At 39.3% G+C, this 72,089-nt stretch overlaps 2 protein-coding genes across 3 annotated transcripts in view; both read right to left on the bottom strand.

The window, feature by feature from the left end:
• Positions 1 to 15,045, bottom strand: part of ZNF865 (zinc finger protein 865) — a 23,776-nt gene extending 8,731 nt beyond the window's left edge. The window contains exon 1 of one of the 2 annotated variants that reach the window (XM_053690603.1): positions 14,689 to 15,045. The gene's annotated coding sequence lies outside the window, so the exon portion shown is untranslated. Of the gene's footprint in view, positions 1 to 13,191; positions 13,270 to 14,688 lie in introns of those variants that run through there. The other variant, XM_053690604.1, reaches the window with a different exon arrangement.
• A 19,329-nt stretch (positions 15,046 to 34,374) lies between these two features.
• LOC128638571 (zinc finger protein 271-like) lies at positions 34,375 to 36,255 on the bottom strand. The gene has a single exon (XM_053690607.1). The coding sequence runs from the start codon at positions 36,245 to 36,247 to the stop codon at positions 34,742 to 34,744; it is 1,506 nt and encodes a 501-aa protein (XP_053546582.1). The 5' UTR covers positions 36,248 to 36,255; the 3' UTR covers positions 34,375 to 34,741.
• Between the last annotated feature and the right edge of the window lie 35,834 nt (positions 36,256 to 72,089).

Here is a 72,089-nt window from a genome sequence, read left to right as displayed (position 1 = left end):
TAGATGAAGCTACCATCAGAACAGGAATATGTTTTGCCAAAACTGACACCAGAGCATCAATCACTGATAGTGTTTCCAAAGACCTTAAAAAAAGATTTTTGAGATGGGACAAAGAGTTCTTGCATAGGTTTGGTTTATACAAACACTTCCTTGAAGTTTTCTATGTTTCCTAATAGGATCAGAGATCAATTTGAGGACAGGAAGTACTCTTACTATAATAGAATTTCATCAGAGGGGTTGTCAATGGCATTGGGATCCTGAACCTCCCAAGTTTGCTCTTTTGTCAGAAAGATATCCTTAAAAACATTCTTCTCTGATCATGCTAAAAGACAGACCAAGAAACCGTATTTTAACAAGCATCTTTCCTTCAAATAATGAGGAATTTGAGGCTAGATCTGAAAAGTCTAAAGTTCATGGAAACCTTATAAAATTCCCGTCATTCACCAGAAGTGGTGCTTGAGCAATAGGCAACTTCTGGAGCAGGAATGATTTCATCTAAAAAAACTTCTCACTATGATGTTAATTTGGAGAAGGCCTCATATGCAGCAGGAAGAAAACTTTTACAGCTTTACTCACCCTTATACTGTATTTTTGCAACCATAGTGCACTGAATAAAATATATTAACAGTTACAGTGACTTAGTGAAATTGGCCTGGGAAAGAAGAGGGTCCAACAGCGTGTGAGAGTCAGCACTAAGGGACCAGTTCAAAGGCAGCTGAATAGGTTAAAGGGACAGTCAAGTCCAAAAAAATCTTTCATGTTTCAAATAGGGCATGTCATTTTAAACAACTTTCCAATTTACTTTTATCACCAATTTTGCTTTGTTCTTTTGGTATTCTTAGTTGAAAGCTAGACCTAGGAAGGCTCATATGATAATTTCTAAGCTCTTGAAGGCCGCCTCTAATCACATGCTTTTGTATTTGCTTTTCACAGCAGGGGAGAGCTAATTCAGGTAAACCCTATAGATAACATTGTGAGCACGCCCGTGGATTGTGGCAGACACTGCACTAATTGGCTAAAATGAAAGTCAATAGATAATAAATAAAATGTCATGTGATCAGGGGGCTGTCATAAGATACTTAGATACAAGGTAATCACAGTGGTAAAAAGTGTATTATTATAACTGTTATTTATGCAAAACTGGGGAATGGGTAATAAAGGGAGTATCTATCTTTTAAAACAACAAAAAATCTGGTGTTGACTGTCCCTTTAAGTACTAGCAGGTACTAACTGTGCAATACAAAGGTAGAAAAAGCTTCAACTGTCAAGGGGTATCTTAGATTTTAATATAGCATAGGAAATATATTTGGTCCAGAATAAAGAAATTTAACATCAAGGCACGGAAGGACATAGGAGAAAGCTGGTATGGGGGGGGGGAAGGGAGAAGAAAGAGCACGGCTGCAGCAAGTATTGCATTTTCATAGCATCACATAACATACATTATAAGGTTTACAACTATCATGTTATATAAACAAACAGCGATTTACCTTTCATGCTACGGCCCGGATATTCAAAACGTTGAATTAAAAAACAAAACGCGAAGTCAATGGGAGCGTGACGTCACCGCTCATCAGAATTTTAATGCGGGGGGGGGGGGCTCTATTTGAAGTGTGCTAACACGGGGCAAACGGTGCACTCACTGAATATAAAATTAGTTTCAGTGTAGGCACACTTCATATATTGCTGTGGGGACCTAAGTATTACTACACCTACTTTAACTAGCTCAGGTGATGTCTCGGCAGCCGATAGCTGGCGAGACAAACATGGCTGCTAACCTCCTCCCAACCTGCACTTCACTGCTTTGAACATATCAATCTTGTGTTGATATGTTTAAAAGGGACACTGAACCCAAATTTTTTCTTTCATGATTCAGATAGAGCAAGCAATTTTAAGCAACTTTCTAATTTACCCCATTTATCCATTTTTCTTTGTTTTCTTGCTATCTTTATTTGAAAAAGCAGGAATATTAGTTTACGAGCAGGCCCATTTTTGGTTCAGACCCTGGATAGCGCTTGCTGATTGGTGTATACCATTTAGCCACCAATCGGCAAGAACAACCTAGGTGCTGAACAAAAGATGGTCCGGCTCGTAAGCTTACATTCCTGCTTTTTTAAGTAAAGATATAAAGAGAATGAAGAAAAATTGATAGTAGGAGTAAATTTAAAAAGTTGCTTAAAATTGCATTCTCTATCTGAATCATGAAAGAAAAAATGTAAGTTCAGTATCCCTTTAAAGCAAAGTGCAGGCTACTCCCACTAGCAGGCCTTGCTAACTCCCATTGAACGTCTAACTATGTCACGCCTAAGCCATCTTCCACCTGCTCCGCCTCCCTACCCCCCACTGAACACCTACGTCACAGCAAATCTACACTCCCCCTGCACCGCCCAACTAACTCCCCCTGACCTCCTACGTCACACCTAATCTACACCCCCCATTGCCCAGCTAAGTCCCAAAAACCACCTACACTTACATCATGTCTAGACAACACTCCCTGCAACGCACATCTAAGTGCCTACTGTCAAAAAAAATAAACTTTAATAAACTATACTATGAGTAATAAACCTCATTTATAACTATGAATCTATGTCGCTAAAGTTACTATCATCAATGTTTAAATAATGTGGTACAGAGATGCGTTAAAATGCCAGCGGACGACTGCCAAAACCTCCTCTGCCTATCCGGCCTCCTGGAACTCAGTACCGGCCCGGAATTGAGCCCTGGCCCTCCGGTGGTGGCCGACTGCCGGAGGACTGGCAAAACCTCCACGGCCTATCCGGCCTCCTGGAACTCAGTACCGGCCCGGAATTGAGCCCTGGCCCTCCGGTGGTGGCCGACTGCCGGAGGACTGGCAAAACCTCCACGGCCTATCAGGGCTCCTAGAACTCTGTACCGGCCCGGAATTGAGCCCTGGCCCTCCGGTGGTGGCCGACTGCCGGAGGACGGGCAAAACCTCCACGGCCTATCAGGGCTCCTAGAACTCTGTACCGGCCCGGAATTGAGCCCTGGCCCTCCGGTGGTGGCCGACTGCCGGAGGACGGGCAAAACCTCCACGGCCTATCAGGGCTCCTGGAACTCAGCACCGGACCGGAATTGAGCCCCAGACTAATGCTACTTATAAAGGGGTGTTGATCAAGTAGGGTGCAAAGGATCAATGTTGCAAAACACTGCTGCCATAGAGTACTAAAGACACCAAGAAAGCACTAAGGACACGAGCACACTCCTGAGCTCTTATGAGCCTACCTAGTTTTACTCAAAAAAAAAAAAAAAAAAAGATACCAAGAGAACGAAGCAAATTTGATAACAAGTAAATTGGAAAGTTGTTTAAAATTGCATGCTCAATCTGAATCCTAAAAGTTTAAATTGTGGCTTTACTGTCCCTTTTACCCCTTAGTGACCAGACCACTTTTCCATTTTCTGACCATTTGGACTATTACAGACTATTAGCTGTAATTGTCCTCTTACTCATTTACTGTACCCACACATATTATATACAATTTTCCTCGCCATTAAATGGACTTTCTAAAGATACCATTATTTTCATCATATCTTATAATTTACTATAAAAAAAACCCCATAAAATATGAAAAAACACACTTTTTCTAACTTTGACCCCCAAAATCTGTTGCACATCTACAACCACCAAAAAATACCCATGCTAAATAGTTTCTAAATTTTGTCCTGAGTTTAGAAATAGCCAATGTTTACACGTTCTTTGCTTTTTTTGCAAGTTATAGGGCAAAAAATACAAGTAGCACTTTGCTATTTCCAAACCATTTTTTTCTCAAAATTAGTGATAGTTATGTTATAACACTGATATCTGTCAGGAATCCCTGAATATCCCTTAACATGTATATATTTTATTTTGTAGATGACCCAAAGTATTGATCTAGGCCCATTTTGGTATATTTCATGCCACCATTTCACCACCAAATGCGATAAAAAAAAAATCTAAGTTTATCACAAACTTTAGGATTCTCACTGAAATTATTTACAGCTTGTGCAATTATGGCACAAATGGTTGTAAATGCTTCTCTTGGATCCCCTTTCTTCAGAAATAGCAGACATATATGGCTTTGGCGTTGCTTTTTGGTAATTAGAAGGCCGCTAAATGCTGCTGCGCACAACACACTTGTATTATGCCCTGCAGTGAATGGATTACTTAGGTAGCTTGTAGGGTTAATTTTAGCTTTAGTGAAGAGATCAGTTTTCCACCTGACACATCCCACCCCCTGATACCTCCCTGATCCCTCACAAACAGTTCTCTTCCATCCCACAATTGTCACCTCCATCTTAAGTACTGGAAGAAGGTCTGCCAGTACTAAAAAACAGAATTTATGCTTACCTGATAAATTACTTTCTCCAACGGTGTGTCCGGTCCACGGCGTCATCCTTACTTGTGGGATATTCTCTTCCCCAACAGGAAATGGCAAAGAGTCCCAGCAAAGCTGGTCACATGATCCCTCCTAGGCTCCGCCCACCCCAGTCATTCGACCGACGGACAGGAGGAAATATATATAGGAGAAACCATATGATACCGTGGTGACTGTAGTTAGAGAAAATAATTCATCAGACCTGATTAAAAAACCAGGGCGGCGCCGTGGACCGGACCACACCGTTGGAGAAAGTAATTTATCAGGTAAGCATAAATTCTGTTTTCTCCAACATTGGTGTGTCCGGTCCACGGCGTCATCCTTACTTGTGGGAACCAATACCAAAGCTTTAGGACACGGATGAAGGGAGGGAGCAAATCAGGTTACCTAAACGGAAGGCACCACGGCTTGCAAAACCTTTCTCCCAAAAATAGCCTCCGAAGAAGCAAAAGTATCAAATTTGTAAAATTTGGCAAAAGTGTGCAGTGAAGACCAAGTCGCTGCCTTACATATCTGGTCAACAGAAGCCTCGTTCTTGAAGGCCCATGTGGAAGCCACAGCCCTAGTGGAGTGAGCTGTGATTCTTTCAGGAGGCTGCCGTCCGGCAGTCTCATAAGCCAATCGGATAATGCTTTTAAGCCAAAAGGAAAGAGAGGTAGAAGTCGCTTTTTGACCTCTCCTTTTACCAGAATAAACAACAAACAAGGAAGATGTTTGTCTGAAATCTTTAGTAGCCTCTAAATAGAATTTTAGAGCACGGACTACGTCCAAATTGTGTAACAAACGTTCCTTCTTTGAAATTGGATTCGGACACAAAGAAGGTACAACTATCTCCTGGTTAATATTTTTGTTGGAAACAACTTTCGGAAGAAAACCAGGCTTAGTACGCAAAACCACCTTATCTGCATGGAACACCAGATAGGGCGGAGAACACTGCAGAGCAGATAACTCTGAAACTCTTCTAGCAGAAGAAATTGCAACCAAAAACAAAACTTTCCAAGATAATAACTTAATATCTACGGAATGTAAGGGTTCAAACGGAACCCCTTGAAGAACTGAAAGAACTAGATTTAGACTCCAGGGAGGAGTCAAAGGTCTGTAAACAGGCTTGATTCTAACCAGAGCCTGAACAAATGCTTGAACATCTGGCACAGCTGCCAGTCTTTTGTGAAGTAAAACAGATAAAGCAGAGATCTGTCCCTTCAGAGAACTTGCAGATAATCCTTTCTCCAAACCTTCTTGTAGAAAGGATAGAATCTTAGGAATTTTTATCTTGTTCCATGGGAATCCTTTAGATTCACACCAACAGATATATTTTTTCCATATTTTATGGTAAATTTTTCTAGTTACAGGCTTTCTAGCCTGAATCAGAGAATCTATTACAGAATCTGAAAACCCACGCTTTGATAAAATCAAGCGTTCAATCTCCAAGCCGTCAGTTGGAGGGAAAACAGATTCGGATGTTCGAATGGACCCTGAACAAGAAGGTCCTGTCTCAAAGGTAGCTTCCATGGTGGAGCCGATGACATATTCACCAGGTCTGCATACCAAGTCCTGCGTGGCCACGCAGGAGCTATCAAGATCACCGAGGCCCTCTCTTGATTGATCCTGGCTACCAGCCTGGGGATGAGAGGAAACGGTGGGAATACATAAGCTAGGTTGAAGGTCCAAGGTGCTACTAGTGCATCTACTAGGGTCGCCTTGGGATCCCTGGATCTGGACCCGTAGCAAGGAACCTTGAAGTTCTGACGAGACGCCATCAGATCCATGTCTGGAATGCCCCATAATTGAGTTATTTGGGCAAAGATTTCCGGATGGAGTTCCCACTCCCCCGGATGGAATGTCTGACGACTCAGAAAATCCGCTTCCCAATTTTCCACTCCTGGGATGTGGATCGCAGACAAGTGGCAGGAGTGATCCTCCGCCCATTGAATTATCTTGGTCACTTCTTTCATCGCCAGGGAAGTCCTTGTTCCCCCCTGATGATTGATATATGCAACGGTCGTCATGTTGTCTGACTGAAACCTTATGAATTTGGCCTTTGCTAGTTGAGGCCAAGCTCTGAGAGCATTGAATATCGCTCTCAGTTCCAGAATGTTTATCGGGAGAAGAGACTCTTCCCGAGACCATAGACCCTGAGCTTTCAGGGATTACCAGACCGCGCCGCAGCCCACTACGCTGGCGTCGGTCGTGACAATGACCCACTCTGGTCTGCGGAAGCTCATTCCCTGTGACAGATTGTCCAGGGTCAGCCACCAACGGAGTGAATCTCTGGTCTTTTGATCTACTTGAATTGTCGGAGACAAGTCTGTATAATCCCCATTCCACTGTCTGAGCATGCACAGTTGTAATGGTCTTAGATGAATTCGTGCAAAAGGAACTATGTCCATTGTTGCAACCATCAATCCTATTACTTCCATGCACTGCGCTATGGAAGGACGAGGAACAGAATGAAGTACTTGACAAGAGCTTAGAAGTTTTGATTTTCTGACCTCTGTCAGAAAAATCCTCATTTCTAAGGAATCTATTATTGTTCCCAAGAAGGGAACTCTTGTTGACGGGGACAGAGAACTTTTTTCTTTGTTCACCTTCCATCCGTGAGATCTGAGAAAGGCTAGGACGATGTCCGTATGAGCCTTTTGCTTTGACAGGGACGACGCTTGAATCAGGATGTCGTCCAAGTAAGGTACTACTGCAATGCCCCTTGGTCTTAGAACCGCTAGAAGGGACCCTAGTACCTTTGTGAAAATCCTTGGAGCAGTGGCTAATGCTTGTCCAGAAAAGCGAACCTTAGGAACTGATGATGTTCCTTGTGGATAGGAATATGTAGGTACGCATCCTTTAAATCCACGGTAGTCATAAATTGATTTTCCTGGATAGTAGGTAGGATCGTTCGAATAGTTTCCATTTTGAACGATGGTACCCTGAGAAATTTGTTTAGGATCTTTAGATCCAAAATTGGTCTGAATGTTCCCTCTTTTTTGGGAACTATGAACAGATTGGAATAAAATCCCATTCCTTGTTCTCTTATTGGAACTGGATGTATCACTCCCATCTTTAACAGGTCTTCTACACAATGTAAGAATGCCTGTCTCTTTATTTGGTTTGAAGATAATTGAGACCTGTGGAACCTTCCCCTTGGGGGTAGTTCCTTGAATTCCAGGAGATAACCTTGAGAAACTATTTCTAGCGCCCAAGGATCCTGAACATCTCTTGCCCAAGCCTGAGCAAAGAGAGAAAGTCTGCCCCCCACTAGATCCGGTCCCGGATCGGGGGCTATCCCTTCATGCTGTTTTGGTAGCAGTGGTAGGCTTCTTGGCCTGCTTACCCTTGTTCCAGCCTTGCATTGGTTTCCAGGCTGGTTTGGGTTGTGAAGTATTACCCTCTTGCTTAGAGGATACAGAATTAGAGACTGGTCCGTTTCTGCGAAAGGGACGAAAATTAGGCTTATTATTAGCCTTAAAAGACCTATCCTGTGGGAGGGCGTGGCCCTTTCCCCCAGTGATGTCTGAAATAATCTCTTTCAAATCAAGTCCAAATAATGTTTTACCTTTGAAAGGAATGTTAAGCAATTTTGTCTTGGAAGACACATCCGCTGACCAAGACTTTAGCCAAAGCGCTCTGCGCGCCACGACAGCAAACCCTGAATTTTTCGCCGCTAATCTAGCTAATTGCAAAGCGGCATCTAAAACAAAAGAGTTAGCCAATTTAAGTGCTTGAACTCTGTCCATAACCTCCTCATACGAAGATTCTTTACTGAGCGATTTTTCTAGTTCCTCGAACCAGAAACACGCTGCCGTAGTGACAGGAACAATGCATGAAATTGGTTGTAGAAGGTAACCTTGCTGTACAAAAATCTTTTTAAGCAAACCCTCTAATTTCTTATCCATAGGATCTTAGAAAGCACAACTATCTTCGATAGGAATAGTAGTGCGTTTGTTTAGAGTAGAAACCGCCCCCTCGACCTTGGGGACTGTCTGCCATAAGTCCTTTCTGGGGTCGACTATAGGAAATAATTTCTTAAATATAGGGGGGGGAACAAAAGGTATGCCGGGCCTTTCCCACTCTTTATTTACTATGTCCGCCACCCGCTTGGGTATAGGAAAAGCGTCGGTGGGCACCGGAACCTCTAGGAACTTGTCCATCTTACATAATTTCTCTGGAATGACCAAATTGTCACAATCATCCAGAGTAGATAACACCTCCTTAAGCAGTGCGCGGAGATGTTCTAATTTAAATTTAAATGTCACAACATCAGGTTCAGCTTGATGAGAAATTTTTCCTGAATCTGAAATTTCTCCATCAGACAAAACCTCCCTCATGGCCCCTTGAGATTGGTGTGAGGGTATGTCAGAACAGTTATCATCAGCGTCCTCTTGCTCTTCAGTGTTTAAAACAGAGCAATCGCGCTTTCTCTGATAAGTAGGCATTTTGGATAAAAGATTTGCTATGGAGTTATCCATTACAGCCGTTAATTGTTGCATGGTAATAAGTATTGGCGCACTAGATGTACTAGGGGCCTCCTGTGTGGGCATAACTGGTGTAGACACAGTAGGGGATGATGTAGTATCATGTTTACTCCCCTCATTTGAGGAATCATCTTGGGCAATATCATTATCTGTTGCATTACTGTCCTTACTTTGTTTGGACACTATGGCACAATTATCACATAAATTTAAATGGGGAGACACATTGGCTTTCATACATATAGAACATAGCTTATCTGATGGTACAGACATGTTAAACAGGTTTAAACTTGTCAACAAAGCACAAAAAACGTTTTAAAATAAAACCGTTACTGTCACTTTAAATTTCAAACTGAAAACACTTTATTACTGAATATGTGAAAAAGTATGAAGGAATTGTTCAAAATTCACCAAAATTTCACCACAGTGTCTTAAAGCATTAAAAGTATTGCACACCAAATTTCAGAGCTTTAACCCTTAAATTAACGGAACCTGAGCCGTTTTTACATTTAACCCCTATACAGTCCCAGAATGAGGCTCTGTCTATAACTAGAAAGGCCCCCATCTGAAAAAGGTGTCCAACACAGTGCCTGCCGTTTTTCTAAACGTTCCCCAAGATTATAATACCAATAATTAGTTAGAATCTGCATAATATGCCTAGTAAAGCAATTGTTTTAGCCCAGAAAAATGTCTACCAGTTTTTAAGCCCTTTTTGAAGCCCTTTATTCTTTTATGTTTAACTAAGAAAATGGCTTACCGGTCCCCATGAGGGGAAATGACAGCCTTCCAGCATTACATGGTCTTGTTAGAAATATGGCTAGTCATACCTTAAGCAGAAAAGACTGCTAACTGTTTCCCCCAACTGAAGTTACTTCATCTCAACAGTCCTGTGTGGAAACAGCAATCGATTTTAGTTACTGTCTGCTAAAAATCATCTTCCTCTTACAAACAGAAATCTTCATCCTTTTCTGTTTCAGAGTAAATAGTACATACCAGCACTATTTAAAATAACAAACACTTGATAGAAGAATAAAACTACAAAAAACTCTTAACCATCTCCGTGGAGATGTTGCCTGTGCAACGGCAAAGAGAATGACTGGGGTGGGCGGAGCCTAGGAGGGATCATGTGACCATACATACATACATACACACATACATATATGTCACTTATTTTGTCTCTGTAAAGCTGGTAATCATGTCATTACGTGGGGAGCTCTATAGAGGAAAGATTTGGTCACTAGTCTGTATCTTTTAGTGTAGTTACTATTATCCTTTATTGCATCACCTAATAGGTGTTTATAGGTAATACTTGAGTCTTTAGGATATTATTTACAAATATTTTATATTATTCAATCTGTGTGACTACAGCTCACTAGTCCTTATATGAATTGCAGCAACTATGCTCACTATAAGAATTATATTTATCATCATTAGGTCATTTATTACGACTAGTTCCTTATGGACTTATGTTGTCTATATCTAGGGTTATATTTACTTATTTTACGTCACGTTTTTAGTTTTAGTAACTGCACACTTACTTATGTATATTTGTATCTATGTTTTCTTGTCTAGTCATTAGTAAGTGCATTTTATTATTTCGATTAGCCATTCACTACATGCAGTTCCTTATACATATTATCCATACTCATTGTTGCCTTAGTAAGTTTATAAATCACGTTTAGTCATTAGTTAGCATATATTTCATATGTTTCCAGTATCCCTTTGCGATTGGTAGCAGGTCCGTTTTTCTGAGCAACCGATAGGTTGTACACAATCTGACATCACTTCCGCCAGCACTAATACTACATTTTTCCACACACGCTCATATTATTGGCTGCAGCCTCGCACTATCTAGCATATGATAGGCATTTGACGATATTACGTCACTTCCGCCATTACTACCACTAGTCCCAGTTGTTTATCCAGCATGGATCGAACAAAAGTTTGTTTACACAAATCTCTTTAGCAAACTTCTGCTTCTATAATGCAGGTACAAATATGGAGAAGTTTATTGTTATACATGTGCACTTTTCGATCATCACACAGATCGGTTATTTAAATATGATATAACGTGATAGTCAATCCTTCTAGCAAACTTATGACTATTGCTAATAAAGCAGGTATGAATATAAAGATGTCCATTTATGTGTAATCTGCGATCATTACACTGATCAGCTACATAAATACGAAATCATGCTATAGTATATCAGTATATAAGGAATTATTCTAATAAGATTAAAGTTATTTTAGGTTATATATAATATACAATTTAGGGATTATATTCAGGGATATTAGGTTTACATGAAATATACAATTTAGGGATTGTGACAAATTATGACAAATGTTGATATTTATATATGTCTAATCAAATGTGAAGCATGTACCGCAAATGAAGGGTTAAAATACTGGGAGTTGGCCCTCTAGAGGGAGACTCTCAGGTGTGTGTGTATTTTTTCTAATTGCTTATTTGATTTTATTGTTAAGGTTGGTGAGGTGTATATAAGAGTTATGATCAGTATGTATTATATGCCTGATGAAACAGCGTTGGTGCTGAGAAACGCATTGCATGCGTACAAGGAGGGTTATTATATGCCCTGCCTGTTGGTTCCTGTTTTTATTATTTTAAATAAATTCAATTTTTAACTTTATTGGAACCTCTTCTAATCTCTTTATACACCCACTACCATTTGTTTATTTCCCTATTGGGGATTGAATTTGTTGGCCTTCTGCTGCTGGAGCCTGTTCCTGTTCTAAGGATTTAAAGTACAAGTGTTCCTGTATACACGTTGGAATTCGAGCAAGCTGGGTTGCTGTGATTACCCAGTATGCGCCTGATAGCACTGTATGAGTGCTATTGAAAAATGTGAGTACCCTGTTGTGTATTTATTCAGCTTTTGTTTTATTCTGACTGGTACACACAAGCGCCTCTCTTTTTCTCCCATTTTCCTTCTTAATAAATGTGCTCATTTTGCCAAATTATTTTACCCCATTTTTCCGTAGTGTAGCTGCCCCCTCTCAATATCCTACCCCCTCCCAGATCCCATTCCAAAAATTATTTCCCCCCCTCCCTCTCTCTCACTTAGGCACAGATCGATCGGTTGCGCATGCTCCCGTCCCCCTTCCCGGAACTAGTCCAGTGATAGCCCGCCCGCCCACCCGCCTCCCTGCAGCTGCTCCACCCACCAACGATCTGCACCATCGCTGGCCAATGCAGAAAAAGGTATTGCAGTGATGCCTCAATATTGAGGTATCACGGCAATACATTGAAAGCGACCAGTATCGCTTCCACTGCTTGAAACCCCTGACAACGTACAGGGTACGTTGTTTGCGACTGTTTTTTGTAGGACATACTCTGTACGTCGGTCGTTAAGGGGTTAAGCTGCATTTGCAGCTATGTGGAGCAGGTTCACATAAGCGAGTCTGCTGACAAATATTTAAGAAGCAGAAACTTTTTTTTCCCCCCTCTCCTCCACCTCAGATGACAAGATCAATCACCGACACTCGCTCGTTCTGTGTTATTGACATGTCCTGCTCTAGCAGGGTCGGAGCAGGAGGCATTGCACAATAATCCAAGTGTGCAACGCAGGGACGTATTATGGCCTAGGCCAACAAGGCCGGTGCCTAGGGCTGCAGAATTGGGAGGGGCAACACATCTGCCCTATCCTCTCTCTAAAAGCCAGCACACAGTACAGTGAGCAATAAAGTGCAGGTTTTTACAGAGAAGACAAGGCACATGCACTGATTAAGGTCACTCTGCACAGGCAATGCTTCTTCATTTAGAGCGGCCGGCATTTTTGCAGTGGAAGCGTTCTTGGTGAGAAACTTGCCTGGGGATATGCTTACAAGGTGAGGCTGGAGAAGACCTTGTACCGATATGCTGCCTCCCCTGTGGTGAGTCTGCAAGCGCAGTGCTTATTGCAGGTCTAAGTAAGTAACTAACAGACTTGACGCCCCTGTGCACTGCTTAGGTCAGCTTGTGATGTCTAATCATAAACTCTAATAGCTAGCTTTCTCTGCATTCATGAACCCACAAAGTAAATAGTAAACGGACACTTAAAAAGTTTTATTACTTGAATGATAGTAATTACTATATGTTGTTGCATGTGAAGGGCAGTTATTGTCTCAAAGTGTATTCTACTTTCCCTCCCTTCCTTTTCTCTCTCTTTCCCTTTCTCCCTCCCTTAACTCACTCCCTTCTTTCCCTACCTCTTTTCTCTCAACTCCCTCCCTCCTTTCACTCTTTTCTTTCCCTCCCCAGTTTTCTCTTCTCTCTCTCTCCCTTCTTTCCTTTCCCTCCCTTTTCTCCCCCTTCTCTCAGGGAGAAAATGGTATGAGATGCATACAATTCAACCCACCTGTATGCAAGTGTTTTGCTAGCCCATTTTCTTTTGAATTGTTATGAAGAAAAAAAACACAAAAAAAAAACATTTTTCACACTGACCCCCCGGGGGGGGGGGGGGGGGCGGGGACAGAATTTTGAGAACCTAGGGCAGCACAAAACCTAAATACGCCACTGCAACGTTAAATTTCACCATGCAAAGCAACATCGTAAGTGGTGATTGCAGGCGGATACATTCAATACTTGCTTGGTAAATTTTACTTTTAAAATCAAATTCAAAATACAAGATAGGTATCTTCTGATGCTAATTAAAACTCCAGCTTAAAAAGTGACAATCCAGCTAAAATTTAAATCCACATGGATGCATTTCAGTTTTGGATAGAAGCAATTTTGTAATATACATGTATTAGCAAAAATGCTTCTAATAAAAGCTACAGCTGTTTCAAAAGTGTATTTAGGTATTCACTGTGCACTAGCATTTTAAACACAGCACTTAATGAGCCTACAGTGCTTGTACCATCTTTTAATGACTCAATTTGTGAATTGCTGACATGAAACAAGCCCCACGGGCGCTCTGAGCAGCTGCAGTATTTAAAATGCTGGTGCACTGAGAAAATCTAGCTATGCTTCACATGCAGAGAAAAAGGTTAACGCTAAAACAGTGACAACTTTTACTAGACGTATTTTTGCCAATACAGGTATACAATACATGTATATTACAAATAGGTTTCTATTCAAATATGAAATTCATCTATGCATTTAAATTTTTGACCAGAATGTCCCTTTAACATAACATTCTATAGCACATGAACAAGCTATAGAATAAAAAAAAATGTTTTACTCTTTAAAAGATAATTGTTGTGTTGCTGAATAACATCAGCCAACGCTAAACATTTTTTAAAACAAATATCCTTTTGCAGCAATAATTGTTGATAGACAAACTCGACCCTTATTTAGAGGAGCCAAGTTAGTATAAAATGCATTATTTGGCAATTATCTGTTAAAACAAATTAGGTAAAGATAGGAAGCAGGGTTAGCTTTGAGGAGTCAGCCAGTGCGCAGTTCAAGTTTTGAGAATGAGAAAATCCTCAGGGTTTTTTAAGAGCGAAATTACATGAAAGGGGACAAAAATAAATAATGATTGATGGATTTGATGATAAAAGTAAATTGGAAAGTTGTTTAAAAATTGCATGTCCTATCTGAATCGTGAAAGTTTATTTTTTGACATTTCTACATGTTTTTATACATAATTGTTAATCATTTTGCAGTATCTAATAAATATGCATATTAACCTCTTCTGTACACTAAACTAGTTTACAGACCAATAGCATAAACGATTACTGCCTGCTACAAATGTTATGTATGACGCGACGTGTCCAGTCCCATTAATATGATTAATACTCGTGCATAGCTTAGCCACCCATATAGAAACAAGCTAATTATACGTGCACAGTCTAAGGTCAGCGAATCATGTATGGTGTCACTTTTCTAGAGACAGCATTAACAGGCTCACCTGTATGAAGGAAACCAAACATGAACCTCCCAGCAGTACTCGCGATCGCCTATGCAAAATAAATTATACAGTAAAGACTGAGTGCAAGGTCAGGCTGCACAAACCGTTACTCCGCGGATGTGGGCCCGCAGGGCACGAGAGGGGCGGGCGTGGGCAGCTAGGAGAGCGGAGATCTGTCATCCTGCCCGAGCTGTATTATTGCAGCCATGGTCACCCCAGCAATGCGCGGGGATAAGCGATCCCATACTGAGCGCTCATAAGCTCAGGGGTCTCGCGGCCGCCGTCCCCCCAACATTCAAGGGACAGCGCTGTTGGCTGACAGCTACTTTACTAATCAATAAAAGGGAAGTTGCTCCCTATTTGGTGATGAGGCCAAAATCGGAAGTGACGCATTTGCCCACCCGGAAAAGGAAAAAGGATATCAGGGTTATATTTACACTGAGGGCAGATGCTGAAGTGTTAATATCTTGGTAGTTTGGAAGAGTTTGTTGATGCCAACAACGGTTAAAAGCATTTAATATGTTGCAGTCAATTACATGTTTATATATTTCTATTATAGTAGAGGAATGCAGAAGCACATCAATACAAGGGGGTTTACTAGTAATTTAGATGCTTGAAATATTTATCTGCAATTGATTCAGAAAATTCAAATGGTAACACTATATAGACAATGCATCTCAATTAAAATAATTACTGATAACAAGGACATGAAACCCCACATTTTTATTTCCTAATTCATGTAGAGCATACAATTTTTAATAGCTTTCCATCATCAAATTTGATTCATTCTCTTGGTATCCTTTGTTGAAGGAGCAGCAATGCACTACTGAACACATTGGGTAAGGCAATGACAGGAGGCATATGTGTGTATATGGACCAATCCGCAGCTAACTCCCTGTAGTGAATTGCTGTTCCTGAGCCTATCTAGGTATGCCTTTTTTTTTACAAAGGATACTAAGCAAATGAAGCAAATTAGATAATAGAAGTAAAGTGTAAAGATTTCTAAAATAACATGCTCTGGGGCCTCGCCAGAAACAGCAGTTATGAAGCAGCGGTCACAAAGACCACTGCTCCATAACCTGTCCGCCTGCTTAGAGCAGGCGGACAGACATCGCCGGAAATCAACCCGATCGAGTACGATCGGGTTGATTGACACCCCCCTGCTGACGGCCCATTGGCCGCGAGTCTGCAGGGGGCGGCGTTGCACCCGCAGCTCTTGTGAGCTGCTGGTGCAATGCTGAATACGGCGAGCGTATTGCTCGCCGTATTCAGCGAGGTCTGGCGGACCTGATCCGCACTGTCGTATCAGGTCCGCCAGACTTTGATAAATTGGGGCCTCTGTCTGAAGCATAAAAGAAAAATGTTAACTTTACATTCCTTTAATTTGTGATGATTTTTTAAAATTGTAATTCTGTAATAATGCATGCTTTCAATGCTTAGGATATAACAGTGCAAAAAGAAAATTCTCTTATACAGGGAGTGCAGAATTATTAGGCAAGTTGTATTTTTGAGGATTAATTTTATTATTGAACAACAACCATGTTCTCAATGAACCCAAAAAACTCATTAATATCAAAGCTGAATAGTTTTGGAAGTAGTTTTTAGTTTGTTTTTAGTTATAGCTATTTTAGGGGGATATCTGTGTGTGCAGGTGACTATTACTGTGCATAATTATTAGGCAACTTAACAAAAAACAAATATATACCCATTTCAATTATTTATTTTTACCTGTGAAACCAATATAACATCTCAACATTCACAAATATACATTTCTGACATTCAAAAACAAATCAGTGACCAATATAGCCACCTTTCTTTGCAAGGACACTCAAAAGCCTGCCATCCATGGATTCTGTCAGTGTTTTGATCTGTTCACCATCAACATTGCGTGCAGCAGCAACCACAGCCTCCCAGACACTGTTCAGAGAGGTGTACTGTTTTCCCTCCTTGTAAATCTCACATTTGATGATGGACCACAAGTTCTCAATGGGGTTCAGATCAGGTGAACAAGGAGGCCATGTCATTAGATTTTCTTCTTTTATACCCTTTCTTGCCAGCCACGCTGTGGAGTACTTGGACCCGTGTGATGGAGCATTGTCCTGCATGAAAATCATGTTTTTCTTGAAGGATGCAGACTTCTTCCTGTACCACTGCTTGAAGAAGGTGTCTTCCAGAAACTGGCAGTAGGACTGGGAGTTGAGCTTGACTCCATCCTCAACCCGAAAAGGCCCCACAAGCTCATCTTTGATGATACCAGCCCAAACCAGTACTCCACCTCCACCTTGCTGGCGTCTGAGTCGGACTGGAGCTCTCTGCCCTTTACCAATCCAGCCACGGGCCCATCGATCTGGCCCATCAAGACTCACTCTCATTTCATCAGTCCATAAAACCTTAGAAAAATCAGTCTTGAGATATTTCTTGGCCCAGTCTTGACGTTTCAGCTTGTGTGTCTTGTTCAGTGGTGGTCGTCTTTCAGTCTTTCTTACCTTGGCCATGTCTCTGAGTACTGCACACCTTGTGCTTTTGGGCACTCCAGTGATGTTGCAGCTCTGAAATATGGCAAAACTGGTGGCAAGTGGCATCTTGGCAGCTGCACGCTTGACTTTTCTCAGTTCATGGGCAGTTATTTTGCGCCTTGGTTTTTCCACACGCTTCTTGCGACCCTGTTGACTATTTTGAATGAAACGCTTGATTGTTCGATGATCACGCTTCAGAAGCTTTGCAATTTTAAGAGTGCTGCATCCCTCTGCAAGATATCTCACTATTTTTGACTTTTCTGAGCCTGTCAAGTCCTTCTTTTGACCCATTTTGCCAAAGGAAAGGAAGTTGCCTAATAATTATGCACACCTGATATAGGGTGTTGATGTCATTAGACCACACCCCTTCTCATTACAGAGATGCACATCACCTAATATGCTTAATTGGTAGTAGGCTTTCGAGCCTATACAGCTTGGAGTAAGACAACATGCATAAAGAGGATGATGTGGTTAAAATACTCATTTGCCTAATAATTCTGCACTCCCTGTATGTTTGAGCATTTTATTATTGCATTATTTCTAGTATACACCTTTGTTTAACCCCTGAAACTAGCTTAAAACATTTGGCAAGACAATCACAAGAGACAAACATATGAAGCTAGCAATCACCAACTAGCCCCCATGATATATATGCATTCTTTTTCAACAGAGGATACCAAGAGTTTAAGTTATATGTAATACTTTATGGCCGATTTATCATTGGTCTGTCCGACATGATCCCAGCGTCGGCATTTATCATTGCACAAGCAGTTCTTGTGAACTGCTTGTGCAATGCCGCCCCCGGCAGATTCGCCGCTAGCAGGGGGTGTCAATCAGCCTGATCGTATAGGATCGGGCGGATTGCAGACCGAAGCCTCAGGGGCAGCGGACAAGTTAAAAAGTAGTGGTCTTAAGACCGCTGCTTCATAACTGCTGTTTCCTGCGAGCCTGAAGGCTCGTGCGGAATCAGGGGCCATTCGGTCCTTAATTAATCGCCCCCTTAGTCTTCACTAAATTATGCTGATTTACTATGGATTATTAGCCAGCACTACCAAATTTTGCGTCTCTATATAAATAAATGATAAGAACTCATACTATTCACCCTTAGAGGGTTAAAAGGTATGTGGTATATGACAAGGTGTTTAAATGAAAAGGGCTATAATATGTATATGCATACATATACGTGTTTAAATATGTGTATGTATGGATATATATAAATATGTATATATATGTATACATGTGTCTGTGTCTATATATGTATTGATGGATATTACTATGCAAAGACACTTTTACTGGCGTTAGATCTCATGAACATTAATAACCAAAGTGTCTTGTCTTGTGTGTGTGAATGGTGATGAATTTTAACTTTGTGTGCATTAAATGTGCAGCAGAGCCCATAGCTTATAGGATAATTATCTGAGTAAAATTCAGTTAGTATTTCTCTTATCAGTGTAAATGGGGGAAACGGACATTCTCGCCTTAGCTAGCTACAACATGTCAGTTGCACAAAGGACAAATATGGTGTGGTAAGGTTACAGTCATGCTAAGAAGGTACACCATGAACTGATCACACGCTGATCAGGCCTTAGGTGATGGATATCCACTAATGCTCTAACTTATAAGTGTATATGACACAAATTGTATTATATATACTGAGTGAGGAGTGCCCTCCCTCAGATTCTGTAACAACCCTGTTATAGTATCTCCCTGTGCACTTGTAGTAAACTATCGGCTAGATTACGAGTCTTGCGTTATGAGTAAAAAAGCAGCGTTAAGCCTCATAACGCTTTTTTGTTTACTACCGCTGGTATTACGAGTCTTGCAGATTTAGGGGCACTGCACACTTTTTTGGCCATACCGCAAATCCACTTACGCAAATTTCGTATAGTCTTATTTCTATGGGACTTCCATAGCACCGGTATTACGAGCTTGTCCTGGGAGGCCAAAAAGTGAGCGGTACACCCTACCCCATCAAGATTTGTACCGCATTTTAAAGTCAGTAGTTATGAGATTTACACTACAACGCTGTAGCATAAAACTCATAACTAAAGTGCTAAAAAGTACACTAACACCCATAAACTACCTATTAACCCGTAAACCGAGGGCCTTCCCGCATTGCAAACACTAAAATTAAATTATTAACCCCTAAACCGCCGCACTCCCGCCTCACAAAAATTAGTTAAATATTATTAACCCCTAATCTACTGTCCCTTACATCGCCGCCACCTACCTACATTTATTGGCTGATTGGAATAGCCAATAGAATGCGAGCTGAATCCTATTGACTGATTGGATCAGCCAATAGGATGAAAGCTTAATCCTATTGGCTGATTGCAACAGCCAATAGGATTTTTACCACCTTAATTCCTATTGGCTGATAGATTTCTATCAGCCAATCGGAATGTAAGGGACGCCATCTTGGATGACATCATTTAAATGGAAACTTCATTGTTCCAGAAGAGAAGAGAAGAGGATACTCCGTGCCAGATGTCTTGAAGATGGAGCCGCTCTGCGTCGGATGGATGAAGATAGAAGATGCCGTCTGGATGAAGACTTCTGCCAGCTTGGATGAAGACTTCGACCCGCTTGGATGAAGACTTATGCCGGCTTCGCTGAGGAATTTTGCCGCTTCGTTGAGGATGGATCGGGTCTTCAAAAACTGTAAGTGGATCTTCGGTGGTTAGTGTTAAGTTTTTTTAAGGGTTTATTGGGTGGGTTTTAATTTTAGATTAGGGACTTTGGGCGGAAAAAGAGCTAAATGCCCTTTTAAGAGCAATGCCCATACAAATGCCCTTTTCAGGGCAATGGGGAGCTTAGGTTTTTTAGATATGTTTTTATTTGGGGGGTTTGGTTGTGTGGGTGGTGGGTTTTACTGTTGGGGGGTATTTGTATTTTTATTTACAGGTGAAAGAGTTGATTTCTTTGGGGCAATGCCCCGCAAAAGGCCCTTTTAAGCGTCATTGGTAGTTTATTGTAGGCTAGGGGTTTTTTTATTTTGGGGGGGGCTTTTTTATTTTCATAGGGCTATTAGATTAGGTGTAATTAGTTTAAATATTTGATAATTTATTTTTTATATTGTGTAACTTAGTGTTTGTTATTTTGTGTAACTTAGTTGTTAGTTTTTTGTAACTTAGTAATTCTTTATTGTAGATTTAAATACTTTGAGTAGGGTTAGGTTTTTAAATATATAATATAGTTACTTTAATTTGTAGTTTAATGTCATTTTAGTATAATAGTTAGGATAGGTTAATGAATAGTTTAATGTAATTTTAGTATAATAGTTAGGGTAGGTTAATGAATAGTTTAATGTAATTGTAGTATAATAGTTAGGGTAGATTAATTAATAGTTTAATATAGTTTAATGTAATTTTAGTATAATAGTTAATGTAGGTTAATTAGTAGTTTAATATAGTTTATTTTAATTCTAAAGGTAAGTTTAAATTTATTATAAGATAGGGATGAGTTAATATTTAATGTAAAGTTAGCCGGTTGTTAGGTTTAGGGGTTAATAGGTTAATTTAGTTTATGGTGATGTGGGGGGGGGGCTGGCGGTTTAGGGGTTAATAGGTTTAGTAAGTGGTAGTGATGTGGGACGCCAGGGGTTTATACATTTATTTAGTTGCAGTGGGCTCCGGGAGCAGCGGGATAGGGGTTAATAACTTTATTAGAGTTGCGGTGGGCTCCGGGAGCAGCAGGATAGGGGTTAATAACTTTTTTAGATTTGCGGTGGGCTCTGGGAGCAACGGGATGGGGTTATTAACTTTATCAGAGTTGCGGTGGGCTCTGCGAGCAGCGGGATAGGGGTTATTAACTTTATTAGAGTTGCGGTGAGCTCCGGGAGCAGCGGGATGGGGGTTAATAATTTTATATAGTGGTGGTGGGGTCCGGATCGGCGGGATAGGGGTTAAACATTTTAGTATAGTGGCGGTGTTTAGTGACAGGGTATAAATAAAGTTGTGAAAAAGCCGAATAGCAGCAAGATCGATGAATGTTAGTTAACAAGATGTTTGCACCTATATATATTTTTGGAAGCATAGAATATCTTGAGATTTAACATGAGCATTCTAACAATTATTTCTTTGGTTACAGACAACAGTTGGACATGGGCATCAATTCATATATACAGGAAGAAATACACAGAAATGTGAAACATGCTGTATTTGCATGAATGCCATATCAGGATTTTAAATGTTATCAATCTTGAATAGTTAGCAATATAAATACTTTAATATAATATAATGTTAAAGACACATGATGTTTCATATCAAAATAATCAGAAAAATGATATGATACTACCCCATCTACAATTAATATTGTAATTTATTAATGCAATAAATTAGTATATGTTTAAAATAATAATTGTATGGGATAAATGTTAGAAATGATAAAATGTATTGCAGTATTGTTTGTCATGCTGCCCCCCAATGGACAAGGTCCGGTGTTGCGATACAGGTATTGTAGCCAGGAGACGATTGGGTGTTGCAAGGATGCATTTCCTTGACAACATGCATTCACAAGGTGAACCAATGGGAAGGGACAAGCACGTGGGCGTGAACGAAAAAGATCATCAATGATTAAGATATAAGGAGTAGTAAATGCAGACAAAGAGAGTTTTTTTTGTAACTTGCTGAGAGACTGGTGATTGATATTGGAGGCCATACTTGGGAACACTTTCACTTCAGCAAGAAACTGAAAACGTATCTTGGTCTATGCGATAACTTTCCTTCAAATGAGATGATCTAGAGACAACTACCATTGGTTCAAATTAGTGAAGTATAATTGTTAAAAATGTTAATATTTGAAACAAAGGTTATTAGTAAGAACATAGTCAATTTGTATTTAATAGATTTAAAGAGAGCACTTTGTATTTTAGCTCATATTCATAGTCTATGTATTGTTAAACAAATCCTTGATGCTAAATTGTTTTATCTGTGCAAATATAGAGTTATAACTCAGAGTTTGATTGTTGGCACAAATAATATATATAACTTTTAGCGTTTAAATTAGAGTATATATACTGTCCTATTGTTTAACTAAGCATTGTTAGAATTGTATTGCTTGGATATTATCATTTAAAGATCTTGAAATCTCATTGTGTTAACTGAATGACATTCTACTGTGGATAAGGTGAACTCGTATGAACTCTGCATAACATATTTTAATAGTTTTTAAACGCATATAATATTGACTCATATTCTGGTTCCTACACAATATATTTCAATTTGTTCATAGATATTAATTAATAATAAAGAATTCAGGAATTTATATTAATTTTATTGTCTTAGCATATTTGATTGTGGGTTTAGTTTAAAGGAAGGTTGTTTAAATATATTCAGTTATAACCCTGCCATATATCACACATTGTTTGGAGAGTACTGCTAAGAATCTTATAAATATACTGACATAATATAAGAACTTACTTGATAAATTAATTTCTTTCATGGTGGTGAGAGTCCACAAGCTGTTACGTATGGGATATACATTCCTACCAGTAAGAGGCAAAGTTTCCCAAACCTCAAAAGCCTATAAATAACCCACCCACCTCACACATACCTCAGTTTATCGTATATCCAAGTGGTGAGGTGTTTAAAGGGACAGTCTACACCAGAATTTTTATTGTTTTAAAAGATAGATAATCCCTTTATTACCCATTTCCCAGTTTTGCATAATCAACACAGTTATAATAATATACTTTTAACCTCTGTGATTATCTTGTATCTAAGCGTCTGCAAACAGCCCCTTTTTCAGTTCTTTTGATAGACGTGCAGTCTAGCCAATCAGTGCCTGCTCCCAGATAACTTCTCGTGCACGAGCACAGTGTTATCTATATGAAATACATGAACTAACACCCTCTAGTGGTGAAAAACTGTTAAAATGCAATCTGAAAGAGGTGGGCTTCAAGGTCTAAGAAATTAGCATATGAACCTCCTAGGTTAAGCTTTCAACTAAGAATACCAAGAGAACAAAGCAAAATTGGTGATAAAAGTAAATTGGAAAATTGTTTAAAATGACATGCTCTATCTGAATCATGAAAGTTTATTTTGGCCTAGACTGTCCCTTTAAGGAGTAAAAGCCAAAATAGAGGAACAGGAAAAAAGATGTTCAATTAAACAAACATAACCCACAATAGGGTGGGGCCTCGTGGACTCTGGCCACCTTGAAATAAATTAATTTATTAGGTAAGTTCTTACATAAATTATGTTTTCTTTCATTAAAGGTGGTGAGAGTCCATGAGCTGTTATGTATAGGATATAATACCCAAGATGTGGAAGTCCACGAGTAACAATAAAGGGAGGGATAAAATAAAAAAAGCTTTTTTCGCTGAGAAATTAAATCCAAAAATAAAGTCTGGATGCCGTTAAGAGATGTTCTTCAGTGTCTGTGTGGATATACTCCTTTCCAGCCGCTTCCGAACTGCTCCGAGTCCAATCTTTGTATCAGGTTATTTCACTGGCTCTATCTGAAAATACTTTTTAACTAATTGGTCTAGTCCATTTTATTTATTGCTGCATTTTATCTATGCTGTTTTTTATATGCTGTTGCACTTTATATGAAATTAAACACATAAATTTTATTGATATCAAGGTTTTCAAAATCTAACCCTTATTAAGGTAATTTAAATATTAACCCCTATAAAGTCCTTTACAATAGTTAATTACTACACACATTTAGCTACCTTAGGGCAGCGCAGCTGTATACTATTACTAACCTGCAGATTTGGTTACTGCAGATTTTGTATGTATCCCTGAACAGTAGAGTTTTTAGGGAGCGCTTGAAACTTTCAAAACTAGGGGAGAGTCTTGTGGAGCGAGGCAGAGAGTTCCACAAGATGGGAGCCAGTCTGGAGAAGTCCTGTAAACGGGAGTGTGATGAGGTAACAAGAGAGGAGGAGAGTAAGAGGTCATGAGCAGAGCGAAGGGAACGGGAGGGAGAGTATCTGGAGACAAGGTCTGAGATATAGGGGGAAACAGTGCAGTTGAGGGCTTTGTTTGTCAGAGTGATAATTTTGTGTTTGATCCTAAAGCTAAGAGGAAGCCAGTGAAGGGATTGGCAGAGAGGGGCAGCAGATGAAGAGCGACGTGTAAGGAAGATGAGCCTGGGAGAGGCATTCATTATGGATTGTAAAGGAGCTAGGCGGCAGGTGGGGAGACCAGAGAGGATAGAGTTGCAGTAATCGAGGCGGGAAAGGATGAGAGAGTGAATTAAAATCTTAGTTGTGTTGTGTGTAAGGAAATGTCTAATTTTAGAGATGTTTTTAAAGAGGAAGCGGCAGGTTTTAGCCAAGGACTGAATGTGAGGAGTGAAAGAAAGATCTGAGTCAAATGTGACCCCGAGACATCGGGCATGCGGGGTAGGGGTAATGATGGAGTTGTCGACAATTATAGAGAGATTGGGGGTGGAGATTGTGGAAGAAAGGGGTAAAATAAGGAGCTCAGTTTTGGAGAGATTTGGCTTGAGGTAGTGAGAGGACATCCAGGAAGAGATGTGAGAAATACAGTTAGTGACATAGGTTAGCAAGGAAGGCGATAGGTCTGGTGCAGAGAAGTAGATTTGGGTGTCGTCGGCATACAAATGATATTTGAAACTGTGGGACTTTATTAGGGAACCTAATGATGATGTGTAGATTTAGAAGAGTAGGGGACCGAGGACAGAGCCTTGCGGTACCCCGACAGAAAGTGGTGACGGGGCAGAGGAGGCCTCAGAGGGATTAGGACATGAGGAGGAAACGATAATTATATTAATATTATGATAGTTAACAACCTTAGGTAAAAAATTGAAAGAAGTCCACAAAACTGCTTTATCTTGATGGAAAGTCAGATAAGGAGACTCACAATAGAGAGCAGACAATTCAGAAACTCTTCTAGCAGAAGAAATAGCCAAAAGAAATAAAACTTTCCAAGAAAGTAGTTTAATGTCCAAATAATGCATGGGCTCAAAAGGAGGAGCCTGTAAAATCTTTAACACTAAGTTAAGACTCCATGGTAGAGAAATAGATTTAATAACAGGTTTAATACAAGTTAAAGCCTGAACAAAACAATAAATGTCTGGAAGAGCAGCATTTTTTCTGTGAAACATCACAGAAAGAGCAGAGATTTGTCCTTTCAAGGTACTGGCAGACAAACCTTTATCCAAACCATCCTGAAGAACTTAATAATTCTAGGAATTCTAAAGGAATGCCAAGAATAATCATGAGTAGAACATAAGGAAATATGTTTTCCAAACGTTGTGATAGATCTTCCTTGAGACAGGTTTTCGTGCCTGAATCATGGTGTTAATCAGAGAAACCACTGTGACTGAGAACTAGGCATTCCATATCCACACCATTAAGATCAGAGATTTTAGATCTGTATGGCCCGAGGACAGGTTTGAAAAACAGTTCTCTATCTGAATCATGAAAGAAAAAAAAGTGACATTGCAATATACATGATTATTTTTTGCTGTAAAATACTTCAATCCACTCACTCCAGAAAGGCTGAAGTGTCTTATTGTATGGTCAAATTGACCGGAGTCTACAACATTCTACACAGTAATTGGTTAGCTTATAGCACAAGCTCCTTTACATCTGTTCCTAATTGGTCACAACAAAACAGACCAGGATTAAATGATTGTATAGCATTTATTTTGCAATGCAGTGGTTAAACACATAGCATTACAGCATCACTAGTGTTAAAGGGACATAAAATCCAAAACATTTCCTCCATGGTTCAGATAGAACATAACATTGTAAACATCTTTCTAATTTACTTCTATTATCAATTTTTCTCTGTTTGTTTTGTTATCCCTTGTTGAAAAGCAGGAAGGTAAGCTCAGGAGTGTGCATGTGTCTGCAGTACTATTTGGCAGCTGTTTTGCAACAATTTTATACATTAGCAAGAGCACTAGATGGCAGCACTATTTCCTGTCATGCAGTGCTCCAGACGTGCACGTTGCCAATCTAGATATCACTTCAACAAAGAATAACTAGAGAACAAAACAAATGTGATAATATAAGTAAATTGGAAACCTTTTTAGAAAAAGTATTCTCTATCTGAATAATGAAAGAAAAAATTGAGCTTCATGTAACGTTAAAATTACATTCTCTAATGCAGGGTTCTTCAAACCACAGGTTGGGACCCATTACTGGGTCACACCACAATGTTTACTGGGTCGCTGAGACTTGTGTGTGTTGTAGGAGAGTGTGTGTTGTATGAGAGTGTGTGGTGTGCTGTATGAGAGTGTGTTGTGTGCGTGTGTTATAAGAGATTATGGCCTAGATTTAGAGTTCGGCGGTAGCCGTGAAAACCAGCGTTAGAGGCTCCTAACGCTGGTTTTGGCCGCCCGCTGGTATTTGGAGTCAGTGATTAAAGGGTCTAACGCTCACTTTTCAGCCGCGACTTTTCCATACCGCAGATCCCCTTACGTCAATTGCGTATCCTATCTTTTCAATGGGATCTTCCTAACGCCGGTATTTAGAGTCGTTTCTGAAGTGAGCGTTAGAGCTCTAACGACAAAACTCCAGCCGCAGGAAAATAGCAGGAGTTAAGAGCTTTCTGGGCTAACGCCGGTTCATAAAGCTCTTAACTACTGTACCCTAAAGTACACTAACACCCATAAACTACCTATGTACCCCTAAACCGAGCTCCCCCCACATCGCCGCCACTCGATTAAAATTTTTTAACCCCTAATCTGCCGACCGCCACCTACGTTATACTTATGTACCCCTAATCTGCTGCCCCTAACCCCGCCGACCCCTGTATTACATTTATTAACCCCTAACCTGCCCCCCACAACGTCGCCGCCAGCTACTTAAAATAATTAACCCCTAATCTTCCGACCGCAAAGCGCCGCCACCTACGTTATCCTTATGTACCCCTAATCTGCTGCCCTAACATCGCCGACCCCTATATTATATTTATTAACCCCTAATCTGCCCCCCTCAACGTCGCCGACACCTGCCTACACTTATTAACCCCTAATCTGCCGAGCGGACCGCACCGCTACTATAATAAAGTTATTAACCCCTAACCCGCCTCACTAACCCTATCATAAATAGTATTAACCCCTAATCTGCCCTCCCTAACATCGCCGACACCTACCTTCAATTATTAACCCCTAATCTGACGACCGGAGCTCATCGCTACTATAATAAATGGATTAACCCCTAAAGCTAAGTCTAACCCTAACACTAACACCCCCCTAAGTTAAATATAATTTAAATCTAACGAAATAAATTAACTCTTATTAAATAAATGATTCCTATTTAAAGCTAAATACTTACCTGTAAAATAAATCCTAATATAGCTACAATATAAATTATAATTATATTATAGCTATTTTAGGATTAATATTTATTTTACAGGCAACTTTGTAATTATTTTAACCAGGTACAATAGCTATTAAATAGTTAAGAACTATTTAATAGTTACCTAGTTAAAATAATAACAAATTTACCTGTAAAATAAATCCTAACCTAAGATATAATTAAACCTAACACTACCCTATCAATAAATTAATTAAATAAACTACCTACAATTACCTACAATTAACCTAACACTACACTATCAATAAATTAATTAAATACAATTCCTACAAATAAATACAATTAAATAAACTAGCTAAAGTACAAAAAATAAAAAAGAACTAAGTTACAAAAAAAAAAAAAATATTTACAAACATAAGAAAAATATTACAACAATTTTAAACTAATTACACCTACTCTAAGCCCCCTAATAAAATAACAAAGCCCCCCAAAATAAAAAATTCCCTACCCTATTCTAAATTAAAAAAGTTAAAAGCTCTTTTACCTTACCAGCCCTGAACAGGGCCCTTTGCGGGGCATGCCCCAAGAATTTCAGCTCTTTTGCCTGTAAAAGAATAAATACAATACCCCCCCCCAACATTACAACCCACCACCCACATACCCCTAATCTAACCCAAACCCCCCTTAAATAAACCTAACACTAAGCCCCTGAAGATCTTCCTACCTTGTCTTCACCATCCAGGTTCACCGATCCGTCCTGAAGAGCTCCTCCGATGTCCTGATCCAAGCCCAAGCGGGGGGCTGAAGAGGTCCATGATCCGGTCAAAGTCTTCATCCAAGCGGGGCAGAAGAGGATCTTCCATCCGATTGAAGTCATCATCCAGGCGGCATCTTCTATGGTCTTCCATCCGGAGCGAAGCGGCAGGATCCTGAAGACCTCCAGCGCGGAACATCCATCCGGCCCGACGACTGAACGACGAATGACTGTTCCTTTAAGGGACGTCATCCAAGATGGCGTCCCTCGAATTCCGATTGGCTGATAGGATTCTATCAGCCAATCGGAATTAAGGTAGGAATTTTCTGATTGGCTGATGGAATCAGCCAATCAGAATCAAGTTCAATCCGATTGGCTGATCCAATCAGCCAATCAGATTGAGCTCGCATTCTATTGGCTGATCGGAACAGCCAATAGAATGCGAGCTCAATCTGATTGGCTGATTGGATCAGCCAATCGGATTGAACTTGATTCTGATTGGCTGATTCCATCAGCCAATCAGAAAATTCCTACCTTAATTCCGATTGGCTGATAGAATCCTATCAGCCAATCGGAATTCGAGGGACGCCATCTTGGATGACGTCCCTTAAAGGAACAGTCATTCGTCGTTCAGTCGTCGGGCCGGATGGATGTTCCGCGCTGGAGGTCTTCAGGATCCTGCCGCTTCGCTCCGGATGGAAGACCATAGAAGATGCCACCTGGATGATGACTTCAATCGGATGTAAGATCCTCTTCTGCCCCGCTTGGATGAAGACTTTGACCGGATCATGGACCTCTTCAGCCCCCCGCTTGGGCTTGGATCAGGACATCGGAGGAGCTCTTCAGGACGGATCGGTGAACCTGGATGGTGAAGACAAGGTAGGAAGATCTTCAGGGGCTTAGTGTTAGGTTTATTTAAGGGGGGTTTGGGTTAGATTAGGGGTATGTGGGTGGTGGGTTGTAATGTTGGGGGGGGTATTGTATTTATTCTTTTACAGGCAAAAGAGCTGAAATTCTTGGGGCATGCCCCGCAAAGGGCCCTGTTCAGGGCTGGTAAGGTAAAAGAGCTTTTAACTTTTTAAATTTAGAATAGGGTAGGGAATTTTTTATTTTGGGGGGCTTTGTTATTTTATTAGGGGGCTTAGAGTAGGTGTAATTAGTTTAAAATTGTTGTAATATTTTTCTTATGTTTGTAAATATTTTTTTTTTTTTGTAACTTAGTTCTTTTTTATTTTTTGTACTTTAGCTAGTTTATTTAATTGTATTTATTTGTAGGAATTGTATTTAATTAATTTATTGATAGTGTAGTGTTAGGTTAATTGTAGGTAATTGTAGGTAGTTTATTTAATTAATTTATTGATAGGGTAGTGTTAGGTTTAATTATATCTTAGGTTAGGATTTATTTTACAGGTAAATTTGTTATTATTTTAACTAGGTAACTATTAAATAGTTCTTAACTATTTAATAGCTATTGTACCTGGTTAAAATAATTACAAAGTTGCCTGTAAAATAAATATTAATCCTAAAATAGCTATAATATAATTATAATTTATATTGTAGCTATATTAGGATTTATTTTACAGGTAAGTATTTAGCTTTAAATAGGAATCATTTATTTAATAAGAGTTAATTTATTTCGTTAGATGTAAATTATATTTAAGTTAGGGGGGTGTTAGTGTTAGGGTTAGACTTAGCTTTAGGGGTTAATACATTTATTAGAATAGCGGTGAGGTCCGCTCGGCAGATTAGGGGTTAATAATTGAAGGTAGGTGTCGGCGATGTTAGGGAGGGCAGATTAGGGGTTAATACTATTTATGATAGGGTAAGTGAGGCGGATTAGGGGTTAATAACTTTATTATAGTAGCGCTCAGGTCCGCTCGGCAGATTAGGGGTTAATAAGTGTAGGCAGGTGTCGGCGACGTTGAGGGGGGCAGATTAGGGGTTAATAAATATAATATAGGGGTCGGCGATGTTAGGGCAGCAGATTAGGGGTACATAGGGATAACGTAGGTTGCGGCGGTTTACGGAGCGGCAGATTAGGGGTTAAAAAAAATATGCAGGGGTCAGCGATAGCGGGGGCGGCAGAATAGGGGTTAATAAGTGTAAGGTTAGGGGTGTTTAGACTCGGGGTACATGTTAGAGTGTTAGGTGCAGACGTAGGAAGTGTTTCCCCATAGGAAACAATGGGGCTGCGTTAGGAGCTGAACGCTGCTTTTTTGCAGGTGTTAGGTTTTTTTTCAGCTCAAACAGCCCCATTGTTTCCTATGGGAGAATCGTGCACGAGCACGTTTTTGAGGCTGGCCGCGTCCGTAAGCAACTCTGGTATCGAGAGTTGCATTTGCTGTAAAAATGCTCTACGCTCCTTTTTTGGAGCCTAATGCAGCATTTGTTTGAACTCTCGATACCAGAGTTAAATTTATGGTGCGGCCAGAAAAAAACCCGCGGAGCGTTAACAGCCCTTCTACCGCCAAACTCCAAATCTAGGCCTATGTGTGGTGTGTGTGTATTGTATGAGATTATGTGTGATTGTTTGTTGTATGAGAGTGTGTGTGGTGTGTGTTTTATGAGAGTGTGTATATGTTGTATGAGTGTGTGTGGTGTGTGTGTGGTGTGTGTGTGGTGTATGTTGTATGAGAGTGTGTGGTGTGTGTGTTGTATGAGAGTGTGTGGTGTGTGTGTTGTATGAGAGTGTGTGTGGTGTGTACTTTATGAGTGTGTGTGTTGTATGAGAGTGTGTGTGATGTGTTGTATGAGAGTGTGTGTTATATGAGTGTGTGTGGTATATGTGTTGTATGAGATTGTGTGTTGTATGTGAGTGTGTGTGGCATGTGTGCTGTATGAGAGTGTGTGTGGTGTGTGTATGAGTGTATGTGTTGTATGAGATTATGTGTGATGTGTTTGTTGTATGAGAGTGTGTGGTGTGTGTGTTGTATGAGAGTGTGTATATGTTGTATGAGAGTGTATGGTGTGTGTGATGTATGAGAGTGTGTGGTGTGTGTGTTGTATGAGAGTGTGTGGTGTGTGTGTTGTATGAGAGTTTGTGGTGTGTGTGCTGTATGATAGTGTGTGTGGTGTGTGCTTTATGAGAGTGTGTGGTATATATGCTGTATGAGAGTGTGTGGAGTGTGTGCTGTATGAGAGTGTGTTGTATGTGAGTGTGTGTTGTATGTGAGTGTGTGTGGCATGTGTGCTGTATGAGAGTGTGTTTGGTGTGTGTATGCTGTATGAGAGTGTGTGGTGTATGTGAGTGTGGGGTGTGTGTGTTGTATGAGAGTGTGTGTGGTGTGTGCTTTATGAGTGTGTGTTGTATGAGAGTGTGTGGTGTGTGTGTTATATGAGTGTGTGTGGTATGTGAGTGTGTTGTATGAGATTGTGTGTTGTATGGGAGTGTGTGTTGTGTGTGCTTTATGAGAGTGTGTGGTATATGTGCTGTATGAGAGTGTGTGGTGTGTGTGCTGTATGAGAGTGTGTGTTATATGAGCGTGTAGTATGTGTGTTGTATGAGATTGTGTGTTGTATGTGAGTGTGTGTGACATGTGTGTTGTATGTGAGTGTGTGTGGCATGTGTGCTGTATGAGAGTGTGTGTGGTGTGTGTATGCTGTATGAGAGTGTGTGGTGTATGTGAGTGTGGGGTGTGTGTGCTGTATGAGAGTGTGTGTGGTGTGTGCTTTATGAGTGTGTGTTGTATGAGAGTGTTTGGTGTGTGTGTGTTATATGAGTGTGTGTGGTATGTGAGTGTGTTGTATGAGATTGTGTGTTGTATGGGAGTGTGTGTGGTGTGTGTGCTATATGAGAGTGTGTGTGGTGTGTGTATGCTGTATGAGAGTGTGTGGTATGTGTGCTGTATGAGAGTGTGTGTGTTGTATGAGAGTGTGTGTGTGTTGTATGAGAGTGTGTGGAGTGTGTTATATGAGTGTGTTACACTTGAATTCTGTTACACTTGAATGAGAGTGTTTGTGGTGTGTGTTGTATGAGCGTGGTGTTGTGTGTTTAATGAGAGAGTGTGTGTGGTGTGTGTTGTATGAGACTGTGTGTGTTATTACCTTTTACAACACTTTTAAGTTTGACTACAATCGGGTATTAAGTACGCACATATTAAATATATTTTAGTCACTTTGCCAAAAATTGCAGCTATCTTGTGGTATATTACTTCAAAAAGTTTTAGGCCAAGCATAAGAACAGGGTTGCAAAGGAAATGTGGTATCATTGCACTGGGTCTTGGGGAAAAAAGTTTGAAAAACCCTGGTCTAACAGATTAGAGCACTGGTTTTCAAACCTGCCTTCAGGCCTCCCCAACAGGTCAGGTTTTCAGGTTTACTTGGATGAGATCAGGTAAAATAACCATATTTACTAATCAGCTGATTATTTAACCTGTGCTCCAGTTCAGATGTCCTCAAAATGTGGCCTGTTAGGGAGGCCTGAGAACAGGTTTGAAACCCAGTGGATTAGAGCGCGTCATTATAGCACCATAATGGCCATTTAAAGGGACACTTAACACCTGAAAGCTAAATTCCTTAAATCTAACTCTTTCTGATTAATGAAACTCAAGTAATCACAGATGTCTATGCCATCTTGGAAGCTGACCACAATTGTTTTAAAAAAACTGTTTTCAATTACAGTGCTGTACCTGTGCTTGATATTCTTATGTAGGCTGCCATATTGTTACGTGCGTTGCACACAGGACAGGTACACCAACAGGCAGCACATGCTGCTTAGAGGAATCTCGCTCAGTGTGATATGTGTGCTGCAGCGTTTGTAAAGACATTTTCTATTTGTAAATGAATAGTATTTTTAACATCATAATATAATGTTATTGTAAAAACCAAATTAGATTTTATAATGTTCCCTAAACAAATCTGATGAAGTCAGTGCACGGCTCCAGGCACCATACTTGAAAATAGCAAGTTACTGGGAGAAAGGGGAGAGAAGAGTCCTGGGAACAGTGGATAAAGCTTTGCATAGTAAAATACAAGCTACGTGGTGTGATGGTTATATATAATGGTTCCTGACCCTGCAGTACATAACACAGCACCTGGAGTAACTTTCTCTTTCAGCTGTAATGTTAAAACCCTCCTGGGACTTGAAGCGCGACTCCTACTGTCGGCTTGACATAGACAGCCCTGCTCGTCACTGCCAGGGAGTGTGTGCAAACTCCACAACTGCAGCCTGTCACAGCCAGTGAGCATCTGGTAATCTTCAAACTACTGTCTATGTCAGTAGGAGTCGCGCTTCAAGTCCCAGGAGGGTTTTAACATTAGGGCTGAAAGAGAAAAAAAATCCCGGTGCTGTGTTATGTACTGCAGGGTCAGGAACCATTATATATAACCACACCACGGAGCTTGTATTTTACTATGCAAAGCTTTATCCATTGTTCCTAGGACTGTTATCTCCCCTTTCCCTCTCTCCCAGTAACTTGCTATTTTCAAGTATGGTGCCTGGAGCCGTGCACATACTTCATCAGATTTGTTTGGGGAACATTATAACATGTAATTTGTTTTTTACAATAACATTATAGTATGATGTTAAAAATACTATTCATTTACAAATAAAAATGCCTCTACAAACGCTGCAGCACACACTCTGCGTGTATCACAGTCAATGTGCTTTGCGTGTCACATGACTGCTGTGCTCATGTAAGTTACAAAATGGCAGCATGCATAGAAACATCAGGCACAGGTACAACATTGTAATTGTATACACTTTTTTTTAACAATTTGGGGTAAGCTGGCAAGATTTCATAGAAATCAATGCTTACTTACATTTGTTTGATCAGAAGGAGTTAGATTTATGATTTTTTAGCAGGTGTTTAATGTCCCTTTAAGCATTTTCTCATAGCAGCATTAACTTTTTCATCTTCCCTAAAATAATATCAGGTGAAGAAAACTGCCTTCTCGTGTGTTTCACAAATGAAAAGGTTGAAGTAATATTCACTGCAGTATAAGCAATTGGCAGCTAAGGGGTTAGAAATCATTATAAAATATAAACATAATGTAATGACGGAACTGTAAAAATATAAAGCTGACTAGTCAAACTGTTTCCTTTTACATCAGAGGCAAATCTTTGTCTTTCATTTGTACATGATATTAAACGATTGCTTCCATAATCCTTTCTGAGGGTTCCAAAGAACTGATTTGAAAAGCTCTAAACCATTTGAAATAATTGATATCTTCAAATCCACAGTTACATGTAATTTATTATATATATTTACAAATAAATATCATGCTTTTTAACTGGATGTGTTTAACTACAGAATTCTACGCTACATTTATGTTTAGTTTATTTTCCCATTGAGGCTGCTTGATTTTTACTCTGTTCTTTTGCATTGTGTAAAGACACATATACTTTTACCTTAATTCAAATTCTAAAAGGTCTTTAAACCCAGTTTTTACAATATTTCTTTATAATCATAAGCACATTTTTCTTCTTGTTTTTGCTCTTTAAATGTTCCTACCAATCTTATCTACTGTTTATCAGTTTAATTTTTTTAATAGTTGCTTTTGAATTGTCAAAGTGCTTTGTAATTTACATGTTAATAATATAAATTAGACCAAAACAATCTCAATTGAGTTGCCATCATCATCGTCATCTAATATTTCTGTTTCCAGATAGGACCCTTTTTCGTGACTTAGTTGATGTGTCTTTAGACAGCTAAACAATTTCTCCTTTGCATGGACCTGCTGATGATGCAACAAATCGCTAGACTCTCGAAATGTCTTTCGACAGGCTGTGCAATGGAAACGCTGTTCTCCAGTGTGAATTCTCTTATGTCTGTCAAGGTGAGAGAGTTGTCTGAAATGTTTGCCACACAGAGAACAGCCAAATGGACGGTGGGATGTGTGAATAAGATAATGTCGATGAAGACTGGAGATGCGGGCAAATGTTTTTGTGCATAGGCTACATTTTAAGTGGTCAGCTCTGTAGCACTGTGATTTATGCTTGGAATGCAACTCTTTTTGTGAGAACTGTGGTTCTGTCTTGTTAATATAATCATTTACTTTTGAAGATGAAATTGACTGAGAGCAGAGAGAGGAAGAAGGAAGCTCCTCATTAATGGATTCTTCATTCATGTGCCGCTGCTTATGAACCCTAGCATTATGAAGGTGCTTAAAGCTTTTCTCACAAACGGAACACTGGTATGGTTTCTCTCCTGTATGAACTCGCTGGTGCTTTAACAGATCACTGGTGTCACGGAAACCTTTTTGACAAATGGAGCATTTGAATGGCCTCTCACCTGTATGGACTAAATAGTGGCGATGTAGGTGAGTGGCTTGTCGGAAGCGCTGGTTACAAACATTACAGGTAAAGGGCTTCATCCCTGTATGAATTATGGCATGTTTCCTCAGGTTTGATGAGTTATTAAAACATTTCTTGCATTCTCCACATTCGTAAAGCTTTTGCCCTGATGGCCCAAACTTCAAGTGCACAGGACGATGGGCTTCAAGTTCCTCCTTGGTTAAAAACCAAATACTACAGAAAGAACAGTGGAATTCCTCTGGGAAATCTTCATCATCATTAACAGTAGCAATAATGTGCACCTCTTTAGGCTTTTGCAGTACTAATTCTTCCATTCGGTTGTGTTTTTCCTGGTGTTTTTTCATATAGCAGATCCTGGAAAAGCTCTTTTGACAGACTGGACAACTATAAGGCCTCTCTCCTGTGTGCACACGGAAATGAACACGCAGTTCAGTTGAGTCTCTGAAACCCTTCGAACAAAAGGCACACCGGAAGGGGCGTTCACCTGTATGAACCAAGTGGTGACGATGTAGCTGTGACTTCTGTCGAAAGCTGCTGCCACATATATCACACACATAAGGTCTCAACCCACTGTGTATGTTTTTGTGGCGGCGCAGATTTGAAGGATCAGAAAAGCAACGCCCACATAAATCACATTCATATTGTTTGCGTCCCATCACTATGGTTGGCTGATTATTCGTTACACCCACAGTTTTCAAAAACTCTCCCATGGAAAAGGGACTACTGTCTAGTTTAGCCTGTGCTGCCTTGACACTCTTCAACATGTCATTTAAACAAGATGTAAACTCTTGCATCTTCACGTTTGAAAAGTCAGCTGCAAATGAGAAAAAAGTAATGAGAATAAATTATAAAGTTAAAGATTAATATTGGTGTCAGATACAAACAGTCTAAAGTGTAGTAAAAATATCCTATTGTGTACAAATAGTAAAACTACATAAAATAATTGATTTTGAGAGATTTATTTATAGATTAAACAGTGCATTATTCCTTGTAGCTTCATTGGTACTTTTATAAATCATTTTCTAAATTACTAAAGGAAATTTTGAGTATTTTAAGTGGTTAAACTCCATTTATATATTTTGATGGTGCAGAAAAAAAAATATATTTAACAGTCTCACCTGCTTGTCTCTCTACTTTATAAAATATACTGACATGTTGACATTCAAAACAGAGAGTGAAGTGTTGTAGTGGTGTAACATGCACTGCTTATTTAGGGCCAGACTACAAATAGCGTGGTAACTGTTGTGCGTGAGTGATAGGTTTATTACGGGTGTTTGCATGCTTCGGAAAAAGAACATGTATTACAAGTTGAATGCGTTTGCTCAAGTGCAATTGAATTTTACGCGCGTCGTTTAGTGCGACTTCAGAGCTCTGGTTAACTGTTACACTTGAATAAAAAGTGTCATCAAAAATACAATTGAAAGTACAGATATACTCATAAAAACTCTATCTAATAAAAAATATTTTAAAAAAAATATAGCAATAAAAAGTTATAAGGGCTCAAAGATATGAAGTCTCAGGTGTTAGAAAAAAAAGGACTGCAAAGGGCTTTAACATAGAGATACATACAAAGACATATCAACATATGTATATATACATATATATACAGTATATATATATATATATACACTGTATGTGTATATGTGTGTGTGTACATATGTATTTATGTGTTTTACTGTATATTTACTGTACATATTTCACATTCCAATATATATGTGTATATACCTATACCTGCATATCTATTCATATAGATATATAGGTATAGATATTTATTTTACATGAACAGTATCATATATATATATATATATATATATATATATATATATATATATATATATATATATCCTATATAATAAAAGGCCAGGTATGTTTGTCAGATGCAGTCATGCGCAGTAGAGACTGCAGAGGACAAACATACCTGGCCTTGATTAGCAGAGTAGTGCGCACTGCGGAAGCTGCCTGGTGGGTGCGTGGCCTCACGGACATTACAAGGGGGCGTTTCCTTACGGGCGTGACAATGGGCGTGGCATCACAGGAGCACGCACGAAGGGGCGTGACCAACTGGAGAGAGGTGGGAGAGACCAAAAGAGGTGGGAGAGGCCAAAAGAGAGGAGGGAAATATAGAAAGCGAGCAAAAGAGGGGGGAAGGGACGGGAGAGAGCAAAAGAGGGGGGGGAGAGAGCAAAAGAGGGGGAGAGAGAGAGCACAAAAGAGGGGGAGAGAGAGCACAAGAGGGAGAGAGAGAGCTCAAAAGAGAGGGAGAGAGAGCGCAAAAGAGAAGGGGAGAGAGAGCTCAAAAGAGAGGGGGGAGAGAGAGAGCTCAAAAGAGAGGGGGGAGAGAGAGAGAGCACAAAAGAGAAGGGGGAAAGAGAGCACAAAAAAGAAGGGGGAGAGAGAGAGCTCAAAAGAGAGGGGGAGAGAGAGCTCAAAAGAGAGGGGGAGAGAGAGAGTGCAAAAGAGAGGGAGAGAGCTCAAAAGAGAGGCAGAGAGAGAGCTCAAAAGAGAGGGGGGAGAGAGAGCACAAAAGAGAGGAAGAGAGAGAGGGAGAGAGAGCTCAAAAGAGAGGGAGAGAGAGAGCTTAAAAGAGAGGAGGAGAGAGAGAGCTCAAAAGAGAGGGGGGAGAGAGAGCGCAAAAGAGAGGGGGAGAGAGAGAGCACAAAAAAGAGGGAGAGAGAGCTCAAAAGAGAGGGGAAGAGAGAGAGCTCAAAAGAGAGGGGGGAGAGAGCTCAAAAGAGAGGGGGAGAGAGAGAGTGCAAAAGAGAGGGAGAGAGAGAGCTCAAAAGAGGGGGAGAGAGCTCAAAAGAAAGGGGGGAGAGAGCACAAAAGAGGGGGAGAGAGAGAGCACAAGAGGGGGAGAGAGAGCTCAAAAGAGAGGGAGAGAGAGAGCGCAAAAGAGAAGGGGGAGAGAGAGAGCTCAAAAGAGAGGGGGGAGAGAGAGAGCTCAAAAGAGAGGGGGGAAAGAGAGAGCACAAAAGAAGAGAAGGGGGAGAGAGAGAACTCAAAAGAGAGGGGGAGAGAGAGCTCAAAAGAGAGGGGGGAGAGAGAGTGCAAAAGAGAGGGAGAGAGCTCAAAAGAGAGGGAGAGAGAGAGCTCAAAAGAGAGGAGGGAGAGAGAGCGCAAAAGAGAGAGAAAGAGAGAGAGAGCTCAAAAGAGAGTGAGAGAGAGAGCTCAAAAGAGAGGGGGAGAGAGAGCACAAAAGAGAGGGGGGAGAGAGAGTGCAAAAGAGAGGGGGAGAGAGAGAGCACAAAAGAGAGGGAGAGAGAGAGCTCAAAAGAGAGGGGGAGAGAGGTCAAAAGAGAGGGGAGAGGGAGAGCTCAAAAAAGAGGGGGAGAGAAAAATATAAACATATAAAAAAAAACATTACAAAGTATAGCTACACTCATAATAACACTATCTAATACAACTTATTTAAAAAAAAAAAAAAACAGATTGCACACAAAAGATAAAAGGGTTCAAAGATACGAGTTCTCGGGTGTTTCAGGGGCTTTAACATTGAGATACAAACATATACATGTCTATATATGTGTACATATGTATTTATATGTGTATATACAGTTGTGCTCATACGTTTACATACCCTGGCAGAATTTATGATTTCTTGGCCATTTTTCAGAGAATTTGAATGATAACACAAAAACTTTTCTTTCACTCATGGTTAGTGTTTGGCTGAAGCCATTTATTATCAATCAACTGTGTTTACTCTTTTTAAATCATAATGATAAACAGAAACTACCCAAATGACCCTGATCAAAAGTTTACATACCCTGGTGATTATGGCCTGATAACATGCACACATGTTGACACAAAGGGCTTTGAATGGCTATTAAAGGTAACCATCCTCACCTGTGATCTGTTTGCTTGTAATTAGTGAGTGTGTATAAAAGGTCAATGAGTTTCTGGACTCCTGACATACCCTTGCATCTTTCATCTAGTGCTGCACTGATGATTCTGGATTCTGAGTCATGGGGAAAGCAAAAGAATTGTCAAAAGATCTGCGGGAAAAGGTAGTTGAACTATATAAAACAGGAAAAGGATATAAAAAGATTTCCAAGGAATTTAAAATGCAAATCAGCAGTGTTCAAACTCTAATAAAGAAGTGGAAAATTAGGGGTTCTGTTGAAACCAAACCACGGTCAGGTAGACCAACTAAAATTTCAGCCACAACTGCCAGGAAAATTGTTGGGGATGCAAAGACAAACCCACAAATAACTTCAGGGGAAATACAGGACATGTGGTGTGGCTGTTTCAAGATGCACTTGAAGAAAAATGGGCTGCATGGTCGAGTCGCCAAAAGAAAGCCATTACTATGCAAATGTCACAAAGTATCCTGCTTACAATACGCCAAACAGCACAGAGACAAGCCTCAAACCTTCTGGAACAAAGCCATTTGATGAGACCAAAATTTAGCTTTTGGCCACAACCATAAACACTACATTTGGAGAGGAGTCAACAAGGCCTATGATGAAAGGTAAACCATTCCTACTGTGAAACACGGAGGTGGATTGCTGATGTTTTGGGGATGTGTGAGCTACAAAGGCACAGGAAATTTGGTCAGAATTGATGGCAAGATGAATGTAGTATGTTATCAAACAGAACGCCTCATTTTCCACTTCTTGATTAGAGTTTGAACATTGCTAATTTGCATTCTCAATTCATTGGATATCTTTTTATATCCCTTTCCTGTTTTTTTACAGTTCAACTACCTTTTTTGCACAGATCCTTTGACAATTCTTTTTCTTTCCCCATGACTCAGAATCCAGAAACGTCAGTGCAGCACTGGATGAAAGATGCAAGGGTCTGTCAGGAGTCCAGAAACTCATTGACCTTTTATACACACACACTAATTACAAGCAAACAGATAATAGGAATTTAAAATGCAAATCAGCAGTGTTCAAACTCTAATAAAGAAGTGGAAAATTAGGGGTTCTGTTGAAACCAAACCACGGTCAGGTAGACCAACTAAAGTTTCAGCCACAACTGCCAGGAAAAATTGTTGGGGATGCAAAGACAAACCCACAAATAACTTCAGGGGAAATACAGGACATGTGGTGTGGCTGTTTCAAGATGCACTTGAAGAAAAATAGGCTGCATGGTCGAGTCGCCAGAAGAAAACCATTACTATGCAAATGCCACAAAGTATCCTGCTTACAATACGCCAAACAGCACAGAGACAAGCCTCAAACCTTCTGGAACAAAGCCATTTGATGAGACCAAAATTTAGCTTTTGGCCACAACCATAAACACTACATTTGGAGAGGAGTCAACAAGGCCTATGATGAAAGGTAAACCATTCCTACTGTGAAACACGGAGGTGGATTGCTGATGTTTTGGGGATGTGTGAGCTACAAAGGCACAGGAAATTTGGTCAGAATTGATGGCAAGATGAATGTAGTATGTTATCAAACAGAACGCCTCATTTTCCACTTCTTGATTAGAGTGTGAACATTGCTAATTTGCATTCTCAATTCATTGGATATCTTTTTATATCCCTTTCCTGTTTTTTTACAGTTCAACTACCTTTTATGCAAAGATCCTTTGACAATTCTTTTTCTTTCCCCATGACTCAGAATCCAGAAACGTCAGTGCAGCACTGGATGAAAGATGCAAGGGTCTGTCAGGAGTCCAGAAACTCATTGACCTTTTATACACACACTAATTACAAGCAAACAGATCATAGGTGAGGATGGCTACCTTTAACAGCCATTCAAACCCCTTTGTGTCAACTGGTGTGCATGTTATCAGGCCATAATTACCAGGGTATGTAAACTTTTGATCAGGGTCATTTGGGTAGTTTCTGTTGTCATTATGATTTAAAAAGAGTAAACACAGTTGATTGATAATAAATGGCTTCAGCCAAACACTAACCATGAGTGAAAGAAAAGTTTTTGTGTTATCATTCATATTCTCTGAAAAATGGCCAAGAAATCATAAATTCTGCCAGGGTATGTAAACTTATGAGCACAACTGTATGTATTTACAGACATTATTTCTGTGATATACCTTTAAGGTACATCCCTGTCTTTTCCCTGACCCTATAAGAAGGGATCAATTACGTCATTTCCTTGCCTGATTATTGAAGTGAAAACTGAGTATACTAGCTGATACCTGCTTCATCTCAACTCAGGTCACTAGAGATCACCTTTAATCTCTTTTAAGTGATTTTGCAGAAACCATCTTATTTGATCAAAGATCATTTACACTGGAGTAATTCTAACTGAAGCCTTTTGACTAAACTACTTCTTGCGCTTGTATCGATCTCTCTGACCAAACCCCATCGTCAGATTCAACAGCTGATCAGACGCCGACGCTGTGTAGACCGGAGGTGAGCCACACACTCTCTAACTGAAACATCCACAAGCTCCGCACTCAAAGTCGTTCAGGTAATTCTAAGTTTAATTACTTACCACTGCATATTTCTTCTGGATTACAGTTTACCGCTACTTATTCTATCAGTCCGTGCTACACTTAATCTAAGTTCCACATACTTACGTAGATAGCGTGTTATACCCAGAGACTGCTAGATAGGAGAGCCGTGATTGTCATAACCTTTCACAGTCCGCAATCAGCTTAGAGGTTAAGTCGCAAGGATTCCACAGAACCTGTGGGGGTGTTTGGAATTTGTCTGAGTGTACATATTTTAGAGTGTGTGTGAAGACTTTCTATGTAAAAGACTGACTTCAATATTGAAAGCCTGCAATTCTACAAAACTTAAATACAAGCAATATTTGGATAAACATATACTTTTGACTTCCATTCGAAATCTATCTTAGATGTGAGTTATCTTGTGATTCATATAAGTTCACTGTCATTCACTTCACTCCACTACTTTGTAATAAATGCTCACTGTGACTCACCTCTGTCTATAGCTGTGTATAAGGGGTTTGTTCACAAAAGAGCAACAAATTCTCATAAACATTTTGGTATCATTGGGAGAATTCATTACATAATAATCAGGCCCAATACAGAATCCAGTTTTATTTTCTTTTTCTCTGAAATAAAAACATGGATCCTACTGAGATTAAGAACGAATTCTCTAACGTATATCAGAAACTGGACTATTTAGCTCATGCATTACAGTAGGTGCAAACGGAAAATACTGCCATAAAAAATCTCTTAAAAGAATGTGTTACTACCAAACATCAGGATATACCTGAACCCCAGTTACAAGCACCATTACCCTTTACAGGTAAAAGGTCGGAATTTCGCGATTTCAAAAACGCCTGTAACCTAATGTTCTCACTTAGACCATGCACCTAACACTCAGACAGAATCAAGGGTTGCACAACAATATCCTATCTGGTCGGAGAACCACGAACCTGGGCAAACCGTTTCTTTGAAAACAACAATCCTATACTAGACTCCCTTCCAGATTTCTTTGCAGCAATGTCAAGTTTATATGAGGACTCTAATAGCCAAATTCAAGCAGAAACAAAGCTACGCTCACTTAGACAAGGAAAGAGGACCGTAGAAGAATACACTACTGATTTTCAAATGTGGGCCACAGATTCGTTATGGAATGAAATCAGCTTACGGAATCAGTTCCGTCTCGGGCTCTCAGAGACACTAAAGGATGAACTGTCTAGATTTGAGATGCCTGACACACTTTCTGGCCTCATCAAACTAAGCACAACATTAGATAGGCGTCTTAGGGAACGAAAGGCAGAAAGAGGGACTTACGAAACCACCAGTAGATGCCCTTACATTCCAACACCATCTCAAGAAAAAAGTTCAACCTATTCCATACCAATGGAAATCGGAGCAATTAAAGGACCATTAAGTCAGGAAGAAAAAAACAGGCGAAGACTAGCCAACCTATGTCTTTATTGTGGCCATAAGGAGCATTCTGTGGCTGCGTGCCCATTACTGGCAAAACAAAAGAAGGGTAAGACTTACCAATCTATCTCTTTATGTAATAACTATAAGACAACTCAACTTACACTTCCTCTCTCCTTGCAGTGGGACCAACTCCATATCCAGAGTGATGCACTTATAGATTCCGGGGCTTCAGGCTTATATATTGATTTATTGTTTGTACAACAAAATAAAATCCCCACTGTGTGTAAAAGGCAACCTGTATTCGTAAAGTTAATAGATGGTTCTATGATCCAAAAGGGTCCCATCACACTCCACACCATTCCACTACTCACAACAGTAGGGGGACATATTGAATATCTGACTTATGATATCATACCAATTGAAAAACACAGTTTAATTCTGGGATATACTTGGCTAACTACACATAACCCAAACATTAACTGGACAGAAAATACATTACAGTTAACCTCTGATTATTGCCTTAAAACATGCTACCCACACTGCACAATAGGCAACATCGCAAATGAGGTACCACTGGCATATTCGGAACTTCTAGATGTTTTTAACCTCAAGGAGGCTGAGTCTTTACCACCTCATCGGCAGTTTGACTGCCCCATAGAGATAATACCAGGCTCTCAAATTCCGTATGGTAAAATCTACCCTTTATCCCAAAATGAACTCACTCATTTACGAACCTATCTTGATGACAACCTTAAAAAAGGGTTCATATCCCATTCAACATCGCCAGCAGCAGCTGGAATATTTTTCATCAAAAACAAAGATCAGTCATTAAGACCCATAATAGACTACAGAGCACTTAATGCAATTACCATAAAAAATAGGTATCCCTTACCTCTGATACCCGAATTACTAGAAAGATTGTCAGGTGCCACAATTTACAGTAAATTAGACTTGAAGGGTGCTTATAATTTAATACGAATAAAAAAAGGAGACGAATGGAAAACAGCCTTCAGAACTCGTTATGGGTTGTTCCAATATAACGTGATGCCTTTTGGCTTGAGTAATGCACCCGCCACTTTTCAACATTTCATAAACGAGATTGTCCATGACCTTACAGATATATGTGTCATCATATATCTGGATGACATTTTAGTATATCCAAAGAATCTTAAGGAACATGAAAAACATGTTAGATGGGTTCTCACTCGTCTAAGAGAACACAGGCTATTCGCAAAGTTGGAAAAGTGTAATTTTCACGTCCAACAAATAAAGTTCCTTGGCTATATTATTTCTCCAAACAAGATCCAGATGGACCCTGATCAATCAAAAATAATTCAAGAATGGACAAGACCAAGAACTGTTCGAGCCCTCCAGAGATTTCTGGGATTCTCACATTTTTATAGGAAGTTCATTAAGAATTTTTCTACCCTAGTAAGACCACTGACTCAACTTACAAGGAAAGGTCATAAATTCGCTTGGTCTGACGATGCACAAGAAGCCTTCAATAATTTGAAAGAATCATTCACTACTGCTCCAATCCTCACTCTACCAGATTATCATTCACAATTCATACTAGAGGTTGACGCTTCCAACACAGGAATTGGAGCAGTCCTATCACAACGTAATAAAGAGACTCAAAACTTACATCCGATAGCCTACTTCTCAAGGACACTACTTACTGCTGAAACAAATTACAGCATAGGGGATAAAGAACTTTTAGCAATAAAAAGTTCATTGGAGCACTGGCGACATCTCCTGGAAGGTGCTAAAGAACCTTTTCTCATACTCACAGACCACAAGAACCTCGAGTACTTAAAACGAAGTAAAACATTATCAGCACGTCAAGTCCGGTGGTCCTTGTTTTTGGATAGGTTTGAGCTCCAAATCACCTACAGACCAGGACATGCTAACACGAAAGCTGATGCTCTCTCCAGAATGAATGACATTACAAACAATACAGAAAGCTTAAACCCTATCATTCCACAAGAAAAATTTATAGGGACTCTCACCAATTTGGAAAAGGACATACTAGAAGAAATACAAAGAGAACATGATCACCCAGTCAACTGTGTAAAAGACTCCACGTCAGGGTTACTATTCTATAAAGACAGAATATATGTTCCCAAACCTTTGAGAAACCTTATCATGAAACACCACCATGACAACGTACTGTCCGGTCATAAAGGGGTGCAGAAAACTACTGACTTAATTAAACGTCATTTCTGGTGGCCAGATATGCAACAAACAATAGATCACTATGTCAACACCTGTGACATCTGTTCTAGGAACAAAAAACTCCATAAAAAACCAATTGGTTATTTAACGTCATTGCCAATCCCAGATATGCCATGGTCCACCATTTCGATGGATTTTATAGTAGAGTTACAGATTTCACGCCACTATAATACAATACTAGTTGTGGTTGATCATTTGACTAAACTGGGTCATTTTAGACCTCTCAAAAGTCTCCCCACAGCAATGACCACAGCCAAAGTATTCTTAGATAACATAGTCAAATTACATGGGTTACCCACTACTATTATTACAGACAGAGGCACGCAGTTTACCTCTGCTTTCTGGAGGTCTCTGTGCAAACAACTACGTATAGATACTCGATATTCAACCGCATATCATCCACAAAGTAATGGGTTAACAGAGCGTTTGAACCAGACCCTGGAACAGTTCCTTCGCTGTTACCTTACACATCTTCAGGATGATTGGGTTAATTATCTCCCGATGGTGGAGTTCTCTTATAATAACTTCATTTCTTCTTCTACACAAATGTCACCATTTTTTGCTACGTATGGCTACCATCCTACCACACTTACCTTAACACATACTACAGTTAACTGTCCCACTGCATCAGACTTCGCTTCTACTTTACAAGACAGACTGAAGGTACTTAAAACACATTTGGAGGAAGCAAAACGTAGTCAGAAAGATTATTACGACCTACATCGCACACCGAGTCCAACTTCTAAAATTGGTGACTTGGTTATGCTGTCAACTAAACATTTGAATTTACAAGTTCCCTGTAAGAAACTGGCCAATCAGTTTATAGGACCCTACCCAATTGAGACTGTCATAAATTCGAACGCTATGCGCTTGACCTTGCCAAAAGATTTTGGCATTCATCCAAATTTTCACGTGTCCCTGTTGAAACCTTATAAGGCTGAGTCTCGGGATGCTTGTTCATTGCCGCCTCCTCCAGTTGTCCTGCAAGATCACCTTGAGTATGAGGTGGAACAGATACTTGACTCACGCTTTCGCCGGGGCCACTTGCAATATTTGATAAAATGGAAGGGTTATGGACCTGAAAGTAATTCCTGGGAATCTCATCTTGATTTACATGCACCTACGCTTGTGGCTTCTTTTCATCGCCGCCATCCTGCCAAGCCACATTTGCTCCCCTCGGCGGCTCACCCTTGAGGGAGGGGATATGTGATATACCTTTAAGGTACATCCCTGTCTTTTCCCTGACCCTATAAGAAGGGATCAATTACGTCATTTCCTTGCCTGATTATTGAAGTGAAAACTGAGTATACTAGCTGATACCTGCTTCATCTCAACTCAGGTCACTAGAGATCACCTTTAATCTCTTTTAAGTGATTTTGCAGAAACCATCTTATTTGATCAAAGAACATTTACACTGGAGTAATTCTAACTGAAGCCTTTTGACTAAACTACTTCTTGCGCTTGTATCGATCTCTCTGACCAAACCCTGTTGTCAGATTCAACAGCTGATCAGACGCCGACGCTGTGTAGACCGGAAGTGAGCCACACACTCTCTAACTGAGCTCCGCACTCAAAGTCGTTCAGGTAATTCTAAGTTTAATTACTTACCACTGCATACTTCTTCTGGATTACAGTTTACCGCTACTTATTCTATCAGTCCGTGGTACACTTAACCTAAGTTCCACATACTTACGTAGATAGCGTGTTATACCCAGAGACTGCTAGATAGGAGAGCCGTGATTGTCATAACCTTTCACAGTCTGCAATCAGATTAGAGGCTAAGTCGCAAGGATTCCACAGAACCTGTGGGGGTGTTTGGAGTTTGTCTGAGTGTACATATTTTAGAGTGTGTGTGAAGACTTTCTATGTAAAAGACTGACTTCAATATTGAAAGCCTGCAATTCTACAAAACTTAAATACAAGCAATATTGGAATAAACATATACTTTTGACTTCCATTCGAAATCTATCTTAGATGTGAATTATCTTGTGATTCATATAAGTTCACTGTCATTCACTTCACTCCACTACTGTGTAATAAATGCTCACTGTGACTCACCTCTGTCTATAGCTGTGTATAAGGGGTTTGTTCACAAAAGAGCAACAAATTCTCATAAACATTTTGGTATCATTGGGAGAATTCATTACAATTTCTGAATAAATAGAACATATTATGTTATGTAAAAAAAATTGGAATGTGAAATATTCATATTTTCACTTTGGGCACATGAGAATATACTATCGGATTTGTGTGAGAGTCAGGTGTTGGATGGGGGAATATATGAACGCACACGCGATATTCTAAGTTCAGCTTTTTGCGCATGTTGGGTTAGTGTGTGAGCAAAAACAGTTTACTTTCAACTCATAATACAAGCGCAACCCGACGAGCACAAAAAGCTTACTTCTAGCGCACTTAATGCTGGAGCGTTAAATAGCGCTCCACTTGTAATATGGCCCTTAATCTGTAATTTCTAAAAGTCCCTTTGGATTATCAATTGTTTAACAAACTATAAAATAAATTCTGCTTCAATGAAGTAGATCATATATATATATATACTCCAAGAGGTAGACGAAACCAAAGGGAGGACTAACCAGTTTCCAGTTTCCAGAATCAACTCATCATCTAATATACCCTCCAGTGCGGCAAACTTACCTCATCAGATTGGGGTAATTTTTGGTAAGGGTACCTTTTTTATTTCTACAACACTAGGACCTGTATTTCTACATACCACCTAAGAACTTAACCTCTCACCAGTAACTCAAACATTGCAAATCTACTACTGATGTATTAGGACTTGTAAGCGCTGTTAACCCTATGTTCTATGTTTTCTTGCACCTAACTAGAATTTTTCCTCAGTCAAGTGTTTGTTCCCAATAGCTGCCTTACACTTCCTTGCATTATCTGACTAGCGCATTCATAAGAGTATCGCTTGCTTCTACTCAGGTTCCCTGAGTAGTTACATTCTACTTATACTTATATATATATATATATATATATATATATATAAATATACAGTACATATACTGTATATACCTCAATAAATACAGGAATTATGCATACAAATTGAAATTATATATATTACTATTATATTATTATGTACAGAATAATGTATTAATAATAATAGTATAATATACATATATATAAAATTTTAAAATATACAGTATACAGAAGTGATTTTAGACTGTTATTCATTAACTGAGCTATAATTAGTTTTAGTTCTTGTTAATGAAAAAGTTATATCTGAAGGTCATGACGTTTCTGCCAATCTTGACTCGCTTGTACATATAAAATTCTATTTATCTTTCTGTCTATTATCTATCTGTCTGTCTGTTTATCTATCTATCTATCTATCTATCTTTATAGTAACACAGAATATTAAATGGATGGCGCTAAAAGCTAGAAGTATCTTAAAATAAAAATAGAGAATACAAATTTGATGATTAAAAGCTAAATGGAATTTATTGAAAATACATAAAATTTAAATTGAACCATTAATATAGCTATAGGGACGTCTCCCAACATAAAAATACTTAATAAAAAACCTCACTAGGGATACCACCTAAAATGAGAGAGGCTTACATCGGTGGTCAGGTATTTTCCCCCACCAAGGATTATCAGCAATAAGGCAGAGGTCTGGTATCTGGTTACATAAAGGGACAGTATACACCAATTGTCATATAACTGCATGCAATAGACACTACTATAAAGAATAATATGCATAGATACTGATATTAAAGTCCAGTATAAAATGGTTTAAAAACTTACTTAGAAGCTTCCAGTTTAGCACTGTTTAAAAGGTTACTGGAACACCCACTGCAAGTGGGAAATAGCAGACAATCACCCCCTCCCTCTTCCTTTGCATATGAAAAGACCCTTTACACAAACAGAAGCAAGCTGGAGTAGGTATACGTCGGTATTCTCCTAAAACTTTGGGGCTTGGTTAGAAGTCTGAAAATCAGAGCAATGTTATTTAAAAATAAGCAAAACTATCAAACTGTATAGGCTATATAAATGGATCATTTACAAAACATTTATGCAAAGAAAAATCTAGTGTATAATGTCCCTCTAAAGGACCAGTAAATACAGTAGATTTGCATAATCAACAAATGCATGATACAAAGACAATTTAATAGCACTTAGAGGCCCATCTATCATGTTCCGAACGGAGCTTGAGGGCCCGTGTTTCTGGCGAGTTTGAAGACTCGCCAGAAACACAAGTTATGGAGCAGCGCTCTAAAGACCGCTGCTCCATAACCCTGTCCGCCTGCTCTGATGAGGCGGACAGGAATCGCCGGAATTCTACCCGATCGAGTACAATCGGGTTGATTGACACCTCCCTGCTGGCAGCCCATTGGCCACGAGTCTGCAGGGGGTGGTGTTGCACCAGCTGCTCTTGTGAGCTGCTGGTGCAATGCTGAATACAGAGAGCGTATTGCTCTCCGCATTCAGCGATGTCTGTCGGACCTGATCCGCACTGACTGTCACTTTTGACTGTCTCCCACTGTAGAGTGTGAAGCACTCTAATATATGTAGACTTGAGTAGAGATTGTCTCCCAGTCTCCCTGTTTATTGTAAAGCCGTATTGTGCCAACGCCACATAGAGTCAACTCTTTTTATAGAACTGTATCACTGTAACTTTTGATACTTCTTTGAAGTTACAGGTTTCACCTGGATATTTTTTACTTGGATTTTTTCATTTTAGGTGTTATCCCTAGTGAGGTTTTTTATTAAGTATTTTTATGTGGGGAGACGTCTCTATAGAAATATTAAATGTTCTAATTAAATTTTATGTATTTTCAATAAATTCCATAAATTCCAAATTTGTATTCTCTATTTTTATTTTAAGATACTTCTAGCTTTTACCGCCATCCATTTAATATTCTGTTACAATTTCTTCTACCTGGGAGGTGGTAGTTTGTTTGGAAGGCTTAGAAGTACTGAGTTTTGCGCGAATCCCCTTGTATACTTTTTATCTATCTTTATAGCCCATGATATTGACTACAGATAAAGACTGCCAACAAACTATCGGGTAGATTACGAGTTTTTGTCAGTAAGGCTTGCGGGGCTAACGAGCAGTTTCAGCTCACTGCTCACCTACAGACAACGCTGATATTACGGGGGTTTTTCAACCCGGCGTTTGGCGCAAAAAAGTGAGCGGAGAGCAAAATTTAGCTCCACATCTCACCTCAATACCAGCGCTTCTTACGGTAGCGGTGAGCTGGCTTAACTTGTTCGTGCACGATTTCCTCATAGGAATCAATGGGGCTGATTCGGCTGAAAAAAAAACTAACACCTGCAAAAAAGCAGCGTTCAGCTCCTAACGCAGCCCCATTGATTCCTATGGGGTAATACATTTTATGTCTACACCTTACACCCTAACATGAACCCAGAGTCTAAACACCTCTAATATTACACTTATTTACCCCTAATCTGCCGCCCCCAACATCGCCGACACCTGCATTATATTATTAACCCCTAAACCTAAGTCTAACCCTAACCCTAACTTAAATATAATTTAAATAAATCTAAAAAAAAATACTATTATTAACTAAATTATTCCTATTTAAAACTAAATACTTACCGATAAAATAAACCCTAAGATAGCTACAATATAACTAATAGTTACATTGTATCTATCTTAGGGTTTATTTTTATTTTACAGGCAACTTTGTATTTATTTTAACTAGGTAGAATAGTTATTAAATAGTTATTAACTATTTAATAACTTCCTAGTTAAAATAAATACAAATATACCTGTAAAATAAATCCTAACCTAAGTTACAATTACACCTAACACTACACTATCATTAAATAAATTACCTAAATTAACTACAATTAAATAAAATAAACTAAATTACGAGAGAAAAAAACACTAAATTACAGAAAAAAATAAAATAATTACAATTTTTTAAAACTAATTACACCTAATCTAATCCCCCTAATAAAATAAAAAAGCCCCCCAAAATAATAAAAATCCCTAACCTATACTAAATTACAAATAGTCCTTAAAAGGGCTTTTTGCGGGGCATTGCCCCAAAGTAATCAGCTCTATTACCTGTAAAAAAAAGACAATACCCCCCAACATTACAACCCACCACCCACACACCCAACCCTACTCTAAAACCCACCAAATCCCCCCTTAATAAAACCTAACACTACCCCCTTGAAGATCACCCTATCTTGAGATGTCTTCACGCAACCGGGCAGAAGTGGTCCTCCAGACAGTCCGAAGTCTTCATCCTATCCGGGCAGAAGTCCTCCAGACGGGCAGAAGTCTTCATCCAGGCGGCATCTTCTATCTTCATCCATCCGGAGCGGAGCGGGTCCATCTTCAAGACATCCGACGCGGAGCATCCTCTTGTTCCGACGACTAACACTAAATGACGGTACCTTTAAGTGACGTCATCCAAGATGGCGTCCCTTCAATTCCGATTGGCTGATAGAATTCTATCAGCGAATCGGAATTAAGGTAGAAAAAATCCCATTGGCTCATGCAATCAGCCAATAGGATTGAACTTCAATCCTATTAGCTGATCCAATCAGCCAATATGATTGAGCTCACATTCTATTGGCTGATTGCATCAGCCAATAGGATTTTTTCTACCTTAATTCCGATTGGCTGATAGAATTCTATCAGCCAATCGGAATTGAAGGGACGCCATCTTGGATGACATTACTTAAAGGTACCGTCATTTACTGTTAGTCGTCGGAAGAAGAGGATGCTCCGCGTCGGATGTCTTGAAGATGGACCCGCTCCGCTCCGGATGGATGAAGATAGAAGATGCCGCCTGGATGAAGACTTCTGCCTGTCTGGAGGACTTCTGCCCAGATAGGATGAAGACTTCGGACTGTCTGGAGGACCACTTCTGCCCGGTTGGGTGAAGAAGTCTCAAGGTAGGGTGATCTTCAAGGGGGTAGTGTTAGGTTTTATTAAGGGGGGATTGGGTGGGTTTTAGAGTAGGGTTGGGTGTGTGGGTGGTGGGTTGTAATGTTGGGGGGGTATTGTCTTTTTTTTTACAGGTAATAGAACTGATTACTTTGGGGCATTGCCCTGCAAAAAGCCCTTTTAAGGGCTATTTGTAATTTAGTATAGGGTATGGATTTTTATTATTTTGGGGGCTTTTTTATTTTATTAGGGGGATTAGATTAGGTGTAATTAGTTTTAAAAAATTGTAATTATTTTATTTTTTTCTGTAATTTAGTAGTTGCTTTTTTCGTAATTTATTTAATTTAATTTAATTGTAATTAATTGTAGTTAATTTAGGTAATTTATTTAATGATAGTGTAGTGTTAGGTGTAATTGTAACTTAAGTTTGGATTTATTTTACAGGTATATTTGTATTTATTTTAACTAGGAAGTTATTAAATAGTTAATAATACTAATAATTTAATAGTTAAAATAAATACAAAGTTGCCTGTGAAATAAAAATAAACCCTAAGATAGATACAATGTAACTATTAGTTATGTTGTAGCTATCTTAGGGTTTATTTTATCGGTAAGTATTTAGTTTTAAATAGGAATAATTTAGTTAATTGTAGTAATTTTATTTAGATTATTTTAAATTATATTTAAGTTATGGGGTGTTAGGTTTATTAGACTTAGGTTTAGGGGGTAATACATTTAATATAAATGCGGTGACGTTAGGGGCGGCAGATTAAGGGTTAATAAATGTAGGTAGGTGTCGGCGATGTTAGGGACGGCAGATTAGGGGTTAATAAAATGTAACTAATGTTTTTAAGGCGGGAGTGCTTCGGTTTAGGGGTTGATATATTTATTGAAGTGGCGGCGATGTCCGGTCGGCAGATTAGGGGTTAAAAAATGTATTTAAAGGGACAGTCTAGGCCAAAATAAACTTTCATGATTCAGATAGAGCATGTAATTTTAAACAATTTTCCAATTTACTTTTATCACCAATTTTGCTTTGTTCTCTTGGTATTCTTAGTTGAAAGCTTAACCTAGGAGGTTCATATGCTAATTTCTTAGACCTTGAAGCCCACCTCTTTCAGATTGCATTTTAACAGTTTTTCACCACTAGAGGGTGTTAGTTCACGTATTTCATATAGATAACACTGTCCTCGTGCACGAGAAGTTATCTGGGAGCAGGCACTGATTGGCTAGACTGCAAGTCTGTCAAAAGAACTGAAAAAAGGGGCAGTTTGCAGAGGCTTAGATACAAGATAATCACAGAGGTTAAAAGTATATTATTATAAATGTGTTAGTTATGCAAAACTGGGAAATGGGTAATAAAGGGATTATCTATCTTTTAGGGGTTAATAGGTAGTTTATGGGTGTTAGTATACTTTTTATCACTTTAGTTAAGAGTTTTATGTTACGGCGTTAGCCCATATAACTCTTAACTATTGACTTTTAAATGCGGTAGGAGTCTTGACAGGAGAGAGTGTACCGCTCACTTTTTCCAAGACTCGTAATACCGACGTTAGGCAAATCCCATTAAAAAGATAGGATACGCAATTTACGTAAGTGGATTTGCGGTATGCTTGAGTCGCGGAAGAAAAGTGAGCGGTACACCTGTACCTGCCAGACTCGTAATACCAGCGGGCATTAAAAAGCAGCGTTGGGACCTCTGTTAGGAGACTCAATGTTAGGGGTAATATGAACCTGACGGCAGCCATCTTGTTCCCTGCAGCCATCTTGTGATGATTAGCATCCATTTTGTAATGATTAGACTTTTATTATAGTGGTTTATTATGTAGTAAGAGATATGCTGATGTTAGGGAGACTTGCATAGATATAATAGCCCTGAGAATGACCCTGAAGATGTGCATTGTTATCTCTACAAGATGTCAAACGGCTGTGATTTGTGCTGGGCTAGGAGGCCCAGTTACTGTGTATTCCTGTAGAAATGACTCCCTAACACTCCTTTTATTCCAATTATATTTTCTATGAGTTTCTTTGTTCTTATAGAAATACCATGTGAAATGATGTAATTATGAATACGTCACTTGTTAAACCTATATGCTGTAACTCTTATTGTAAGAATATTATAATATCTAGGGAGCATATATATACATTGTATCATTTTTATATGTTATGTTTAATTGTAATGTATCTTAATGTATCTTTTCTGTATCCCTTTAATATTCAATTGTAGCTAGACACATAGTGACCTTTATACACACATTTTATATGTACTTTTGAACCATTGGGCTATGTGTGAGAAAACACTGCTGATGTAAGGAATTTTAGTTAGGTCAAAGGTAGCTATACATCAGATTGAAATATTTTGAGATCCTACATTACTCCTTTTTTCCTGTCAGTCATAAATTTACTTAATATCTTCAAGGATATCTGACAAATGTGATGTACAACTTACAGGATGCCAGATGTTTTTCCTCATCTTAGAAATGAGCTAATGACTACAGATTTCAATGTATTCTGAAAGGTATATAAGCTTGCTATCCTGAACAATAAAATTAGAGCTGTTCAACAAACATATTCTTGTGTGTTCTCTGAATGGCTCTCCAAGTACTTGAAAACACTTTGCAGGGTAGATACCAGAGTCCTGAAGCAGAGGAGAACAAGAGGGTCCTGGTCCTAGAGGAGTCTCCTAACAAATGGTGTCAGAAGTGGGATGCAGGCTAGTTAAAGGGACATTTTACTCAAATTAAAAATTATCTTTAATTGAAACTGCTGACACAGTTAAATATACTAGTGTTAGGCTTACAGTAAACCTCATTGTCTTCTCTGTAAATATTTCCTTAAAATCTCAGATTTTATATCCCTTTAAATATTTTCACTCCTCTGTTTGTCTTCATTTTTTTTTTTTTAGTCTCACAGATCGTAACACTAAGATTGTAGACAACTTATCAATTAGTTTGCATTACAGAGAGAATTCAGTTACACTGCAAAAGAAATATCTGCTAATTAAATGGTAGATTTAAAAAGAATACAAAGAAAGGTCCCAAAAAATATATATTTTGCAAACTACTAATACAGTGTTATTGCTGCTAATAAAATGACAATTTTCTAGTGCTCTGCCTACACACTGAGTTCTGATTTTACAGACAAACAATTCAACCCATTACAATTTACTTTATATATACACAAACTTGCAAATGCAAATTCTCCTACATTTGAAACTATTCAGCTTATATCACAAGTCATTACAAATACATTAATATAAAACAATTTTACAGTACACTGTCCCTTTAAGGACTAACCATTCATTACGTAAATTACATATGTATATTCTAACCATAATTTAGGCTGCTTGTATGATTTACCACACAAATTTCACCTCTGTATTTGTAGCATGCCCTGCAGATTAATTTACTTGCAACAAAAACGGACGCACTTTTAAATAAACTTTCAATTACAGCTTATAACTATATGTCATTGGGTGCACCAACTCTGTGCACAGACCTTACAAATACAACATACGTCAACCTATTAATCATTCCAAAAACAGTTTCATTTTTACCAGAGCGTGACAAAAAAAATCACACACCATCGCACTTTCAAAGCCACTCTCAAAGCCGTTACTTGCCACACAATTATCATTTAAAACTAAAACTGCACATGAATACCACATACTGTACTTAAAACATGCTGGTGACTTTAAAAAACAGGTATATAAAATAACATTACAACATATTTTCTTGTACAGCTATACAGACAAGCTCATTTCATCTCGCATACCAGAGATTCACTCCCCCTCTCTTTGTGTTTTTTTTTTTTGTTTTTTTTCAGGAAAACATATATTTATTAATTTTCCTCCAATTTTAAAATGTATTTGTATATATCTGAGTCTGAAAAGATTGGCCATTTCCTCACAAATTCAGATAAATACATTTCAAATAAGACTCCTCTAGGACCAGGACCCTCTTGTTCTCCTCTGCTTCAGGACTCTGGTATCTACCCTGCAAAGTGTTTTCAAGTACTTGGAGAGCCATTCAGAGAACACACAAGAATATGTTTGTTGAACAGCTCTAATTTTATTGTTCAGGATAGCAAGCTTATATACCTTTCAGAATACATTGAAATCTGTAGTCATTAGCTCATTTCTAAGATGAGGAAAAACATCTGGCATCCTGTAAGTTGTACATCACATTTGTCAGATATCCTTGAAGATATTAAGTAAATTTATGACTGACAGGAAAAAAGGAGTAATGTAGGATCTCAAAATATTTCAATCTGATGTATAGCTACCTTTGACCTAACTAAAATTCCTTACATCAGCAGTGTTTTCTCACACATAGCCCAATGGTTCAAAAGTACATATAAAATGTGTGTATAAAGGTCACTATGTGTCTAGCTACAATTGAATATTAAAGGGATACAGAAAAGATACATTAAGATACATTACAATTAAACATAACATATAAAAATGATACAATGTATATATATGCTCCCTAGATATTATAATATTCTTACAATAAGAGTTACAGCATATAGGTTTAACAAGTGACGTATTCATAATTACATCATTTCACATGGTATTTCTATAAGAACAAAGAAACTCATAGAAAATATAATTGGAATAAAAGGAGTGTTAGGGAGTCATTTCTACAGGAATACACAGTAACTGGGCCTCCTAGCCCAGCACAAATCACAGCCGTTTGACATCTTGTAGAGATAACAATGCACATCTTCAGGGTCATTCTCAGGGCTATTATATCTATGCAAGTCTCCCTAACATCAGCATATCTCTTACTACATAATAAACCACTATAATAAAAGTCTAATCATTACAAAATGGATGCTAATCATCACAAGATGGCTGCAGGGAACAAGATGGCTGCCGTTAGGTTCATATTACCCCTAACATACCATCCTTTTATTCTAACAGAATAACATAAAAATAGACTGACATAGAAAAGTAGTAAAACCTTATATTATGATATACTTTTATAAGCTAATTGTCACTGCATATAGGTTTAACAAGTGACGTATTCATAATTACATCATTTCACATGGTATTTCTATAAGAACAAAGAAACTCATAGAAAATATAATTGGAATAAAAGGAGTGTTAGGGAGTCATTTCTACAGGAATACACAGTAACTGGGCCTCCTAGCCCAGCACAAATCACAGCCGTTTGACATCTTGTAGAGATAACAATGCACATCTTCAGGGTCATTCTCAGGGCTATTATATCTATGCAAGTCTCCCTAACATCAGCATATCTCTTACTACATAATAAACCACTATAATAAAAGTCTAATCATTACAAAATGGATGCTAATCATCACAAGATGGCTGCAGGGAACAAGATGGCTGCCGTCAGGTTCATATTACCCCTAACAACCTCTCAACGCTGCTTTTTAAGGCTAACGCAAGACTCGTAATCTAGGTGTATGCCAATATACAAAATACATACAAGAATACATTGGAAATAAAACCATTAAAAAGTTACAAAAATATAACATTAATTAAGTAATAAACACATGCAAATGTCAGATTTTTAATATATATATATATATATATATATATATATATATATATATATGGAATTTTGTGGCGCTATACAAATAAACGGTTATATATATATATATATATATATATATATATATAAAATGTGTGTATAATATATATATATATATATATATATATATATATATACATACAGTATATATATATATATATAGATAGATAGATAGATAGATAGATAGATAGATAGATAGATAGATAGTAAAAAGTGAACTGCAATGTTTCAATACATAAAAAAGAAATGGTAAAGAATATATAAGATTTAACAAAAACAATATGCTAATAGTAATAATAAATAAGAATATAGAATTAAAACCTTAAAAAATAAACATCATAACAATGGGAATTTAGTAAAAAAAAATTTTTTAAAAAAATATATGTGTGAAAAAATTATTTTAATAAAAAATATTAATCAGAATGTAATCACAAACCTAGCCATTAAAATAGAATAATGATCTATAAGCTGAAATGCACTAATTAATGAGTAAATGAGTGTTTAACACAGATGACAGTAGGTGATTTCTCTATTCATACATTACCTGGGAGAGGCTCAGGCACTTAGGATACATTCAACCTGCACAGATGTGCTGCTCACTTCACCCTCTGCTTCTCCCTCACTCTGCTGGCACCAAGCTCCTCCTCACCCCCACCCCTGGGTATTCTGCAAATGTGAGCTAACAGGAAGGTGCCCTCTATTAGCAGATAGAGGGGAACAAAGCAGGAAACGTTAGTTCCCATCATAAACAAACCTTAGTCTGGCACTGTCTCCTCAGGGTAGTGCAGATCCTGGCACAAAGAAGGGCACAGCAATACTCTGGTTGCACACACATGTGATGAGCTGCTGCTGCCTGATGCAATAGCCTATTGTATAGACACGATCAGCACACTGCTTATGTTACATACATTGTATTTAATACAGTTAATAAAACATATGGAAATACTACAAAACAATCTATATATAAAAAAACAGTAATAAGTGTACCACATATTTACTGTTATTTCTCCCATTTTTTTATTCTTTAAAATATGTAATCCGTTCTTTAGTAAGAGCATTTATAATCTAAGGTCAATCAATGTTTTATTTTTGTTTCAACCAGAATTTCTGTTCTTATTTTTATACTTTCAAATAAACATTATGAACTAGATTACACGTGGAGAATAACTCACAGTCTGGTATTCCAATTGGATGGTTAAACATATTAAAGAAGTGTCCAAAACGTTTAAGCGCAAACTAAACTTTTAATGGATAGTACAGCGGACCCTGTTTGTGCACTCGTTACTCTTGTATTACAAGTGTATATCCAAGATGGCGTCCCTTACATTCCTATTGGCTGAAAGATTTCTATCAGCCAATAGGAATAAAAGGGGAAAAAATTCTATTGGCTGGTTGGAACAGCCAATAGAATGAGAGCTCAATCCTATTGGCTGATTGGATCAGCCAATAGGATAAAAGCTCAATCCTATTGGCTGATTGCAACAGCCAATAGGATTTTTTCCCCTTTAATTGCTATTGGCCAATAGGAATGTAAGGGACGCCATCTTGGATGACGTCACTTAAAGGGAACCTTCATTTTCCAGCAACGACCATAAGAAGAGGATGCTCCGCAACGGATGTTTTGAAGATGGACCTGCTCCGCGCCGGATGGATGAAGATAGATGATGCTGTCTGGATGAAGACTTCTTGTCGCTTGGATAAGGACTTCGCCGGATGGATGAAGATCGAAGAGGCCTCCTGGATGAAGACTTCTTTCCGCTTGGATGAGGACTTCGCCGGCTGGATCAGGATGGACGTCCGGACTTCGATAACTGTAAGTGGATCATCGGGGGTTAGTTTTAGGTTTTTTTTAAGGTTTTTTGGGTGTTTTTTTTTTAGCTTAGGGTTTGGGCAATGTAAAAGAGCTAAATGCCCATCCAAATGCCCTTTTCATGGCAATGGTTGGCTTAGGTTTATTTAGATAGGTTTTTATTTGGGGGATTGGTTGGTTGGGTGGTGGGTTTTACTGTTGGGGGGGTATTTGTATTTTTTTTTTTTTACAGGTAAAAGAGCTGATTTCTTTGGGGCAATGCCCCACAAAAGGCCCTTTTAAGGGCAATTGGCAGTTTAGTGTAGGCTAGGTTTTTTTTTTTTATTTTGGGGGGCTTTTTATTTTGATAGGGCTATTCGATTAGGAGTAATTTGTATTTATTTTTGATAATTTCGTTTTTATTTTTTGTAATTTAGTGAATTGTATTTTATTAATTTATTTAATTTCATTTTGTAATGTTAGTTTTTAGTGTAAGGCAGGTTAGGTTTTGTTTTACAGGTAACTTTGTATTTATTTTAACTAGGTAGCTAGTAAATAGTTAATAACTATTTATTAACTAGTCTACCTAGTTAAAATAAATACAAACTTACCTGTGAAATAAAAATAAAACCTAAGATAGCTACAATATAACTATTAGTTATATTGTAGCTAGCTTTGGTTTTTGTTTAAAGGTAAGTTTGTATTTAGTTTTAAATTGAAATTATTTAGTTAATAGTAGTAAGGTTTATTTAGATTTTTTAAAATTATATTTAAGTTAGGGGGTGTTAGGGTTAAATTTAGGCTTAGGGGTTATGTTAGGGTTATGCTTAGGGTTAGGGTTACGTTAGGGTTAGGTTAGGGGTTAATATATTTAGTTAGTGTTAGTGATGTTGGAGGCAAGAGGTTGGGGTTAATAACTTTAGTATAGTGGCGGCGACATTGGGGGTGACAGTTTAGGGGTTAATAACTGTAATGTAGGTGGTGAAGATGTTAAGGGTGGCAGATTAGGGGTTAATAAGTGTATTTAGGTGGCGGCGATGTTAGGGGCAGCAGATTAGGGGTTAATAACTGTATGTAGGTGGTGGAGATAACGGGAGCGGCAGATTAGGGGTTAATAGTTTTATTTATGTTGCAGCGATGTTAAGGGCGGCAGATTAGGGGTTAATAACATTATGTAGGTTGCAGCGATGTCAGGGGTGGCAGATTAGGGGTGTTTAGACGTGGGTTTTATGTTAGGGTGTTAGGTTTAAACATAACTTTTTCTTTCCCCATAGAAATCAATAGGGTTGCGTTATGGACCTTTTGTTTCCGCGATCGCAGGTGTTAGGCTTTTTTTTGCTGGCTCTCCCCATTGATGTCTATGGGGAAATCGTGCACGAGCACGTCAAAGCAGCGCTTGTATTTAGGTGTGGTATGTAGCTCAACGCCGCCATATCGCCCGTACATGCCTGCTTTTTGTAATAGCAGCGCTATAGGGAGGTGAAATAACGCTGCTTTTGTGGAGGTCGTTAATTTCCCTATAGCGTTGAAAACTCGTAACATAGCTGTATGTGAGGTACAATAAATGAACTAATAGTCCCAATGTCCAGTAGTGCAAAAGTCCAAATCCTAAAAAGTAGTGTGAATCCTTAACTGTGAAATCCTAAAGTTAATCCTAGAAGGCTTCTAAAGATATCAAACGGTAAAAACGAATATGTATCCAAAAAAACATAAAAAGTGAAAAATAAAAAGTGAAAAATGTCCCACAAAAAATAATAATAATAATAATATTAAAATAAAAAAAAAAAAAAATAAAAAAAAAAAAAATATATATATATATATATATATAAATATATATATATAAGCCTTTAGTTATTAACACCACTAGCTTTATAAAAGACACCACTGATTTTCTTAACAAAATCAGCCAGATAGAATTGCCAGAGGATACTATACTTGTGACAATGGATGTGGAATCCAAATGAAATTAGACAGGTACATAAATTTGGGCACCCAAAAAGAAATATTGCATCAATATTTGGTAGAGCCTCCTTTAGCAGAAATAACAGCCTCTAGACGCTTGCTATAGCCTGTAATGAGTGTCTGGATTCTGGATGAAGGTATTGTTAGGTTTGATGGTTGCCGAGCATGGACAGCCCGCTTCAAATCACCTTGCAGATTTTCAATGATATTCAGGTCTGGGGACTAGGATGGCCATTCCAGAACATTGTACTTGTTCCTCTGCATAAATGCCAGAGTAGATTTTGAGCCGTGTGTTGGGTCGTTGTCTTGTTGAAATATCCAGCCCAGGCGTAACTTCAACTTTGTGACTGATTCCTCAACATAATTCTCAAGTATCTGCTGATATTGAGTGGAATCCATGCGACCATCAACTTAAACAAGATTCCCAGTACCTGCACTGGCCACACAGCCCCACAGCATGATGGAACATCCACCAAATTTTACTGTGGGTAGCAAGTGTTTGTCTTGGATCGCTGTTTTCTTTTGCCGCCATGCATAATGCTCCTTGTTATGACCAAATAACTCAACCTTTGTTTCATCAGTCCACAGCACCTTCTTCCAAAATGAAGCTGGCTTGTCCAAATGTGCGTTTGCATATGTGAAGCGACTCTGTTTGTGGCGTGTGTGCAGAAAAGGCTTCTTCCGCATCACTGTCCCATACAGCTTCTGGGTAAAGTGTGCTGAATTGTTGAACGATGCACAGTGACACCATCTGCAGCAAGATGATGTTGTAGGTCTTTGGAGGTGGTCTGTGGGCTGTTGTTGCCCATTCTCACCATCTTTTGCCTCTCCGATATTTTACTTGGCCTGCCACTTCTGGCCTTAACAAGAACTGTGCCTGTGGTCTTCTATTTCTTCACTATGTTCCTCACAGTGGACACTGACAACTTAAATCGCTGCAATAGCTTTTTGTAGCCTTCCCCTAAACCATAATGTTGAACAATCTTTGTTTTCAGGTCATTTGAGAGTTATTTTGAGGCCCCCATGTTGCCACTCTTCAGAGGAGTGTCAAATAGAACAAGAACTTGCAATTGGCCACCTTAAATACCGTTTCTCATGATTGGATGCACCTGTCTATGAAGTTCAAGGCTTAATGGGCTCACCAAACCAATTGTGTGTTCCAATTAATCAGTGCTAGGTAGTTACAGGTATTTAAATCAACAAAATGACAAGGGTGCCCAAATTTATGCACCTGTCTAATTTTGTTTGTATGCATATTGCACATTTTCTGTTAATCCAATAAACCTTATTTCACTACTGAAATATTACTGTGTCCTCAGTTATTTGATAGATCAAAATGAAATTGCTGATTCAAACACCCAATTATTTATAAATGAAAATCATGGAAATTGTCAGGGGTGCCTAAACTTTTGCATACAACTGTATATATATATATATATATATATATATACAGTATATATATATATATATATATATATATATATATATATGTATAAAAAATAAAAATCCTATAACCAACCCCATTGATGTCTATGGGGAAAAGAAAGTTAAAGTAAACCTAACACCCTAACATAAACCCCTAGTCTAAACACCCCTAATCTCTGACATCGCAGACACTAATAATAGTTATTAACCCCTATTCCGACATCATCAACACTAATAAAAGTTATTAACCCATAATCCGCTGCTCCCTGACATCGCTGACACTAAATATAATTATTAACCCCTATTCCAACCCTCCCCGACATCGCCGACACCTAAATAAACCTATTAACCCCTAATCTGCCGCCCCCCCACATCGCAAATCACTAAATTAAACTATTAACCCCTAAACCTAACATATCTTAAAATAAATAAAAACTTACCTGTGAAATTAAAAAAAAACTAAGTTTAAACTATAAATTAACCTAACGTAACTATTCTAATAAGATTAAAAACACTGCCAATTAAAAAAAATCTAAATTACAAAAAATAATAAACACTAAATTAAAAAACCTAACACTACGAAAAAATTTAAAAAAAAATTTAAACTTACAAAAAATAATAAACACTAAATTACGAAAAATAAAAAAACAGTTAAACCTAAACTAATAGCCCAATAAAAATAAAAAAGCGGCAGGGCGGAGTTAGCTGCCAAACAGAGAAGACGTGCATTGAGAGAGTTCTCTGCCTGTTTACTGAAAATATTAAAGTTATACTTATTTTATACAACTCAGACACTGATATACCCAGGTTTTGGTCCCTGGATACGCTTAGATCTATAAAATTTCAGAGTTTGATCAACTTACAGCCCCTGCACGGAGCCAACAAGTATCAGAACTAAAGGCCTGCGACCGCATCCAACTGGGATTCAAATCCAAACACCAAGGTTGTCTGCCTACTGCACTCCGGAGGGTCGGAGATCTGCTCCGGAGGGCTGGGGTGTAGCTGCTAAGTGACTGATAATCTGCGATCGCAACTCAGACTGGTAGAGTGCAGAGAGGTGCGTGACAGACGGAAGCTAAAGATCTAAGAACTACATCAGCGGGTCACAGGTAGTCTGATACTCACAGCATACAGGAAACCTTTGTACCGAAGCTCCGGCAGAGACGTGACAACCGAAGAGGAGAGATAGCTGAGCTCAACTTCATCAGCCCAGTTCTGGCGTGAAAATCCGCCATTTTGATCACCATATTTCTGGCCCTGAAACAGACCGGACTAAGGATAGTGCCTGAGGCAGATACAGAAGAGCGGTCCCAGTATACTCACCCTCCAACTGTTAACCGGTAAGAGACAACAGCAACACATACATCCCTTCTGCCTCCCCTTGTATAATTTGAACACCCAATCACATCTACGGACATCCTCACGCACCCCACGTGGCATCAAGGCCCTTATAGCCTGTTAAACTGCCTCCCGCCCACGATCTCCAGACACTATAAAGAAATCCACCGCTCTCCCAGGGAAAGAGGGTAAAGAAGCGAGAAGACTCCCCTATTTTACATCACAGAGACCCCTGAGAAGGTAATCCAGGGGCAGCTTACATGATACAGAGTCAACAGCACGGTAAGGATCTTAGGAGATCTGGGCAATTATATGTGGAAACGTCAGACCTAGTAACAAGAAAACACTCTGGGTGAAATTTATGGTGCTCTAATAAGTGTTTCATACATAGACTGTGAACTTAAGAGAATGTTGTAGGAGGGTCTTAGAGAGATCAGCCAGAGCTACTGAGCTAGAGGCAGTGGTTCAGGCCTATATTAGTAGTGGGACCTAGAGACCTAGATAAGCGGGACACACTTCCACAAGTACAAAGTACTGCTGTAGGCCCCACGCAGAGCCCTGACATTTGGCTACCAACACTTGGGATCTCGGCTTAGGCGATCCCTACTTGTTTCCCTAACTGAGACCCAGAGGCCAAGTTTACTACCTCATTGGTCTTTTGACTACACAGAGATGGAATAAGACAAGCCTATACTCCACTACTTAAGAACATCAGGAGACTGGTCTCTCTCCTTCCTTTCCTGCCGGCCCTTCTTACCTGCGGGTCATACCCCAAATACCCTCTCCCACAACGTCTATAGGAGACACCTCCCTAGGAGAGAGACCTATCACTCTGAAGTGGACACCTTCCTAACTGGTGCAGATAATAGAGCCCCATACACTGGCTTAGGGACTTGAGTTTCGGCAAAAACGAAGTCACCCTTTTCTTCCTGGTGATGTAAGACTTTCGTAACATGTAAATCAACACATGAAGGTCTGCACCCCCGCCAGTCCATGAGACTACAGTAGCATACTAGAAACGAGCAGGTCCCCATTGACAATAAGCAGATCCGTTATAAACAGAAATTGCTGACCATACACCGCAATGTCACAAGTCCATAAACGGAAGCAAAAATCTCATACCACACCAAAAAGAACGATTGCAGATCACTTCCATCACCTAGCCAGAATGGCCCATACGGAATCTGAGGATGAAGGCTCAGATACAGGAAGTATTTCAGATAATCAACCAAGTAAAGTCCTGTCGCAACGAATATCTCGCCTACCAGCAGCGGAAAGTCTTTCCAACAATTCAATGGACTCTATTAAATCACTATTGGCATCCCATCATGACTCTCTATCGAAAATATTTGATAGATCCCATGCTGACTTTAAGAGAGACATTGGTATAATTGGCGAGCGTATGGAGGCGCTAGAGCACAAAAAAGAAGATCTAACAATAGATCACTCTAACCTTCTCAGCTACTCACAGAACTTGGCTGGCCAGATCTCGGATCTAGAATTGAAGCTGGCAGATTTGGAAGATCGGTCACGACGCAATAACATCCGTATTAAAGGGATCCCAGAAACAGTTCTGCAGCAAGACCTAGAGACATACTTACAAGACCTGTTCAAGGCAATATTGAGACATACTGTGGGCGATGAAACTCTCATTGATAGAGCACACAGGGCACTCAAACCAAGGTCAGCAGACGAAGGAAAACCATGGGACGTCATAGCCAAGCTTCACTATTATACATTCAGGGAAAAGATCTTCAGAACCTTAGCTAAAGACAAGGCCCTGCCAGACAAGTATGCTGAATTACAGATCTTTCCAGACCTCTCCCCACACACGCTTCAGCTGCGCAGACACTATCAACCGTATACTAGAATATTGAGAGAAAAGGGCCTTAAATATAGATGGGGATTCCCTGTGAGATTATTCATAACAAAAGACAGCCAACAATTCATAGCTACCAAACCACAACAAACACAGGAATTGCTCCAGAGGTGGGAACTAATCCTGATGGACCAAGAAGATCGACCCTCCAATCAAACCAAAGAGAGCAGCCTAAGAGCTTCAGCCCCGACATGGAATCCACTCCCACAAAGATCTGCTCCAACATCAAAAAGATCTCTGGAACCCAGAGATTTATCTCCGCCAGAGAACACATAAAGGACCTGCTCACAGCCACACTGAACATTTTAACAAAGAGACGTTTGTGGGGAAAACCCACACTTAACAAAACAGAAGGGACTTGAGATAACAGATGAAGATAGGTGAGACCCATAGAATGTATACAGTGTATAATGAATGGACACTTTGTATATGTATAGCAAGGCCTGAACACTGACTTTTACATATATCAGGCTGTTATCTTAGCTAAAGTCATTTCACTGGATGTACTCTGTATTGTTATATTGCTCTTTAATATTACCAGTTATGACCATACCTATCTGAATTTAGAAATGTTAGAGATTGAGTTGGTTAGCAAAGGAACTCAGGGTAATCTGAACGAATTTCTTTATAAAAATTAATATTATTCCGGTTTAAAAACGTCAACAGATTGGTCAGAAAATTCACACAATTCAGGTTACAGTGAATGATATTGATAAACACACAACTGCTAGCTAACATTTGTTAATTGAGAGTGAGATAACTACTCACTCCCAGTGCATTCCTTATCTAATGTTGCTATAAGAGTACCATATAGCCTATATCCCCTTCCTGTTTAGACTGTAAAGTCTCACTTATGGTTCATAGTATAGTTTATTTTATTATGTATGCTATGTTTATGTTTATAATATTGTTAACAGCATATAGGACTGGCGGGAAACAAGACTTCTCCCTGCTAACCTCCGCCCCACCAATTTAGTTGTGTCCCTCTGGTTATATACCAGTCGGAACACTCATTGTGAAAGTGTTTATTTACCACTTTTAGAAATAGTCTCTAGGGTCCTTGAGACTTTATTCATTGTAAACACATTTGGTTTAATAGATCTCTGCACCTGGCTGCTAGGAATTGTTTGCCTGATTGACAACACCCCTTTTCTCCTAATCCCTATTCCTCCCTCCACCCCACACCTACTCATATAATGGCGCCCATTAGACTAGCCACATTGAACGCACAAGGTCTAAATTCACCCACGAAAAGAAAGCTTCTACTAAACTATCTCCTGACACATACGATTCATATCCTATTTCTGCAAGAGACACACTGGACTGGGAACTCCCAGACCATTAAGATATCCAAACACTACCCAATATGTGAGACAGCATCTAACACTGAAGGGAAGTCAAGGGGGGTCGCTATTCTGATCAGAAAAGACCTGACTTTTCAACTAGAATATATTGAAAGAGATGATGAGGGTCGGTTCCTTATCTTAGTTTGCTCACTAAATGAGACCCTATATACTTTGGTTTCTGTTTATGCACCAAACTCTAAGCAAATCCCCTTTTTACGTAAGCTTTTATCTCGAGTGGATCAACTCAAATGGGGACACTTAATAATTGGAGGGGACTTCAACATGGTGTGGGACCCACTGAGAGACAAACAATCCACCCTGACAACACATGCAGACAGAAATGTTTCCTCCACTTCTAATGCCTTCTGTAAACTCATGTATCAATATGACTGGTATGATGCATGGCAATGTTTGGCACCCCCAGACAAAGATTTTGCACATTTTTCTAGGGCCCACAATTCTTACTCGAGAATCGACTACATACTATGTGACTCATGGACCCTAGATCAATTCATAAACCCCTACATCAAGCCATGCACATGGTCAGATCATGATATAGTTTGCTTAGACTTTACCAAATTACAGTCACTGATGGGTAGACCCCCTTGGAGACTTCCTGAACAGTGGTTATCGGATATAGAGCTTCCTGCACTCACTACGACAATAACCGAATTCCTGACACATAATGATGTGGGTACCACAGGCATAGACATGGTATGGGCGGCCCTTAAGGCCTATCTCCGTGGACACTTTATTAAAAAATCGGCCCAGTACCGCAAGACAAACCACCACTCACTGGCTAAATTATACGGAGATCTCCGTAGATTGGAGAACTCCAATAAATCACGCCCTGAACCCCAGATAGCCCAGCAGATAGGTTTTATCAGAGAAGAAATATCCAGACGAGAAACCCTAAAAGTACAGGATAATTTACACAGACTCAAACAATTATACTACTATAAAGGGAACAGGGCAGATAGACTTCTAGCTAATAAACTTCGCAAACATACACAACAGATTAGGATAGCTTTAATCAAAACCCACAATGGAACAGTCCACTCACCCAAAGAAATTGGAGTAGCGTTTGCAAACTACTATTCTTCCCTCTACAATATAGGGACTTCAGAGTCACTAGACAGAGCTAGCCCCGATGACATTAGCAAGTTTCTGGAGGGATTAGACCTACCCACCCTGTCTGAAGAAGCCAAAGGAGAACTAGAGACACAATTCACGATGGAGGAAGTTAAGGTGGCTATAGCTAGCCTTGCTCCCCACAAAGCCCCAGGTCCAGACGGGTTTACAGTCACTTTTTACCAAACCCTCAGCCCCATACTGTCTCCGATTCTGCTTCGATTATTTACGAGAGTAGCTGAGAGAGGTAGCTTCCTCCCAGAATTTCTAGAAGCTAATATCATCACAATACATAAAGAGGGCAAAGACCCTGCACTATGCTCCAGCTATAGGCCCATTTCGCTCATCAATGTTGACGCCAAAATCTATGCCAAAGTCCTAGCCAACAGGCTGAATAGCCATCTCCAAACAATCATACACCTAGATCAGGTAGGATTCGTCCTGAATAGACAAGGCTCAGATAGCACCCGACGCCTATTAAACATATATACTGAGGCAGCTGATCTGGGTCTCCCCATGCTCACCCTGTCACTAGATGCCGAAAAGGCGTTTGACAGGGTGAGATGGGAATATCTATTCTGAACCCTTGCAGCATTTGGTATACCAGACAATTACAGTAGAGCTGTCAAAGCACCAAATTCATCCCCCACAGCTGTGATGAGAGGCTTGGGGTTCTGTTCTCCTAAAGTAGAGATAAACAACGGAACTAGATAGGGTTGCCCCTTATCCCCACTCCTGTTTGTCCTTGCGATAGAGCCTCTGGGGGCTGCCATTAGAAAATGTTCTACTATACAGGGACTCCAGCTACACGACACTATCCAGAAACTGGCTCTATTTGCGGACGACCTCACAGTCTTCCTCACGGAACCCTTAGATTCCCTTCCTCCACTACTACACCTACTGAAGAGGTTTGGTGAACTCTCTTACTACAAGATTAATGTCAGTAAAACATAAGCATACTTCCTCAACATCCCCTTGAACGAAAGAAATAGGATTCAGTTCCTTTACTCTTTCAATTGGTCCACTAAAGGAATACGACATTTGGGAGTATTCCTCTCTCACGCAAAACCCATAACTATTAAAGAAAACAATGAGACCCTACTAAAAGAAATCACCTCAGAACTTAATTCTAAGAGGTATAGTGAGATATCGTGGATGGGTAGAGTAGCAGCCCTTAAGATGATGATACTTCCCACACTTACTTACTTATTCCATTGTGTTCCCATCCCGATCCCCACATACCTAACCCAGAAATTCCAGACCCTATTCAATTCCTATACTTGGCACAACAAAAGACCCAGAGTAGCTGCCTATATTCTCCAAGCTCCCATCGAAAAGGGAGGCTTAGGCCTCCCAAACATAAGGAAATATCATGAGGCCGCAATGGTCACCCATGCCTCGGCATGGGGAAACGACCTTCCCCCAACTAGATGGAGGGATCTAGAACAGGCTTCACTACCAGCATATGTTAACCAGGAGGACCTCCTCTGGTTTCCCCCACATTGGCAGTCAAAAATCTACATCTCCAACAATATAATCAAGGGATGTCAGGAGCATTGGATAAAATTACGACATAACAAATATATTGCCCCACATCCCTCACCCATACACTCCATACGGGGTCTACTCCTAGGGCTACCTGACATTCATCTTAGTACATGGTCCAACACAGACATAGTCTCCTTAAAAGACTTCTATGACAACAAACAGTTAAAAACAGACGCATCTATGTTAACATTGCCCACACTGACCCCTAAGTTCCAATTCGATCTACTGAGAATACGGACTCTGATGAGATCCTGGGGCTTCTTGGAAGGTGAATTACGTGATCTTACCCCTTGGGAGTTACGTTGGGAAACGAATCTCCAACTATACATACCTTTATCAGTACACTATAAATGTTTACTTGAGGAATTTATCCCACTTAAAACAATACACATGGAGGCTTGGGAAAGAGATCTGCAACTAACATATACATTGGAAGAGTGGGTTAGGGCAATAAACCTCACCAAACAAACTACTCACTGTGTCACTCTTTACAAGCTATACTTTAAAATAATCACGAGATGGCACCTAGTGCCTACAAAACTATGGAAACTCTTCCCAGACCATTCCCCTATGTGTTGGAGAGAGTGTGGTGAACCTGGTACTCCGCTCCACATCTGGTGGACCTGCCCACACTAGAAAGTCTTTGGAGCAAAGTAGAAGATATATGTAAGGATTTGGAGTTACTGGAAGCGCTGACCCCGGCCCTTGCGATACTACACCTAGGAATAGGAAAACTTCCCAAACCCAAGCAAAACTTACTCTTGTGCATCCTCACTTCCACTAAACTACTTATCGCCAGAAACTGGAAAAAAAAGTCAACCTCCTAGATGGCAAGGTGTGATAGATTGTGTGAACCATATCAAAAACATGGAAAACTATGTTTTTAGAGAGCGCAGACGACTGGCTGACTACTCTTTTTGGACTCATAAACTTTCAATAGCCAGACCAGTCAATTAGATCATAGCAGTAACCTCAGAAGCTGATTTCTCTGTTCCCTACCCCCCTACATTCCCTAGTACTCAGTACCTCCACTATGAACTACCCTAAAACCAAAAATACAAATAAGCCAGGTGCGGAGACTGCTAGACAACTAATGTAGCCTCCCTAAACATTACACGTAATTAAATGAGATCCCTTATCCATTACTTACCCCCCACCAGAGTTTACAATGATGGACTAGTTAGATGCCCTAGTAGACTAAACCATCAACTCAATCATGTCTTTTATGGGAAAATCAGAAGGACTAGAGAAAGTCCATATGTAATTAAAAGGTGGCCTCTGTAAAAACGAGGTTTTAGAAAGCTGATGTCCTGATAATACTATGCTATGTACTCAGTTTTCGATGCATAAACTGTATATTATGTTTATTGCCTCAATAAAAATGTTATTATAAAAAAAAAAAAAAAAGCCCCTGCAAAATAAAAACTCTCCCTAACCTACAATAAACTACCAATAGCCCTTAAAGGGGCCTTTTGTAGGGCATTGCCCTAAGTTAAACAGCTCTTTTACCTGGAAAAAAATACAAAGTCCCCCCAACAGTATAATCCACCACCCAACCAACCCCCAAAATAAAAAACCTAACTCTAAAAAAAACCCTAAGTTTCCCATTGTCCCTAAAGGGGCATTTGTATGGGCATTACCCTTAAAAGGGCATTCAGCTCTTTTTCACTGCCCTTAAAAGGGCATTCAGCTCTTTTACACTTTGCCCAAATCCCTAATCTGAACAGCCAATAGGATTTTAGAAACTCTCATCCTATTGG

This window comes from Bombina bombina, chromosome 8, assembly GCF_027579735.1.
Source record: "Bombina bombina isolate aBomBom1 chromosome 8, aBomBom1.pri, whole genome shotgun sequence".
In the NCBI taxonomy this organism is placed as follows: Eukaryota; Metazoa; Chordata; class Amphibia; order Anura; family Bombinatoridae; genus Bombina; species Bombina bombina.
The sequence above is the reverse complement of the archived record's forward strand: the minus strand, read 5'-3'. Positions and strand labels throughout refer to the sequence as shown.

Coding starts and splice junctions, on each gene's coding strand:
- LOC128638571 (XM_053690607.1), bottom strand. CDS start 36,247: ATGCAAGAGTTTACATCTTGTTTAAATGACATGTTGAAGAGTGTCAAG.